Source organism: Chroicocephalus ridibundus, chromosome 9 (genome assembly GCF_963924245.1).
Source record: "Chroicocephalus ridibundus chromosome 9, bChrRid1.1, whole genome shotgun sequence".
Lineage (NCBI taxonomy): Eukaryota > Metazoa > Chordata > Aves > Charadriiformes > Laridae > Chroicocephalus > Chroicocephalus ridibundus.
Window position 1 is genome coordinate 32,037,000 of NC_086292.1, and position 72,089 is coordinate 32,109,088.

A 72,089-nucleotide genomic window follows, 5' to 3' on the forward strand; every position below is an offset into this window, starting at 1 on the left:
TAATAGTAATGGGGTGGGCTATTAAAGAACTCAGCGACATACTCCCTGGTTCTTTGAATGACATGTAGCAGCCACATCATTCTGTTTATTCACAGCATGTTTTTACAAGTGTACATTTCCTATTTGTGGTAGCCCTATTAGAGGGAAACTGATTGTTTATTTTTCCAATGGGCAATGTCCTTGTTCAGAAGAGCTAAAAGGAAAAGTATTGTTGACCAAAGCTATATAAGCCAGCTTCCTTCAGCTTCACGGTGGTAGTTCACATTACAGTTATACGGATATATTTAGTGCCAACACTTCCAAAAGATGTATAAATACATCTCGGTTTCACTAAAAGTTACTCAGAGGAACTTAGCTAAACAGTTTTCCACATGTGCGTGAGATTCCTCTGTTGTAAGGCAGCATGAATAACTAGGAATGTGACATTACCTGCCTGTGCCTCAAAAACAAGCACGTACCCATCGATGCCTCTGCCAAATGAATATAATTTGTGAAGAAAGAAAAAGAGCAAGCTCTACCATGCCAGATATTGTCAGAATTCTTTGCACAAAGGTAATGATCCTGACTCTTAAAAACCTGGAGTTTTAAAATAATTGTGAGTTTTAATAAACTTTGACATACTTTAGAGAGCACTTTGAGTATTTCAAGGGTATTTCAAGGCTTTTGATGCTCAAGGACATGTGACTCAGATTATATTTTTGAAATTTTACCTTGAAGTGAGAGCTGTAGACTCCCCTTTCGTTCCCCACCACTGCCTTTTTCAGGGAATCCTGAATTCTTGCATCACTGCAGGCTTTTAGAAACTAATGCATTCAGAAGAACGGCAAACGTGAGACTGTCGTAATGGTAATGTTGTGTAAAGGCAGTCAGTCGTTTACTAGCAATGACTTGTGTGAGCACCATGAGAACAGTTAAATTTGTATGTTTACATAGAAAAAGAGCTAATGAATTCCTCACAAAATAACATCAAAGATGATAAAGTGATGCCAAATGAGGACTGGTTGTTCCCTATCTATTCCATATGCACTAAAGGTATTCCTTTCACAATGCTGTGACTGCCCATGCTCAGCACAAACATCGTCAAAAAGTTTGGGCATTTCTTTTATGCAGATTTCTTGTGATCTTGTAGTAAACTTCCAGAGTTTACACACAGGTTCATAGGCAGGTATCTTTAGATGATCAACTGTGAAACGAGAAAAATAGACAAAATTTTGACCAGTCTAGTGCTTTTTCAGACACGAATCTGAAGTAAAAAGTAGCAAACTCTGTACATCTGGGCCTAGAATCGGTTGTTGGGAGCAGTTATTCTCAATTAGAGTTTACTTTTCTGTTTCTGGGTTAATTTTCTGACTTGAGCACACATCTGTATACCTGAGAGCTTGACTGTTTCCCAAATACATCTAACAGAAAGTCTTGCCCCTGACTGTTAATCCTACCTCCCATAGGGTTTGCTGCTACCACAGCCACTGCTGTAGTGCATCCATGCTATGCTTTTAAAGGAATGATGCAGCATATCTGGTGTCACTGAGATCCCCTAGCTCTTCTCGTGTCAGTTCTCCCTTCTGGTATACTTTTGGTGCAGAAAGAAAAACATAAGGATTTTCTGTAAATAAATTTGTAAATACCTGTGTTAATAATCAGTGTAGCCAAATTCACTCTGAGGTCAATGCTTCTAGTGTATTTTTCAGAAACTATTTAAAAGCATCTATGAATAAAATGAGAACATCTGTTTAGAACTTCATTTCATCGCTGAAAATCGGATTTGGAGTAATGATGCAACCTTGAAAATAATTCAAGTCTGTTCATGGCTCTTACCTTAATGCAGACTTTAAAATGCGTTTATCTCCTAGTTGAGCAAACAGCACGAGTGCCATCCGGTGCCAGGCCTGCTGCAACTGATGTTCCTCTACATTCAAAAGCTCCACCTACACAATCTTTGTGCAAGCCGTTCAAAATAAAAAAAATAGGAAGAATGCAAAAAAATTCCTACTGAAACAAATCACTCATCAGTCTGTCCAATGTGGGCTATACTGCCTGGGAGACAGAGCCCTTCGACAAATATTTTAATAGTCTGGGTAAATTTGAGCTTAAAAAAGAGAGAAGGAAGTATCTGTCAGAACCCCATTGCTTCTTGTCCCCTCTGCTGAGCCCATCGTGTAGCCATGTTAAACCCTACCTCAGCAGTCAAACCCCATTTATTTCAGAGCCACGTAGTTAACACAGCCAGTACTGCAGTTGTGCAGTTCTGTCCCCTTGATTGACAGGAGGGCAGTGGGCTTGTGCAGCTCTCTGCATATTCTTTGTTAATAGCAAGAGTAATAAAATGAAAAGGAGGTATAATTACTGCATAGCAGCACATGCTACGTCCAACAGATTTTGTAGTCATTTCCAAATTAACAAGTGCTCACGTCACAGTTGAAATTCTTTGGCTTCTTTGTGGGTAACCTAAGCAGAATCCACAGTAAGATTGATTAGATGGGCTTGTTTAGTCCAAAAGCAGCACACTTAGGTTAAGAAACCTGGAGAGGACATTGTACTGACACTGTCATTATCTCTGGAGAAAAAGAAACTTGTGGGTCAATAGACCTGTCACTACAGCCTTTTTTTTTTTTTTTTTAAATAACAAGCAGTGAATTTGTATGCGGGTACATGAATAAATAAGTTTGTTTCCTGCCTTCACTGGGGAAGATATTTCACATGGCATTATATTTATCAAACGAATGCATTATCTTCCATTTATAGATTTTCTACCACCCCAAATAGACAAACTGAGAAGATAAAATATTGTACACATTTCTTTGGCTTTTAAATGTCTGTAGCTTCATGCCGCTCTGTGTGTATGCATGTGTGTTGTGGTTTAACCCCAGCTGGCAACTGGGACCATGCAGTCATTCACTCACTCCCCCCGTTGTCCTCCCCCCTGAGTAGGGTAGGGAGAAGAGGGAGAAAAAGGAAGAAAAACGGGTGGGTTGAGATAAAAATACTTTAATGGAACAGTAATGGAAGAGAAAATAATAACAATGGTAAAGGACTCTACAAAATAAGTGATGCAATACAATTGCTCACCACCCGATGATCAATTGCCCAACCCATCCTGAGCAGCGATTGCAGATTCCTGCCCCGCGGCCAACTCCCATTTATATACCAAGCATGCCGTCTGTGGTATGAAATATTCCTTTGGCCAGCTTGTCCTGTCTATGCACCCTCTCAGCTTCTATGAGAAGCTGAAAAAGTCCTTGACTTAATATAAGCATTATTTAGCAACAACTAAAACAATAGGATTTATCAACATTATTCTCATACTAAATCCAAAACGTGAGAGCTACTGGGAAGAAAATTAACTCTATCCCAGCTGAAACCAGGACAATGTGTCAGGCTGTGGCTTAATCTTCAGGTTCTAGCCTTCTGTGCTGGCAAAACCCTCCTGAAGGCTTTCTTTGGTACAACCTCTCTCCGCAGGAAGGACAGCAGCCCTCTGTCTCTCCATGTCTGTTCTTGTTGATCAGTCAGCTATGCTTCCACTCCTTTCCTCCGCTGTTTGGAACTCAGTTATTCTACACATGCTGTGATGGCTGCTCATAGTTGTATTAATGCCTTCCTGGATAATAGTAGCATTAGAACAATAAACCTTAGTGTTGAGAAGCTGTTTAAAATTATCTATATTGTGCTATCACTACAGCCTTTTGTTTCATCTCCTTAAAGGTTAAAGATGGTTCCTTGTGTGAGCACTAGCTACTAGCACACACAGTGAAAGTTATCCAGCTCAAGTAGAAGTGTTTACTGAAGGCTTATTTGAAAGCAAACATTAAGCATTATGTGCACTGCTAAAACAATAGGCTCTTAATATATTTTTCTGATTCGTTAAAGGAAGAGAGCTCTGGTTTTAGAATTCAAACCTGTGCTTCTGACCTGGAAAAGCAAGTCTTAGCCTGCCTGGCAGAAATGAAGCTCTTCATAACAGCCATTCCCTTTCACTCAATCAACAGCTTTTTTGAAGTCAAGTCACTTCGCCTTAAATTTTATCTAAAGCTATAAGATGCCACTTGAAAGAGCAAAAAAAGACATCAGTGTAGACAGTCATATTTAATCAAGAATTTGTGACGTTCCTTTGTGTTGCAAGGCATCATTTATTCCCCAGCTAGTACCTCAGCTGAGCCTAATTAGATAATGAAGTTCAGCTCATGTAAGAACTTACTCAGAATCCTAAGTGTTTTGTGTTATTTTATACTAAACCAGGGTTGATATATTTTAAAACAGACAAACAAAAAAACACAAAAAACTTTCCCGCTATTTCACAATCATTGTTTTTTAATTGAAATTTTATAGCTATGTTCCAGATTGCTGCGGTTACAGTCAGTGAACTGTTGGTGATTTCTGTCGGTGAACTTTAATCTGTAAGTGCTTTTTAAATTCAGTTTTATGGGCCATTTCAGAGGCGGCATGATATTAAATAAAAAGGAGAGACTTTTTGCAATATGCATTTACTAGCCTGCAGATTTGCCATAGGAACCTGTTGTGTAAGGATTTTTAGAGTAAGTTTAGATGGTGCTTAATTAGATTCCTTGAAACTTTCAGAATTATTCCCCAAGATTCTCAGGGACATATTTAAGGTGCGACAGCCTCCCCTGTACTTGGGCAGAGGCCAGGAGATTAATCCAAAGCATGGGACTGTTTGTTTTCTGAGTCACTAAAGTGGAAAAAGCACATAATGATGGGAAACAATGAAGCAGAACAGACTTGGTCTTACATGAAGCCTTTTAACACTATTCCTAGGAAAAATTCCCTGAGGACTTTTGGCAGCTTCCATCTTTTGTAGCTGTTTCTGTCCTTTGGCAAGACAGACCAAAGTCTGTAGCGATTATTCATGCTGGTCTGTCCTGGATGGTGTCAGGGGCTCCTACGTGCACTGGTAATGTTTCCTACAGTGTTTTCCAGTGTGGTGGCAGTCTGAGGAACATTACTGTAGAGCTGGCAGCTGTGATCGTTTTAAGCACTGTGTCATCCAAATGGGTTCTTGTCTCTCTTAATGCTGTAATGTATACTGGTAGTCTGTTTGTGCTAGCAGCATTGTGCTGATGTTGCTGGGAGAGCTGAACTCGTCATAGTGGTTTTGAGATGTGTCTTTTAAACCTGTTAATGTATACAGGACCAAAGACAGCATGGTATCTGGATTCAGATGGGATTGCAACTCTCCAGCCCTAAGTTAATTAAACTGTGCTTGAAGGTATTCATGATAACCTGAGAACAGAAAGTAAAGTTACCTTCTTTTAATGTGCTTTACAGCCCTTGTTTTATCTCAGATTCCATGATCGTAGGATAAAAAGGCAGCTGGCTATTAAGCAGGGCATCAGGAAGTCCCGGATGGACTGAGGAAATTAACTGAAACACAGTTACACATATAGTGATTGTTTGTATATCCTGCGACTATTTCATTCAGTGTGAAGACTCTGAGTTTGCTCATGCCACCAATACCAGTACAAAGACTTTGGCAAGTGTGTTTCATTTCTGTTTATGTGTGTATCTAGGCAACATCTCCTAGTCACACACTAGATGATTACTTCTGTGAGCACACTGGAAAACCAAAGAGCTAGTGATTCATGTTTTAGTTTAGAAATTGAACTGAACTCCAGACACTTAATACTCACGATGAATGTATGCCAGAGGAGTTACATGTGTACCAAAGAACAGAAAAGTATCTGAATTGCTGGGTCACCATTTCTTCTTGATGCGTATTCCTCACTGAATCTCTGTGTCACTTGAATATATATTCCGCTTTGACTTACTCTAGCTAGTATGCCAAACAGAGGGAAAGAAGATGCAATAGCCTGGACTGAGTCATGAAGGAAACAAGCCTGCTACACCTTTGGAGTTGCTGGCCCAGGTTGTTACCTGTGTCAGATAGATGAGACTAACAAAGGATCTTGCTTCCTTCTGAGCACCTTGACAGAGCACGGATGATTCCATGCTGTTTTCTATTAATAGTGGACAGGCAGTGCAACGGGATTCCACCACAGTGACTCAAACTTTATGGGTTTTGGCAATTGGTAGCGACTTTAATTAGCCTGTACGTGTGCCCTGAGACAGCTTTCTTTATTACTAGCTTTTGTGCGTAATTAAAGGAGTTTCTTTCTGACTGAAACTATAGTCTTAGCTAATATTTTGCTGTGTTACTGCCTTGTCTTGATTCAGATCCCAAGTCACCCAGGCATCTGGAGGCAAAGAACCTGGTGTGCATAGGCTTAGAGTGAAAGGATCCACTGAGATTGCAAGTTAAAAGGATGAGGATGATGGAGTTATTAATACTGGTGATGAGGAAAATCTTTGAAAAGAAATCAGAGTTCAAACTAAGGTTACGGTCAGACATGCATGAAAGTGTCAGAGGAGGGATGCTGAACAGCAGACAGAAATTAATTTGCAAATATAGAGTCGAGAAGCAGCTGAAGACAAATCCAGTGATAAAACAGTATCAGGATGTAAGAGGAGACTTTTGGAAGTCACATGCAAGATGCAGCCAACTGGTGGGGGAGAGAGGTAGATGTTTTACTAGCTATGAAAAGTATGCGCTGTCAGGTTCTAATGTAGTGTCTGAAACGCTTCAAGATTCTGCATGGGAAGTAACTGTAGAACATAATGCTTGTCACGTCTTCATCAGTTAAAATGATTGCTAAAATATATCCTTTAAACAAGGTTAAATCAGTTTTTGTGTAATGTAGACTTTGTTTGAAACAGATGAAGATAAACTGGAAACAATTTGATTAATCTAATTTATTCCTGCATATTGATGAAGTAAATTACGTTGTTTAGCATTTTCTTTAGCAGATGCAATACTTAGTCTTTGCGCTGAAGAGTTAACAGTTGAAAGACAGGACCCCATCAGTGAGAAGGCAACAATCTAAGGTCACACTGCAAACCACAGCACTGCAAGGCTGTCCAGGTGTCCCGTGTCTAACCGGGGTGTTCTATTCGTAAGCATACTACCTCTCTGTACCCAGACTGAACTAGCAAATGCCACCTACCTTACCTATTATAATGCTTCACTTGGAAAATACACATGTAACAAAATATTAGCCATCTGGCTAACACACAAGATCATTCCAGAGATAAGTCTAGCGCTTCAAAAGGGATTATTTCAAGTAAATGAAATTCTGCGTGGAGAATAACATTTGTGCAGGAATGAGATTGCACAGAATAGAATTGATCCGAGGGCTTAGGTTGTGAGGTGGAGCACCTAACAAGATGTCTGGTTCTCTGCTATTGTATTAGATAAAAGATGGCATTGGTATTCAATCTATTTTTCAAAAACTTACATTGGAATTACAGTTCTGTAAGACTTAGAGTGAATCATTATGGATGTTAACAAAAAATGTTGCATTTCTACCACCCTCCAAAAAAAAAGAAACCCAAAACAAGTTAAACATTTTCCGCGTTTAGATTTTTAGTAATGCAGCCTAGGTGTGCTTTCGGGAGTCCTTCCTCCTTTCTTCTATAGCCATAGACATAATAACTTGCCAAGTTGTTATCCTGGGAACCCAACTAGCGTAACTTTCAAGTTATGCTTAACTTTCTCTGTAACCTGTGATTACCCTAAGTGCTAATAACAAATCTATGTGTATTTGTATCATGGCACTTCCCGAATTAGACCAAATAATTAAGGTGCAAAAATAACACCCAGAGGTCTGCCTGATCCATATGTTAATCAGAATGGAATTTATATTATCCTCTTGCAACATAACACATTCAGGGAAGCAACACCGTACATAGAGGCACAGCCACACCTAAACCAGAAAGTCCTTTCTCCTGATCCCCTTCTTTTTTTTCTTTTTTTTTTGTAATCAAGAAAAAAGTTTAAGTAGGCAATACATATTGACAGAATTGTGGCCTTCATGACTCCAGTGTTAATGTATCTTTGATTCTTTGTAGGCAGCATCCTGAAAGAGTGTGAGCAAGATCTGTGTAGGTGAAGGAGGCAAACAATCAGGGACAGAAGTGAGAGAAAATCGATTGAGAGCCGGTGCGACCCCATATGCACTAATGTTATTGCAAAGATAAAGTTTGGGTCAGAGGGAAACTTATATTGGATATTCGAGTTAAGCATATCAAGTTTTCAGTAGTATAACATAAGAAGATAATGACAAGAAAATCAAAGGTGTTGGTGAGGTGGAAGACAATGGTATACTGAATTGAAAGAGGGAAGCGGGGGGAAGATAAAATTAGTATCAAATATTAAGCAGTAAAAAAACAATGGGAGAGTTAGCAATGGTAATGCCACTGAGTCTGAGAGCATGTCCTTACAGTATGGGATGAACCACAGTCACAGTGAGCTGTCAGAAGGGAAGAATGAGAATTTAGCACAATTACATTTGTTTTCCCATCCACAGGACTCTGGGGAGCTCCAGTCAACAGAAGTGCTCTCTCTGTGATTTCTGTGGTCAGCACACAGGAAGCCGGAGATCACAAATAGGTAATAGCGGCTGAAGTAGTTGCCGGTTATTTGAAATATGACCTTCTATGCAGATATTTTAAGGGGGTGTGGGGACTAAGTAATGTGAAAACAAATTGAAAACCTTTCTTGGCACTGCCTTACTTGCAGGCTAGTTGCAGCGTGTTTCTTCCAGTAAATCATCTGTGAGGCAGGCACAGAGAGACACTGGACTGGTGGTAAGTGCAGTCGTTGTCCCAGCCTTTTATCCAGCCTAATGGTGACGGTAGTTACTTTAATGCAGTGCTCAGGAGCAGTGGTTGTGGACCAGAACCCCTTGTGATAGGTGCTGTACAAACCTCCAGGCTTTGGGTAAATCTTCAGAAATAACCCATGTGACTTAACAAGCTTATGTCTCATTTTAAGAAGTGATTCAGGCACTTGGCTGCTGTTCTCCCATTGAATTAATTTCCTTTCCCTGTTTGGCAGATAACAGAAGTCTTTCCTATTTGCACAGTCTGACTGCTGCTTTCTTCAACTTGCTGGTTTTGCAGAGTTTTTTTTCAAAGGTATGAAGAATATATCATATTTTCATGGGCAGCATCACCAGGCCTTAGTATTAGGGGATGGTTGGTTGTTCTGCCAAAAGTGTTAATGTGTTTTCTGCTGTTCATACGACTTAGATTCCCCAGCTGGTACAAGTGCCTTTGATGTCAGTTGACCTACATAAGCAGAGAGCAATTGGGGGAATTCATAATATGTTTGAATATAATGTTCATATCTTCATGGTTCTGAATATGGCTGCTTTTTTTTTTCCTATTTTCAGTCTTTTTTCTTTTGAAATCAACAGTCCCTGAAGCTTGTGTAAGTTCAGAGAGGCTGCTGTCTGTTGTAAACTGAGGTGAATGTGTGATTCTGAGATTGAATAATTGATGATTAAGTTGGATGTTAGCGACAACATCTCTGTTCCCTCTCTGAAGCTGCTGGAATTGCTGGAAAAAGCTTTTTATGCTGCAGTTAATGTGGCTGTAATTATAAGAGTTCACTTGATATCAAAGCTTTTGCAAACTGTTCATATGAAGATCTGGTTAACCAAAATTAATGGTCGTATATGAGCTACTTCTAATTTTAGGAAGTATCAAGTTATTAAAAAGAGAACAATTTTCTAAGGAAGTAGGAATAGTCATGTCATTGCAACAGGCTGCAGTAGAGGACTGAAAGGTAAATGGACCTTCAGTTAAGAGACTGAATGTGTTAATCTCTGAATTAATTCATTAATATGTGACTCGGCAGATTTTATACAAGAACACGACATACATGTTGCATGTTGTCAGTACATTACAGTACATTACATATGTGAAATGACTTTTTTCAGCTGAGGGTGTTGTGGTTATGCTTTCTGCTTTTGCTTTAAGAATGTTTGACAGGAGATGGGAGTAAAAACCCTCTCCCTGAGGGACTGTGCATCCATTAGTAGGTAGATTGGCTACCTGGCTTCTGCTCAGCTCCTTAGCCTTACTTAAAGCCCCTAATGAATACTGCAGTACAGAATGGCTGTTACTTCTAGGACTGTAAGTATTTTTGATCCGTGAATCACCTTTCCAGTTCGCCAGTGATTTTTTGTCTAAGAAACCTGAAAAGCAGGGGGAAGTTATCTGCTTAACTGTTAATGACAGATGCTGGTGGAAGTGGGATACCCAGAAATTAATTTTTAAAGACAGGTTCATTAATGCACAGAGAAATAACCCCAGTGGCCTTGCCGAAAAGAAAACTAACATGTCAAACTAATGCAATACTGGCACTGATGTTCTTCTCTGACAAAACGCTGGATATGCCTTTTCCTATGGCTGTCCCCTTCATGTCACTTTTGGTTATTTAGAAGAGGGCTATTAACATTATTTCCATGTTCTGCAATGACCAGTTCATCCATCCACTCTGTTGCCTCCTGTTGTTCGAAGTCTAGTGTAGTATTTCTTAATATCTCTCCCTTTTTGTATCTCTGATCTTGTTTCATCCCAGCAATTACTCTTTCTCTCAGCCCATGTTCTTGTGTCTCTCTTGTGCTTGCCTGCTTTTGCCACCACTGTTTTTATGCACCTGGCAAACCCTAAAACTTTTTTACCCTCTTTGTCTGCCAGAAGACATCTCTGTGTGTGCCTACAAAAATCCCTTATAGCAGAGGCAAATATCTCTTTGCAGAATCAAAAGCGTTCTATGAAAGGACTACCTAAAGGTACTCAGGCATAAATCACAGGAATCACTGCACTTATTGGGAGTTGGGGAGGGCTTGCCTTTTTCTGAAGTATTTGAGATTGGACACGCTGTTGTGAAACAGCAAGCTAAAGTGATCCAACTGAAGATCTTTTGGAAATAATTTTTAGCTATATCTTGCTTTTGTTACCAGTGTAACATGTGGGCTTCAATAATTTATTTTCCACTAGCCAGCCAGGCGGCAGTTTTGATCCCCAGCCCCCCACCCGCTTCTGGGTGTGGTATGCCTGTTCGGTTATCTGAGCATGATTCAGCGGGCCCCAGAGCAGAGCTGGTGCCTTGCTCTTCTAGCATTTATTGCTTGTAGCAGACGTCATTTAGACTTCTTACAGCTGAGGTACTCTGGCATTTACACGCTGAACTCTGAGCACCGATAACCGAGTGCTGATGGTGCGGAGCTATAGCTGCAGGCTGGCGTGAGCTGGGTTCGCCGTGTGTGAGGCCAGAGCAGGAGGGTGCAGCTCTGACTCGGTGGCAGCGAGTGCCCAGGTTGGCGGGGCGCGGTGTGTCCCGTTTGTGACCCCTGTGTGCCCAGGAATGAGGTGCTGTGCTCTGCCCAAGACCCCCAGCACCATCACAGCTGCGCTGCCCTGGGCAGCCCGAAGCACAAGCTGCAACGGCACGCTGCTGTCCCTGTAGCGCAGGGGAGAGGCCTGGGGGTAAGGGGTACGGGGGCCGCCTTCCCGGGGGCACTGGGCAGCGCCGCGGGGGCCGCGTTCCTCGCACTCGAGAGGCGGGTGGCTACCGAGCAGCTTCGGCGGAGAGGGGGCTGGGGGGCGAGGGCTGAGCCCCGATCCCTGCACCCCGGGGCGCCGCTCCCGGCGCCTCCTCCGCAACCTCGGGGGGCCCCGGGGACGGGGCCAGGGCCCTGCGGGACACGGATGCGGAGGGAGCGGCCGCTCCTGCCCTACCCTTGCCCACCGCGTCCCTCTCCCCTTCCTGCTGCGGGAGGCGGGCGCGGCCGGGTGAGTCAGCGCCGGGCCGGGGGGGCGCCGGGGCGGGGAGGGCCCGCCTGGCCCTACAAAACCCCGCCCGGGCCGCCGCCGGCCCCAGCTGCTGCCAGAGCCATCGCCAGAGCCGCCCTGCCCCGGCCAGGTGAGCCCTCGCTGGGCGCCCCGGCCCCGCCGGCGCGGAGCGGGGGGAGGCGGCACGGTCCCGCGGGGCCGGGCCGGGGGTGCGGGCGGGCGTCGGGTCGCGGTAGCCGCTTTCCCGGCGGAGCGGGGCGGGCGCTGCGCGGCCGCGGAGCGGGGCGGTGGCCGGGTGCGGCCGCCGCCCTCCAGCGCCCCGCGCGTTTCTCTTCCCTCGGCGTTCCCCGCCCGTTACTTTCCCGTGCCCGGCTTCGGGTTGGAGCGGCGGCCGCCAGGGGCGAGGCTGCCCCCGGAGAGCTTCGTGCGCCCCGCACCGGCACTGGGTGTGGCGGCGGCGCTCGGGGAAGGGAACGGGTCCCAAACTTAGTCGAACTTCCCCAAATGCTCTTTTCTTCCCCTCGTTAAGGAGAAGGCGGCTCAGCTGGGTTAACGATGATGCTGTACGGTCGCTTTTCGGCCCGGAGCCCCGCAGAGCGGTGGGGCAGCCTCCCCGGTGGCGAGGCTGGCGTGACTCCCCCCGCCGCGGCGTAGCCCTCAGTCGGGGGCCGCGGCCCCTTCCCGGCTCCCCGGGCGCGGCGGCTGGATCGGCCGCTGGCGTGAGCAGCAGAGAAGCCCTTGTGCTGGGAGCGCTCCGGGTGGGCAGGGCTTGCCGAGGTTTGCCTTGGCTTTCCTCGGCCGGGAGCCCTGTGCCGTTCCTCGCTCGCAGAGCCAGGCTTGGGCACGGCTCTCCCGCCCTGCCCCGGCCGGGAGCAGAATTGCAGAGCTCTTGCTGCCTTTTGGATTGTGAGTCAGCTTGGACACCACTTCCTCCTCCCTCGAGTGAGGAGGGGAGGTAGGGCAAAGGAATGTTGTCATGTATTTTTAACTGGAAGAGAAGTGAAATGATTTCAGGATAGTCATGCAGAAGTGAGTTGCGTTCTTATACACGGCAGCTTTAATTATGTTTAATGTTAGTTGCTCCTATGTTCATATTCACTCTGTCTGCACAGAGATGTGCAGAACCCGACATTTAGGTCAAGAGTGAAAGAATCTTTTGGAACCCCGGTGCCCTTGAGTGATCCACCCCTATGTGTGCCTTCTGTTGGCAGAGTGAGTTGTGATAAGCAGTCTTAATGAGTACAGTTCCCACTAGCTCATGTATGGAATGGTTTGCCTTGATTGAAAAAAAAAAAACCAACAGTTTTTCCTATAAAGTCTCAGAAGCGAGAATGACTTGAAGTAGTAAAAGTTCTTAATTTTGTATATGTATTGTATTTTCCCGGAATGGAACATCTCCTGTGTTATTACTGGTGTCTGTGGAAGAGAACGGTTAAAGTATGTTTGTGGTAGCATGGTTTGATGGGTTTTGAAATCCTTTTCTTTAAAGCTATTTTTTAATTCAAGTGGTGGCTTTAAATGATCTGCTAAACCTTATCGGGTGATGTGAGGAGATACAGCCTGGCTCATTTGTACTTGTGGGTAGTACTGTATATAAATGAATGAATTTGAGTCCTTATTTCATTTACAGCAGATGTTGTGGATCTTCCTTGCTCTCCCTCATCTCCTCTGTTGCCAGGCCTTGCCCTCGTTTTTGGAGACCTGACACAAATGTGCTCCAAGTGAAAGAGTTTCCATTCTCTCATTCTGGGGATGCCGTTTCCTTGGCTCAGATGTCTGGGAACACCCTTTGCTCAATCTTGGTCTACAAGAGTATAAGTGCTTCTTAAAATGCTAACTCTGCTTATTGAGCAATGTAGTTGTTTGTGCATACCTGACACTTTTTTCCATGGATCACATGGGATTTTTCTCTGTGAAAATTCTGCCCCTGGGAGGTGCCCCTGGGAATCGAGATATGGGGCTGCTTTTAAACACACACTCCGCTGTCACCAAACAGTTATGGGGATAAGGTACTGAATATAGACTAGGTCCAATATAATAGCAGATTTGCAAGCCAGTGATTACGGTGGGGGTCGAGGTCAAAGCAGATGCTATCTCTTTTAGTAGAATAACGTTATGATTCAGGATTATGTAATGCGGTTTTAGGAGGAGAACTGGTTGTAGAAACTTGCCTTAAGGTGTTGAAGTATTAGCTTACAGCTGGAAGGTAGAAGTTGATTCTTTTCCAGTCTAAGGAAGAACAAGTTAGTGCAAGTATTTTCTATTTACATGTTCAGACTCACCCATTACTTGTCAAAGCTACATCAGATAAAGTCAGTCCATCAGAGAACAGTGAGAGTCTGTTCTCAAATGTGAGTGCCTTACAGAGCAGGGTGTGACAAGAGATGCGTTTGTTTTCTGAGCAAAGATCTTTCTCTGCAAAGATTCTTGCAAATACTCCCGTTTTTTTTCTTTTGTCAGCTTGCTGCTGATGGGCGGTCTGTTGCTATAGCATTGTTGTGTGCTGATGATATGAACCTCCCAGTTCCAGCTCTACGTGAGGGTGTGTTAGTTCTGTTCCTGGACTCTGTCCAAGTTTTTTGTTCCAACAAGCCTGATTCAATGTGGGTTTTAATTGATTTAGAAACAGGAGTCTTGCAAAAAGCCATTCAGTGATAGTTTTGTGAAAGATTATACTGCAATTACTTTGCTTCAGCTTTCACTGGTGTTTTTTAGTTCTGTGTGACAAGCAAGACTTAAGGACTTGGTATTGGTTGTAATATTGTCAGAGTACAAAGGTCTCATTGTTAGGCATTTCATTTTGTTAAGAGTAAACATTAATAATTTCATAGCTCAGTAATGTATCATCCCCCTCTAACCAGCACGGTTAATAGTGCCAATAGCAGGTAGCAGTTTATTGCAACTTCTGTAGCCTGTCTTTAAAGGGCTGGGTTGGATTTTTGCTCTTAAAAGATTTATTTGCAAATAAGTTGATGCATCACTGTGACTTTCAATCTCTGACTTATTTTTCCTCCCCTGGGATCTTAATTTTTCCTTGAAGTAAAGTTGCTTTTGTTACTTATACCTAGGTTGCTTCAGAAGATGAAAGGTTTTCTTTCTGTATTTTAACCAAGGAAAGGTGTGATTACTGCAGTTAGACTACAAAAGCCATGTAATAGAGTTTCTGCATTTTATTCTCGTAACTCTTGCTATATCTGCTAAAAGAAAGGATTTCTCTTTTCTATTGATGTACAGGAGGTTTGCAAGAGCTAAAACAAAAAATAAACACTTGTTTTGGAGTTTTAACCAGATCTCCGTTATTAAGAAACTATTTCAAACTTCATATTGGTTCTCTGAGCTCCTGGCTTCAGATTGATCACTGCGTGGAGAGGAGTTTGGTTTGTCTGGGAAATTTGCCTGGGCGGCTAATACTGCTTGCCTGAGAAAGCCCTGATACCATCAGAAAAGTGACTGATGGATGATAAAAAAAGAATCTGAAAACCTGTAGAAAGGAGGTACCCAGGACTGTCTTGCACAATAGCGGGGAGTTGGCTCGGAAGGCATGGTATCTGGGAGCTGGACGGGGCCAGGTAGGTGGGGGGGGAACTGGCAACAGCGTGGAACTGAAGGGAGTGGCACCCAGTGAGGCGGAAAATTATGCCATTTTGGTTCCAGGCTCAGTTATCAGACAGTGGAATGTCGCTGGTCTTGAGGTGTTGCTATCCTTTCTCCTACCGCTCATCAAGCCAGCCCTTTTCTCTGTTTGATAATGCTGTCTCTACAGCTTGGTTGTAGAGTTCCTGAGAAACCAGCTTCAGTTTCAACAGGCAAAATAATGTTTGCTGCAGGTGCCAACCTGGATGCCTAGAAGGTAAAGTGAGTGGCAAAGTCTGTCCTTTCAGTAGAGGAATTCGAGAGCAGAGTTTTGGGAATGCGTCAAGCCTCTTAAATATTGCCTCTGGCTTATAACCTTTGGAAAAAATTTCCTCCTTAGTTGAGAGACCCTTCCAGTAAAACAGTAATACAGCTCTGGCAAACTTCCCTGACCAGAAATCATGAGTTGAAAAAATGAGTTGAAGTGAGTTGAAAAAAAAGGCAGGACGTTGTAACATAAGCATATCCTATCAGTATTCATTTTCACAATGTGCTTAATCTGTCTCAGGGTTGGGTTTTTCCTTATTTTTCTTTATATACGTTAGCAAGATGTTATGCAGGTTCTGGCAATGGAGCAATGATATTGATTATCTTGCCTGACTGGCTCTCACTTCTGGACCTGTCATTTTAAGAGACCTTATTACCTGGTAACTGACAATCATGTCACTAGCAGGTGTTTGTAGCTTGTCCTGTGATTCTTATTACTGGGGAGCCACTGCAAAACCATGTGATATTAGAGGCATCTGTGGCCTGTGTCCAGGATTAAAGATTGAACAGCATTATGGTTTTATAAAACGTCTGCATGAACATAAATAGTTTAAATGTATTCCATGAGTACTTGAGGAACTGAGTGTCTGATTTAAATGCTACTGCTTATTGCTGCTTTTTGGCTTTGAGCTGGACCAGACTCTGATATTTCTGCACAGTTTTCCTGGTACTGAGTTGTAGGCTTAGTTGATTCTGTTTCTATGGTACAGATTCTCCAGTTCCTAAGTTTAAGTATTTAAAATGCGGAAGAAATGTGTTTTTTTTTTTAAGGAGTAAAGTTAAATTTTTATTGTACAATAGAATGAAGACCTCTCTCTGTTGCAGTGTTAATGGTGGTGTGGCTTGGAAACTCTTAAATCTGCTTTCTTGCTTGGGATTAGCAGATTCATTGGGCCATCATTTTCAGTGCTGCAGTATTTCAGGACTATATAACATGCTGATGTAATTGTAAATATATCTAAGTCTTCTTGTTTTGTTTTTTTTTCTCTTCCTCCAGCATTCTTTCAAGATGTCTACTGTCCATGAAATCTTAAGCAAGCTCAGCCTTGAAGGAGATGTAAGTATTACTATCTAAACAAGAAAAGTTTGTTTTACTTAAATGCCACATTTTATTTCTTCTACAGGACTCTCTACCAACAATTGTACTGAGCTGTACAGTTTACAAGATTCCACACATCTCTTCTACTTAGACTTATGTTGACTAAAAACCTAGACAGCAGTGATCAGTTCTCAGCCACAAAGCAGCTGGGAACCACAGGACAATTACATGAGGTGACTAGATTTAATGACAGTTCTAACTGGCCAGCAGTACGAGCAGTATTCATGTCCTGGGCCATATAAAAGACCACAGGACAAACTGAATGGCTGGTTTGCATCTGTGGTCCCTCTTACTTCCAAAGGAACAAGTGAGTTAAGGATGATAAGAGAAGATGGAAATGTGTCTGGTTTTGCTGATACCTTCCAAGTTTTTGTTTCTGTTTCTTTTTCTTTTTTTTTTTTTTTTTCAATTAAAAATAGAGAACATTACTTACTGGGAATTAAAATATCGGGGATCATATTCCTGTAATAGTTGTCACAAAACGAAACTACCTCTTGAAAAAACTTATTTTCTTAAACTTCTTTTCTCATTTTCTGCTTTGAAAAGCATAAAGAAACTGGGTTTTGATTGTGTATTTTCCACCACATCTGCACTTGCTTGGTAGTTTTATTGAAATACTGGAAAGCCACACTCTTGTTTGTTTGATTTCTTATGTTGCAACGTTAGATGGTAGAGTTACCAGTGTAGTGTCAGGATCTCATGCCATGAATTTGTGGTTCTGTGATTGTCACTGAAGAGGAAGTGAATCCTATCCATGCATTATTTCATCACGTTGCTTACACACTTGCTATACTTTTAAATTTTATATCTGGTAACTCCAGATCTGAGCTAAGTACAAGCAAACTTTTGGCCTATTTTTGTTACTCGTTGCGAAATAAATTATACCATATGATCTTTGTGAAAGAGCTGTTGCAAAGAACTGGCTGGTGCACTGTAGGTAAGTAGCAAAGCTGATTTTGTGCTGCAAAAGAGTCAACTCTTCAGATTTTTTGACTGTGTTTGTTTCAGTGGAGAATTACTTTTGGAATAATATTTGAGCAATCTGTTCTCAAGGGCAGAAATATTTCTTCCATGATGTTTGTGAGTAGTTGCAAAAGTCAAATTTGAATATTGTTCCATGCCAGCATGTTCATCAGAAATCCTGCCATAGAGGCTAAGAAATATCAGGCGTCTGGTTTGTTCTGTAGATCCTAAGCTGGAATACAGAATTATTGAGTACCTAGTTTACATAAAGGATTTGCCCAGTTCTCCGAAGCAAGTTAACTGGTGTTAAACACGGTACGTCAACCACCTATTTTTTTCCAAAAAAAGTTTTTAACCTTGAGGGTATAGCGCAATCATAGCTGAACCCAAGTCTTGTGCAATAAGGAATATGTGCGTTCTGCATCAGTGGTATAGCAATTGATTTGTTTCAAGACGAAGAAACTGGCTGGCTTGCTTCAGCCTGGTATTATCTTCTCCTTTCTTTAAGGAAAGGAAGGAGTTGAGGTGAAGTTAATCTATGCTTGCAGTCTGCATCTATCCACAAGAAAGTTGCCATGGTTTGGGTGGATCAGGACAAAAGTATGGAAAGATTCTGTAACATGCTGTTATGCTTCATCATATGCTCCATCTTTGCACTGAGAATTGAAAGCCTATATTTTAGTCAAGGCTTTATAGATTCCTTGCCAGATGATGTCAAGTTACTCAGTTTTCAAACATGACTGATGATTTGTTTGAAGACAGGGAATACTGAGATGTAGATATCTTGAAAGGGTCCTGTTTTTTTTCAGAAGAAATCGAGCCTCTTCAGCTTTCCTGTTAGTGATATGTACTTCTCCCTCATGTTCTGATCTTCCCAATAGGATTGAGTTTGTCAAGCTTGGAGGAAGTAAACCAGTTGGAGGACTTCTGAAGCATGCTAGATATGTGGGGAGAAAAAAAAGTCTTTCTCTGCTTTAGTCTGGCCTGAACTGCTTGTGCAGTTACACACTAGCTGGACTTCTACTGCCTCATCCTGGAAAACTTTGTATTGCACTAAATGGAATGTTAGTTGGAAAAACTCTCTTGTCTGAAAACATCCAGTACCAGTACTGTGGTACAATAGTGTACCAGAGTAAGAGACCACATAGTCTGGAATTTAACTGGCTGTTTTTCATAGGCAGAATAGTCACCCGGATGAGACCTCTGTCTGCTTCATGGAAGTACTCAATACAGTCACCTGAGAGAGTAAGGCATAGTCTTTATGGATGCTGAATTTGAAGACGATCCATTTATTGGTAGAGTAGCCAGTACGTTTCTGTCTTTCCTGTGTTTATGTACATACATGGTGCTTCCTGGGTCTTTTGACCAGCATCAGGGGATCTGAATCCAACTTGATGCATGCATTGGCTGGAAGGACAGAGGAAAAGATAGCTCCCAAATTGCAAACATGCCGTGAGTTTTATCAGTGTGTGATATCATCTTATAGTAAAATACTCTGTCCAAATGACTCAGAAGATACTTAGAGCTGGGCAGAAGGAGTAGTACCCAACTCTAAGCTCACCGGGTGACTTGTTTAGATTATCCAGCGGTGCTGGTTAATTAGATAGAAGTACCACATGATTGTGTATAGTATTGGGCTTTGGTTTAGGAATCTTTCAGGCACACGGATTTGTCTGAGGCTGCGGTGCACATCTCCATTTTGTTTTTCTGTGAGCAATTTGATCTGCTAACAGGAAAGGCTGTGTTTTGTGGTGTGGCTGTGGGCCAAACTGGGGCCACTTTGCTAGATTGAGCTGATGGTAAGAGACAAAAGAAAGAATGGTTCATTTTATTGGTGCTTTTTTGACTTCCCATGTCTACAGCATAACACAGACCGTCTCAAGAAGGCACAGTGGTTGCTGCCAGAGGAATCCATTCAGGACAGTGTGATCTCTACAGGATAGAGTCAAACGTAGTCAAAAACCATGGAATTTTTTAGTTAAAAATTTGTCCTTCTTTTAACAATTTGCATGTAAAAAGATCCTCCAGCGACATTAAGATAGCTTAGTCCTGTTTACAAGCCCAGCTTTCTGTTGGAGTTAGGGACTGAAACAAAGGTTTCTGGGGATCTTTACCGAGAAAGCTTAGTTGTTCATTCACTTCGGAAACAGCTGTGGCAATTTCAGGTGTTAGTTGCTACACCTTTCTGCCAGAGGTTGGGGTCTCTAAATTGAACTCAGCAGAGTGGGACTTGTAAATGTTTCTCAGCTATTTATATGAAAATCCATGGCTTAGTTTAACCTGCCCGTGGGAGGTGATACAAGCTAAACTGTTAGCTTACACTGAAGCAGCTGAGAAGAGTTGAATTTCTATTCTGGTGACCTCCTGTTTGAAGCTATAATCCTCAGGAGAGGACAATAGTAAACAGCTGATAAAATCTGGTAACTTCTAAAATGTTGCAACTGTTTACTAAGTGAATTTACCTGCAAGTCCTCTTATTCTTAGCAGAGGTAGTGTGAAATGTCATTTGGTTTTGTTAGCCTCGTGCTGCTTAAACCAAGTATCTGCAGGCATAGAGTTTCAAAAGGAGATTGTGAGTAACTTCTGCTTTATAGAACTATAGGCTTAAAATGATTATTTTTTTTTGTGTTACCTTTAAAGGCCATAAGATAGGATGGAAAACTTGTTCTAACTTATTGTTAATGTTCCATCTCCCTCGACTTTTTGTTTTAATTGTAGCCTGTAATCCAAAGTAAAGTATTGGCTTCAAATCTAAAATAGAGTAGACTTTCATGGCAGAAACTTAAACTTTCTTTGAATTAGCTTTCTGTAGTCAATTTCCTTCAGATCTAGCCAGAAAACTCCAGATTTTAGAAGATTGAGGTTTAGTGAGTAAAATTGGAATGTGTTAGGTTTTTGCTGCAATAATATGTAATATCTATTTGTATGTATTCTTTGTTATAATAAGCCTGGCTGTGAGGGGATTTCTGGACAATACACATAAGGAGAACAGAGTTCAGTGGCTCTTAGCAGAATTCCATTTTCACAGATAACTGATTGTAGTTCCTGTATTTAAAAACTTGTCTAAATACTAGTTAACCAAGAGGCACATGTTTTATTAACGGCAGTGAGGACAGGATTATATGATTTAACTTTGGGATTGTTTTTCTTCTAGCATTCTCTCCCACCAAGTGCATATGCCACAGTTAAGGCCTACCCACATTTTGATGCTGAACGGGATGCTGCAGCCCTGGAAACAGCCATCAAGACCAAAGGTGAGGAACATGGGCTGTGGCCTTGATTCTGCTTGTAAGATAGAATGATCATGTACCAAAAAAAAAAAAAAAAAAAAAAAAAAGGTACTGTGTGTAAAGACCAATGTTTTAATATCCTTATTTTAGAATACCTATTTTAGGAGGTGTTGGGTTTCTCAGACCTCACTGATGAAAACTTGACAGAGATAGATTTTAAACTCTGTAAATGCCTGCTTTGAATATGCTTTTGAAGTCTGTAGCCAAGAGTTGGTAAGGTTATCACTGAAAACGTCCACTTTTTTTCTCTTGACTCATCAGTACTTCAAATTCTACTACTTTTCTGCCACTGAGAATGAAGTGTCGACTTCTGTGGCAGTGATTTGGGACCAAGCTCTGAATCATGGGATTCCTACTGGATTATTGGATTGGACATTTCTTCTTCCTCTCAGCTTTCCAGACAGTTGAATAGGGATGGTTTGAACACTTTTCTCCTGGGTTTTGAACTAAATGCTCATGTATCTTGTATTAATTTGGGGTCAAAGAAAGTCCTAGAAACAACAGAATCTAGTTTCTCAAATAATGTTGCAGTATTTCAGGAGCAGGCAGAATGAGAGTCCTCTGCTTCTCTGACCCAGGCTCTCAGGTAGGTTTCCATCTCCTTATATCGGTGCTACCACTTCCACTGACTGGTAGGAGACCGTGATGGAGCAGGGGAGAGAGATGCAGCTGTGTGGGAAAGCCCAGTGTACTGAAGCATTCAGGAGTACAGGGAGTATGAACTACAACTCCGGCGTAATATCTTGGTGGTACTCCGAAGGCCGTGATCCTCTGTCCTGGTCCTGCTCTGTCAGAAAGAAAGGGTGTGCCACACTTTCCAGACTTCCTCCAGGCGCCAGAAGCAACAGCTGGGCGTAGCTGGAACAGCCAAGTCTTTGCCTACATGTCAGGAGAGGGAGAAGTTTAAAATCCAACCAGTTTCTCATCAGAAAGAAATGCAGTCTTCCATCAGTGCCAACAAAGCACATGTTTGACTTGCTACAAAAAGTAAAATATTGCCCCTCCCTAACAAGCATGAGGCTTCCTTTCGCAAGATTTCTTAATTTAACTGGAGAAATCCCTTGTCTGCTCATTAAAGTAGGTTCAGTTCTGATTTTGAATCATTTCATATTTTTTTTCTTATTTAAAAAAATCCTCTTGCAGGAGAGGAGTAAATGTCATCGTGTTCAGCGGAGTTTTGTCTAGACTTAAAAATTTTTTACAGCTCTGATTATAGGGCAAATCTAAGCATGTCAAATATACTGTCTGACTTTCATGGATGGGTACAAATTTACACATTTTAACACTCAAGCTGTTAATTAATGCAAAAGAAAATTGCAATATCCTAGGCAGTACAAAAGCTTTTCCAGTCAGGAAAGTCAACCTCATGTAATTTTTTTGCTTTCTTCCAGCAAAGATAAGCAGTTTGCTGAGTTTGGTTTTAAGATACATGGAAACATTTCATTAGAGAGATGATTCCTGACCCTTTGAACAAATAATAGGGAAGCTTATTTATGGACCTGCATGTTTGTAGGATTGATCTTATCTCTGCTCATTAGCTTGTTGTCCTGGAGCTTTTTTGGGAAGGGGGCTTTAAAGCGGAGAATCTCTTCATGATTTTAATACTGAATCTTCCACCATAAAGACTCTCTCAAAGGAAATATTCCTGGGGGAAATAAAGGACAAGAATGCTGGGACCCTTCTTCCAGTTACTGTTTCCTTGCACTTCAAATACTTGCTTACAGAAAGTTTTCATCTGCTAAATCAGAAAATTGGCTAAAATGTAAACTCTCTAAAATATGGTGTTTTTCCAAATGAAAAGTCTGAATCACCCAGACAAGAATTAGTTTTGTACAGTGATGTTAACAGCCACACTGGGTAATTCTTCTGCAAGAAAATATTTTAAGATATTCTATGAAATATCTTTGTAGTTTTTGAGCTAAAAATGTAATGCTCATGATGAACAAACAGTACATACCCACAGCAGCTACCTTTTTCCTAGGAAGTATCACTGATTCTCTAGCAATTGTACCCAGAAGGTAGAAATAAGCAATGCAAGTTATCATGGAATTGTAAAGAGTAAATGACTTGTTCATCTTGTTTTAATCAGTGAGAGAGATATAACAGGTTATAAATACTTCCAAAAGCTCTTTTTGTGGTTGAGGTGGTCAGTTTCAAAAATAAATGGACATAAGACCCAAGCATTTTGAGGGCTTTGCTCTGTACAGGATAAAGGACTCCTGGTATCTGAAACCCATGCCTTTTCTTTGTTCCAAAGGGCCTGTATTTCCCAATCATCAAAGTTGTCTTTCACAGTGTATCCTTTATAGCAGTACTATGGAAATGATATCCTATGGAGTCTTATATTTGGGAAAAATCGTTTGGGTGTACCTTCTGCATTTTTATATAAACAATATGCAAATACAGTATTTGCGGTCAGGACGGGCCAGTTTACTGTCTAATTAATTGTCCACCTGGTTCCCAGTAATGCAGACTCCCTGAATCGGAGTCATGACTCCCCGTTTTGGTGATTGTGTCTGTAAGATGGGTAGAACTTATTTTACGGGGTAAACAACAGCCACATATTTGTTTTAGGGCAAAGACTGGGGGAGAGTGTCTGACTGTTCTGCTCTAAACAATGTCTAAATATTCAAGCATTCATTCACACTCTTCCGAATAATTCCTCAGAGGTTAGACATCTATTTGGCTATTGTGAGTTCTGTGGGAAATGCTGTGATGTGTTTACTGGGGCTTAGATTTATCTGCAAAAATTTTATTGCTCAGCCTTTTGGGCTTTGAGTAGAGTTGGACGAAATGCAGGGGGTTTATATTTATCCAACAGCCTCAAAAGGGAGATGTGCAAAAATGGATCTAGATGATACAAAACCAGTTTGTAGGTAGCGATACTTCAATGTAGAGGTTGCATAATGCAAATAACTCGTACAGTTCTGGCTTGTTCCTTTTGTAATTGTCATTGCTGTGCCAGTTGCATTTTTAGGCTATTTGGTTTTTCTGTAGTGAGTTAATCTAGTGCCTTAGCACATGTCCTTTGTAAATGTTGACTATTTACTGTATAGGACAAGAGGCTTTTTAATTTCTGTATGATGCTCCGTTGTGCCCCACGTATCGATTAGCTCAAGTATATGAGCCTAAATAGAAGAAACTAACTAGGAGAGTAGTAACAGAGCATACATTTGTATGCTTTTAATTCTTTGTAGGAAAGGAGACTGCTGAAGTGTCTCCCTTCTGTTTCAGAGTTATTCTCTAGCATTGTGACTTTGTATTTCTCAAATACTTTGTGAAATAATTTTATTGTCAGACTAGGTTACGAATAGTTAATTATTTGCAAGCTAAACCACAACCTTTTATTGAGGCCTTGTCGTATACTTTTTCTGTTCCATGACTGGCAGAATTCAAACACAGGTTTGTTGTAGGAAAGCACTCAGAAACATACATCTATAACAAATTCATCATATCCAGAAATTGGTAAAACAATGATGAGGTGTAAATTATAATATATGTATATTATGTATATTATATGTTAGGAAGCAAAAGTTCAGAGGAAATCTGCTGGCATGCTGGTGAGGGAGGGTAGTGTCTGAAATCCACCAAACTGCATGAGTCTCACGTATTCACAATATTAATGGTATCAGTAAAGAAATACCTCATTGCAACATGGTTTGGGTTTGGTGAAATCTTACTAAGCAAAATAGCAGAGCTGAAATTATGGACTTATTTTATTTACATTTTCCCCTTTGACTCCAGTGAGATCAGAACTTTATGCAAGGAAAATAAGACGCTGCAGGTCGTGAGCTCAGTAAATAGTCCTGGGGCTGTGTTGGTACCAGATACATAGTGCCGTTGAGGTCTCACAAGTGCTAATCACATACATCTCCCACTAATAACTTGAGGCCTGCAATCCCATTTAATTCATTCATGTAGTTTGATGATCTCTGTAGTAACTAGATGCTGTTAGGACAGAAATAGCTTCTGGTATTCTGTCCATGCTGTCTTTGAAAATTAAATTTAAGAGAACAGACTTCTAGTAAATGAGCTGCATGAATGTATGCCAGCTCTTGTGAAATGAAAGTATGTTAGCTCTGTTCTCACCTCCTCCTAGAAAGTTAAGTGGCTGTCCATATCGTCCATTCTGTTCAGAACAATGCTGGTGCTGTTGTTTTGGCTCATGGAAATTCAAGTACAGTCACTTTTAAACCAAAAAATTAAAAACTCTGACTGATCCTTTCAGTTGTGTTAATTTCCTCTTTTTGCTGATTGAGCCATAACACTGTCATTTTAACCAGTGCAACGGATTGCCTCTTTTGCCTCTTTTAGAAGAAAAGTTGTTGTTAATCAGAGTCTTGTGGGTTATTTATTTATTTGTTTGTTTGTTTGTTTATTATCTGCTCCCCCCTCTCCCCTCCCCCAAATATATTTCCATCTGCAAGGAATTTTCTTGTTTTAAAAAAAAAATGAGCCACAATGCCGAATTTTCAGCTGCCCATTGATAGAAATGCACTGATAAAGTCTGCCCAGCCAGAATAAATTTGGAAATAAACTTTTGTTTCATTTCCCTGAAACTTCCAGAGATTTTAGTGAACAGCAGAGAAAACTGTTTGAACTGCTCTCCTGCTCCACCCCACCTCAGCAGATGTGAGTCAGCATCCTGTCCATGCAGCACGATTCCCAAGTGTGAACTACAAGCACTCATTTTCCATTAAATGCCAGAGCAATGAGTTAACTTCATATTTCCATCCACAAAGCATAGGAATAAGAAACGCAGTCATTTGTGGGCTTCTAATCTATCACAATTGTGATAAAACTTGAAAATATCATTTGCCGGTTTTGAATGCCAAGAATAGTTTAAATTTAGAATTTATTAAAAAGCTTAAGACAGTGGCTTACGCTGTGGCCCGGCAACAGCTGAAAGGCCCAATGTCTGTGTGTGGCCGTTCCTGGACTGGGAGAATTTGTTTTCCTTTTTTATAAAATGGGAACACTTTAAAATGTGCAGGAGCAGATTATGGCTGAAATGCGAAGTCAGCATGTTTTCAAACCAAAATTTGTAACTAAGACATACGATGCTTTCCAGGCCCTTTTGACTCTTGCGGGCCAAGCTTGTGTGAATAGCACTGGTGTAGGTCTGCCTCAGCGTGAGCTGAGGACGTGGGGCTATCGAGTACAGTATTTCATCACGAAAAATGTGGTGAAGAGGGAGAAAGGAATTTTGGGGTTTGACTCATCATTTTAGAATCTCTAGCTAGGGGCTAAAATGTCTTTTGCAACATTCATGCTTTATATGATTAATTTTGTAATATCTGTTGTAGTCCTTTGTTTCAAGTTGCTGTAAAGTTGCTTTGGGCAGTAAGGAAAATAAATGTAGATGGATTTTGGCAGGGATCTGAGTCCTGCTGGTAGCTGCCGATCCAGTTCTTTCTTTCTGTTTTTTTGTCCAAAAATTATCACTTACACTGATGTGTGTGCAAACGTGAAAGAAGCTATTCATAATACTTGTAGTAGATGGAGGGACCTGAGTCGAAATTCCGGGCTTGTTCTGACATCTAGATTAGAGCACCTATTTGCTTCAAAACCTGGCATGCAACTCACTGGAAAAAATAACTAGTTAAATGTTATCTTTCTGTTGCAGAAGAATATGCACTGTATTAGACACGCAATATTTAGAAATAGTTTTGCCTCTTTTAAGCTTCATCCAGTCAGTCTGGCAATAGGCCAAAACAAGTGGTTACACAGCATGGCTATAGGTTAGCTTGATATTTGAGCATAAGAATGAGAGCTGTGCTACCTGGCTCCTCTGTCCATCTGTTTATAAGCTGTGCAAACTCTTCTGTTTGGAAGACTTTATTATCTGGACATTACTTCCCGCTGTGCTGTTATTTTCCACCTGTGTTTGAATGGCATGTCCAGACAGGTTTGGTTACCCAATAATGTACGTGAAATACAAACACACATTTTACCTAGGGGCTGAATTCAGCGATACAGACACAAATGGGCATTGGAGAATTGGGGAAGGGGACTCAAATTCTCTCACTTACATCTTTTTACAAAGCATTCTAAGAAAAAGACTATCATTGTCCTCCAAAAACATAGTTGTGTTTGGTACTTTAAACAGTGTAAGAAAATTAAATTCAAAATGAGATTTTACTGGAGCAAGCTCCAGTCCTCACCTGGGCCTTTGGAAATTTCAACCACCTGCCATTTGGTAGGTAAATTTGAAAGTACGCTTTAGGCTGACCTTTTCAATTCGGTTCAGATACATTCAGTGTCAAAGTGTGCCACGCTGTTTTTCTTATTTGTTACTCCAACTCTCTTTTTTTTTTTTGGTTTTTTTTTTTCTTTCGCCCACCCCCTGACCGCGCTGTGTCTGTTGTTAACAATTCTTTTCTTGTGGCAGAGGGGTTTGCATTTCTAAACATTTTTCTTTGAGTGATGGAGACTGGCTTCTTGCAAGGGGAGTTTTATAAGCTTTCATAGTAAGAGAAAGTATTGAATATAACTTTAATGGTTAGTTACAGGAACATAAATACAGCTTGTTTGGCTTTTTTCCATCAATGTGAATAAACAGAAGGTAGCTGTCCTTGCAGAGAGCTCTTTGAGAGACGTGTTAATTGTATGTCCATTGGGTTAGAGCCCTATCACTGGTAACAGAGATAAGTCAGATGCTCCAGGTTCATCTCAAGAAGCTCAAGAGCCTCCAGTCCAGTTAGGCTCTGCGGTATCTTTTGAGTTGCCAAGACCAACCTGCAGATGAGAATAATGATCAGAGGAAGAACTGTACCAGTCTAAAGAATGGAAGTTCAGGAGAATCCAGTTTGAAAGCAACAAGTGAAGTGGGGAAAACGAGGGAATCTGAAGGGCAAGTTAGTAGCAGTAGGCAGGAGCAAGTGGAAAAGTCACAAGATGCTGCCTGCATTGGAAAGAACATAGAGTAATGAGTAGCTCTCTCTAGGAAATAATGTCTGGAAATCCTGCTTCCTGTACAACATAAAAGTTTTTTCTTCATATGCATTGACCTGCACTGATGACCCTGCAGGAGTTAAAGGTGTGTTGTGCATTAGGTTCTACTGACAGCCAGAGTATCTAATCCTAGATGCATGCTTTGGCTTTTAACTTACAATAAATCTTCATGATCTCCTTGCATTCAGCCTGCAATTGCATTTAACTGCACGGATTTGGAAAACTTCACTTCAAACTAAACCTTTACTGAAACGTAATTCAGTTACTTAAAAGATAGGTTGTGAGTTTGAGCATCCAAGTCCTTGAGGTGTGCTAGTTAAAATTCATCATGGATCTTCAAGTGATGATTTTTAAAAAAGTAGCACAAACATAGTTCTTCCATTGTCAAAAACCCCTTCTGTCTTTTGAGCTGCTGAGAGAATGAAATACACTGTTTTATTTTCCCATTCTTATGTTTGGAGTGATAGTTAAGTGACTATGGGTTAAATAGAACTACTTTATTAAGAAGCTTTAATTGAAAACACTCTTATCGAAATGACAGGGCAGGCTTTAGCAAGTACAAGTTCACGTCCGTTTGAAAGCTGGTGTTTTTGAGCAACTTTGCGGAGTACTGAGTGACTGAGCCCAAGTACGCAGACACACAAGCAAAGCAGAAAACAGAAGTAGCAAAGCTGGTCACAAAGTAGACTTTGAGGCGTGTACATGTCTGTGTACACAAAGATCTGCATCACGTCAGAAATTTGGGCTGTAACTGGTTGCCCTTTCTCCAAGGCCAGGACATGACATATGCTAACTGATGAGAGCTGGTGAGCTCTGCTACAGACAGCACATGTGCTGTGTTTTGAGTGTCAGAGAACATACTAATACAAAGAGAACAGCAGCAAGAAAGTGTCATTAACTCTTTGTCTTATGTCTTTATAGGTGTGGATGAGGTCACCATCATCAACATCCTGACAAACCGCAGCAATGAACAGAGGCAGGATATTGCTTTTGCCTATCAGAGGAGAACCAAAAAGGTAGCAAAATATGAAGAAATACCAAGTATTGAATATTTTTTTTGTGGACAGTTAGATTTTTCAGGGCTTGTGTGTTTCACAGTTAACTGGGTGTAAACTGGAGATAAGTATGATTTGATTTAGCTTTTCACTGAAATTAAAGATGCATCTGCTTTGTCCCTGCTGGTCACAGTTTAGGACTGGTGGGACTTCTGAATTTATTGAGTATGCACAACTGGAACTGAAATCTGTTGGAGACAGTGGTTTCCTAGCACCTCCAGAAATCACAATGGGTGACATATCAGCCAGCCAGCAACAGGATCCCCTGGTGAAATATGCTAAACAATAGTGAAAAGCCATTTCCTTCAGTTTGAAGGAAAAGATGAAAGGGAGATGGTTTAGGGGATTGAAAGTATTCTGTTTCTGTTCACAGAGATTAGATTAAATGAGAAGAGACTGCAGTCAGTTGTGCTACGAACGCTGCAGGTGTGGAACGGAGTGATATAATGAGTTGAACTATCACTAGATATTATCCCGTTAGAAACACCTTAGGTACTGATCTGTTGATGGAGAGAAATCTGTAAAATGCATGTGGAATTCTGCATAATGAGGCTTGCTATCTGGAAGGCAAGAGCTGTTCTCTTGACTTTTGAAGTTTTGAGAATCTTACCATAATTGAAGTTTTATGCCCATGAAAAAGAGGAAACTTGTATAGAGTTAGGATTATGATGAATGTATCTCTTTCAGGTTTGCCAGACCCCAAATGATAGTCCTCCAATTGCAGCCCAGAATGCTCATCTGAAACCAAATGTAAATCTAGAGTTAAATTTTGGAAATTCACCAACCTTTATGCATGGCTGATAGAGGTACATGCAGAAGCACGCACAAGTTGGACGCATGCATGTGTGCACAGGTCTGCACCCTGGCAGTCACACCCTATGGGCACTGGGAAAATCGTGCATATGAGTGGACCCTAGTAGTGAAATGTGACACTTAAAGCTTTGTTAAATGTTTTGCATGACCACAAAAATGCACAGTCAAGAAAATCTGCACCTTTTTTCATCTAAATGTTTCTCTCACGTTTTTTCCTTGCCGCGACCCAAGAGCAAACTGAATTTATCACTTTAACAAGTGCCAAAGAATAAAACAGTCTGTAGAAACAATGGAAATTTGTAGTAGAAAGCACTCAGTGAAATAAATAAGTGAATGGCAAGAGAGGAGGAAATGGGATATGAAAAGATGTGAAGTTATATCTTCTAGGGGCAGTATTTCATGACTTTCTTTGGCAATGGGTTATGCAGATTTCTTTGGCAATGTGTTGTGTTGTACTAGGCTGCCAGTTTTGTGTTGCAGGGTTTCTCAATAGATCATTATAATTTTTAAAAGTCACAGATCTACCTCTCTCTTCACTGCTTTGAGTTGAGCTGTGTCTAATAGAGACTGCTGTTAAACTTGAGGAATGGTGTTTGATCTATGCAATCTTTCCCCATCACCAATGTTAATGGAGCTACCAGTGAATACTGGCTCTGCGTGTGTGTCTGGTCAGTCCTAACTGCTGCCAACAATCTCTGACTTTGAAGTAGACTGCTAATATGCTCATTTGGAACACTTACACGTTAGTAAAACCTTTTCTCTCTGCTATTCATAAATTAATGATATCCGTCAGTTATCTGCTTCCCACTTGTCTCAGAGTGCTCCTAGCCATGGCAGAGACTGGCGGAGTGGAGACCCTGCTTTCCTGCAGGGCGGCGAAGACCTTATTTCCACAGAAGCCTGCTAATGTGAGGGCAGGTTCTTGGTTCAGTTTGAGATGTTTTATTGCAGTTATTTTGGTAAATCTCACCCTAGTGATTTGTATTTTCTTCGGCCTTTACACCAAAGTGCAAAGATTACAAAAACTTTACTCAGCTAATTGGAATTCATGGCATTGTCCTAAAATTTATTATAGAGATACGAAGTATTTTTGCTGTTTCAGCTGACGTCAGAAGAACCTGTTTTCACCAAATGAATGATGGAACATTGTATCCAAAATCGAGTTATTGTATTAAGAAGTTTCTTAGACTAAAGCAGCTAGATGCCCAAACCACCCATTCATGATCTTGGTCGATCCATGCAGTAAGTGCATACAGTATTAGCATGTATTAGTGCCCTGGATTAAATGGGTGACACTGGAAATGAGCTAAGTGCCTTGGCTCTTTGTCTCTCTGGTACAAACTTAGCTTCAATTTTGCTGAGGACACTTTCTCTACCCCCTTTTCCCCAGCCCCTCAAGCTCACAAATCGTTAGTGTAGAAACCAGCAATTGAAATGCAGCAATTTTCTTCTGAATGCCGCAGACTTAATTTCAGTTTAGGGAATACGTGCATCTGTGTGAACCTCAGTCGTGATCCCAGGGATTTCAACTTTGTAACTGCAGTACAAGGAAGCTGATACTAGCATTATTCAAGTTGCATCTGAAACCCATAAAAGAGGACATACCGCTCACTTTATTTGCTACAGATTTCCATGCATCCTGTGAAGTGAACATACCTGGCTATTTCTTTCTCTCTGACTTGCAATTAACAGTAGAGACTTCGGTTACACGCTTCTGATAGTTTCGTTGAAGAGAGGGATAATTTTTCTGTGCTCAGGGATGATTTTTCCTCTTCAGCTAGATGTTTGGGAACTGGGCCTGTACAATGGAATAACTGTGCAGTCAATTTTCTGATGTCTCAGCTCATAAAGGGCTGGGATAATAGGAAAAACACAAATAATATAGTGCTGTTGGGAAAACTGTGGGAGTATGATGGAGAAGCACTGACCACAGGGAGTCAAACTCGGATCCATCTGTGCTTATTAGCTCCAACAAAGCGTCAAGACTGGAGTGGAGCCGTTCAGATGTGCCTGCACCATGATTCCCAGCACTTCGTCAGCCACCAGTGGATTTCTTCTTCTTTTCAAAGGATGAGAAAAAATTCCTTTGCCCTAATTTCTTTCTTAGGCTTTCACAAAAGAAAAGCTCTTTATGTTCTGTTTCCTTGTCAATTGTGTAAGAAAGACTGTTGCAGGCTTGGAGACTTAAAGCACTACAGGCTAAATTCTCTGGAGATCAGAAGTGAGCTTTAATTTTTTTTTCTTTCGTCATCCCTCCTTTTTTTACAGGAACTTTCTGCAGCACTCAAGTCTGCTCTGTCAGGTCATTTGGAGACAGTGATCTTGGGCTTGCTGAAGACACCAGCACAGTATGATGCCTCTGAATTGAAAGGTGCCATGAAGGTAAATGAGCTTTGAAATTTAAGTATATTAGTCTGACGTTGCTGTCTCAAGAAGGAGTATGGACTTCATATCCAACGCTACAGTTTTCAAACATGTCCACTGATTTTTATTATTATTTTTTTTAGTACTGCAGTTTAAGTATCCAGCTGCAAGGCATCTAAAATGAGAGAAATTCTGGAACCATGCGATTTTAGACTGTTATAATTAAGTCCTCTCTCTATGGAAAAATAATATTTTTCATCAGGTCAGGAATAACCGAGAGGCTGCTCTGGCTGGTTGCTGCTTTGCTGATGGCTCTTAAAAACAATGCACAGGTTCATAGTATAAAAAAAAAAAAGCATTAAAGCATTAAGAGAGCAGCTGTTAGCTGGAGCCATTAAATCCTCAGCTAGCATTTATAGGCTTAAACAGTAGTTTCCAGTTACTGGGTCATATCATTGATCTTGAAAGAACATGATCTTGAAAGGTCTACCAGACCTGCCTCTGTAGAACACAAGGAGGACGAGGATGGGGCATCAAAAGCAGTCTTTGGAGAAGCAGCGCAGCAGTGAGTCACTGTGCTCAGTCCTCTACATTCGCAGGCAAGCACGGAATAGATTGCTGCTTTAGAAATACCCGCTCTGCAGGCCACTGAAACAAGACTTTGAGAGGTGCTCATACCACTGCATTTACCTTTCCAAGTAAACTAAGGTTTAGGAATTTGTGTTTATAATTATCACTTAAATTCTTGGTCAGGTTAATAATTAAAACCCAAGTATATATGTCCGTTGAAATTCAGAACAAGACAAAAAAACCCCAATTAACTAATTTCTCCAGACTATGAAAAAGGAGTTAAAAAACAGACAAGGAAACAAAACTACGCTCCCCGCCCCACCCCACCCCCCCAAAAAAAAAAAATCCAAACCCAAAAACCCAACCCAGTACGGAGATGGTAACTCTTTAATGATGGGCCAAATCCCTTCTTTGAGTAATCAGATGCTGCCATCTTCTGGTTTAAGGAGAGGCTGTCTGTAATTTACTGTGAATCAGATTTGTTTGCTTTTGGTTTTTTTGTTGTGGGTTGGGGTTTTTTATTTGAATGTCTTACATCTGACGTTTTACGTTTAGGATGACCATATGTAGCAATTTAGCTGTATTTACAGCCCAAAGTTACCTCAGAGTAGCCACAAATGTAGAATAATCTGTCCATATGTTGGCTGTTCCCAAATTCCAAGTACCTAGACTAATGTTCTGAATTTGCCTGAGCTTAAGTTTGGCTTGATCCATAGAGCATAATAAGCTATGACATGGGAATCAAAGTTCGGTAAAGTAAAGTTATCATTGAGGAGTTAATTATTTTGCTGGTACACATTCTTATGAAATACTTTAAAAAGTATTTAGAAAATCTTAAATTTTATTAGCCTTCAATACCTATTAGAACCACTCAGTGGAAAGCTTTCCTAATTCTCTTAGCTGTGAGCCATTTTTATAAAATTGCTTGGGTTTAGTCCTCTTTCCTCCCCGCCCCCCCCCCCCCTTCAATAGAGACACTTTTTCCAAGAGGGTAGTTTTCCACATAATTACCTCCGTTTCCAGATGTGTAAGACTGAGAAGCTTTGCCAAGATGTTACCCAGCAGACTTCTCTTGGAGTCCTGTGCAAACCATGCCCATTTTTGACACATACGAAATGACATTCTGTCACAAATGGGCTTAACAAGCAGCGTCCTAACAGGAGGCATAAGAGTGTTTTTTCTGTCTGCTAGTGATGCTGGGATATGAGGCTAATGACATTAATGTGAACACAGTTCTTTGGTAGGTAAGAAACAAAGCAGAATGAAAAAATCGTTTGTGAAGTCTATTGTCTTTTAAAAAAAAGTTTCTCTTCAAAATACTGAGGCATGTGACTGCCAGATGGCTTTACCAACTAGTAACCTGGGCATCCTCAGTGGTTACTGGAGGGAGAAGCATCTTTAGCTCATCCAAGTTAGTCTTTTGTTCTAAGCCTGTCCTTCAGAGTTTCCTGTCTTTCTCCAGGAGCAAGAATATTGCAGTGGTGTTATCAATTTTCAATTTTTTAATTCTGTTTTTAAATTTTGTGATTTATCTATATAAAACAACTGTCGAGGCTTAGAGTACATTGATCAAGCCACATTATTTTCGAGTATCTGAGTTACTGTAAAGTTTAATTGGTAGCTGATACATTTTGATGTGGTTTATGATTTTGTTATAGTGCAAATACTTACATTACTTTTTAAACAGTAGTAATGCAGCTTAGTTCAAAGTACTGATTCTTCATTGACCTTGGCCACAAAAGTGGCTTTGAAATATTATATAAGACCTCTCACTTCATTCAGCTTTTTCAAAATAATATAACATCTGAATATCATACCAAATAGATTTTTATTTCCTAATATTAATATAGCTAATAGTAATGTTTTGTCTGTATTTGGGCCTTGTGAAGTACATGGAAAATACGGACAATCCAAGACGTCTATTTATTAGCTAGAAATTCAGAACATACTTAATAAATCTTTGCTGACTTGGAGACAAGGCCAAGGCTAATGATGGTGTCATCCTTGGCTTTGTGCTTACAGTGGAGGAGTTGTGTGGAGGGAGGTGGGGAAGAAAAGCAGGGAAGAACAAGTTGACTGCTGCCCAGTTGCATGCTGAGAATCAGATTTTCTCCCGGTGTAGAAGAATGGACAGAAAACAATCATACATGGACCGTGATGGGTTGGCCTTATCCAGTTATGCAGGTGGAGAGGCCACTGAGTGTTACAGACACCCACGGCAAATGCACGTTGCCTAGACATAATACCCACAGGATCTCAAAGCTATTGGAGTAGTATTTTGCAACTAAAAATATTCCATCTAGGGTTTCTCAGGTGCAGTTAGCAAAAAATATCCCTGAACGGTTGTGAAACTGATAGAGTGGGAGAAAGGAGATGAGATGTCTGGAGAATATTTTTAAACCATGCAAGCAAGCCTGTTCATTTCTAGCACCGAACTGAATCATGTGTGTGTTGTAGGGTCTGGGAACTGATGAAGACACGCTCATTGAAATCGTCTGCTCACGAACAAATCAGGAGCTTAGTGAAATTAACAGAGTCTACAGGGAAAGTAAGTTTACTTTGAAACTTTCAATGTACTATGTTTTTGTGCTTAATTACTTGGATAAGTTCCCCTCAGTGTGAATTTGATTATTAATCTCTTACACAACACCTGCTTCAATTCTCTGGCAGTTTGACATAAGATACTATTTTGTACTGGTGTCCTGGATAGTTGTGTGTGTTTATATAGTTTCATCTTTGGTAGCAAACAAATTGAAGAACATCTACTACTCATATAAGTTGTGTCTAAATGAGGTTTTTTGGTAAGCAATATGCATTCTGTGCGTAGTGATGGAATGAATGATGTTAGATTATGGATTCTAGGATCAGTTATGTAATAAGTAGGTGAATCTGAAATCTATTGAAGCATGCTTGTAAGCTTATTTGGTAGACCTGACAGAAAAGACATGAAATAAAACTTCCTAAGAGCTTATAGTCTGTTTTTCAACTTTTCTAAAGCATGTTATCTGATTGAAGCTATAATTCTTAGTTTATTATAAGTAGATGTAAGAGTGATCTAAAATCCATCCTCAAAAAATACTACTTTTCCTTTAATATTCCTTATATTTTTATATTGGCCATTCTGGTTGGGTTTATTGCAGTTCAGTAGTGCAGCTGTCTAGTGCCTTTTTGTTTCCCTGAGCTTCAGAGTTGAGCTTCACCAGAAATAGGCTGAAATGTAGAAAATTGCTGTGTGCTACTGCTTAGTAGTTGTCAAGCAATTCTAGTAAGGTGCTGGCTAAGTCAAAAAGCACAAGCAAAACCAATGTAGTCTTAATGGTGGGTATTGAAAAAAATAGTATGTATCAGCAAAGAGAATGTTACTGCTGTAGATTATGTTGCTGTTGAAAAGAAGAAAGAATGCGATTTTGTAGTGATATAGAGTATTACCGCTTGGAAAGCAATGAAAATGTTTAGACACCAGACCAGAATAACACACAGCATTCCTTTGGTTCATTGTAACAGCTTTTGTCTTTTGCATTAAACTTGTAATTGCAGTTGTCTAGTCATAAATCCACGAGTGGAGAAGGCCTAAATGCTGTCTTTATCAAACAAGCAGACATTCATTGGGAGCTAAGAATGATCTAACAGGATATTGAGCTTAAAACAGTATTCCCTTCCTTGTAATAGTCTTAGGCTTTCCTGTTATCTTTCCATGACGGACTTCGATTGCATAGGAACTCTCATGACTGGCTGGTAGCAATGTTGTTTTTCTTGTATGCCAGCATGCATTTGTTTTCATTGTCTTCCACATGTGACTTAGATGGTAGCTGTTTGCTTATGTGCATAAAACACAGTAATTAGCAGCTGTTCTTCTTGTAATGAAGTATTTGTAGGACAGTGTTTACTTGAAAAGAATCTTTTGTTTTCTAGTGTACAAGACAGAACTGGAAAAGGACATTATATCAGACACATCTGGTGACTTCCGCAAGCTAATGGTTGCCCTGGCCAAGGTAGGTCTGTTCATATTTTTCCACTTTTCCTAATGTGCCTGGCCTTTGGTAACAGTAAAACACAAAAAAAAAATGGCTGCCAGTAAAACAGTTGGATTTCTGATATTTTTTTTTCTAAATTTCCTTGTATTTTCACTGTCTTTTGGGGAAAAAAATATTCAAATGTTGAAGGGCAAAGTATTTTGACAGAAATGTATCATTCATAGCAGCAGCTTCATAATGGGGATGGACCATTGTGTTACTTACCTTTAAATTCAGATTTAAAAAGTCAAAGAGAAAAGAATATGCATTTAATAAACTGCTTACTGTCTATTAAACCACTTCTAAATAGTGTTATATTCTTGTTTGAAGGGCAAAAGGTGTGAAGATACTTCTGTGATTGATTATGAGCTGATTGACCTAGATGCTAGGGTAAGTGCTGGTAATGACCATTAAATGTCTTAAGTTAATCAAGCTTTAGAGGGTATTGAAAGTACAAATTTTATGAGAGTGAGAAGCATTTATGAAAGTAGGTGTGTATATTCCAGACTGTCTTGCACAGTTACGTTTGCAGGCTGTCAAGTTATCTGCCACTTGAAATCTCGATACCTTCTGTTATCAGTTTTCCCGGGCTACTTACCCACTAGTACCTATACAGAAACCCCCTGGTATTGCCCTTGGGCATATTGAAAAGAGAGCCTTTAACAAAAGGAAACACGTACATTGTGAAGATAAAGACTGGTTGCAACCAAATAATTTTGTAAGATTGAGAGAAGTATCATTGAACTTAGTGGCTGGTAATGCTTTCTGTCAAGAGCAGTTCTGCTGAGGTAAACAGCTAAATATAGAGTAAAACCTGTAGATAAAGGTAAATACAAAATATCTGGTCTTAGTTTCAGATTAGATCCATAGATCTTGTCTTTGGTGGTCTGGCCAACCATGTGTCCTTTTGTGTTTCTCCCACTGACACAGTTCCAGTAGTGCTTGTTTTCCAGTAAGGAAATTGTATATATTTGCAATGACTTCTTGCGTAACTTCTGATTCTCATGATTTTGCTTTTCATTCTAACCCCAGGAGCTCTATGATGCTGGTGTGAAGAGAAAGGGAACTGATGTCCCCAAGTGGATCAACATTATGACTGAAAGAAGTGTCCCCCACTTGCAGAAAGGTACTAATCAAGAGACGGATTTAATTTTTTCCTATGAGAGAAAATTATAGCGAAGTGGTAACTATTTTGTCCCAGATTTGATTGAAATGGGCGTGAAATGCACTCAAAACATAGAAGATATCATAAATCTTAATTCATGTCCAAGCTTTTAATTTATTTTTTTTTTTCAAAAAAATATAGTTACTTCTGTGGATGTGTTAATCTCAGTTCGAATGTGTAGAGCTCTCTTTTACACAGGTGTAACAATGCTCAATTATATGTCGCGTACACTGAGAACAAAAATGTTACAAATCTAGAAAACACAGCTGCAGGAGACCTTGAGAAGTCCTTTATATTTTCCCTCTGTCCTAGGGTAGCTTAGCTATATCATGTGTTTAAATCTGACAGTGAAGAGTCTCAAAAGCAGCTCTGGTATCGCTCTAAGAACCACATGGGAAAGTCATTTGAAGAGTTTTTCTTTTCGGGGCCTAAATCACTGTCATTTCAAAAAATACTAGTATAAGACTAAGATAGTATTTCACCAGATTATGGAGGTGTTCAAGGCAAACAGAAAGGCCATCGCATGGGAACTTTACTATCAACTGACAAACATTGGCTGTATTTAAGATAAAGTTCTCAGAAGGACTTGGACAGAGATTTTTTTAATCGTATGTCTCTGCATTGCACTCTCTGTGTTTTTTATTTGAGTGGTTACTTTTACCAGTTCTTGGTCTGGTTTTGATTTCACCTGTTTTCTTTCTTGTGATAGTGTTTGACAGGTACAAGAGCTACAGCCCATATGATATGTTGGAGAGCATCAAGAAGGAGGTTAAGGGAGATTTGGAGAATGCATTCCTTAATCTTGGTGAGTTACCCTGAAGTAAAGCGTATCTTTAGATAGGATCTTTTCAGTGCTTTTGCAGTGTATCTTGATAAGGATAGGGCCCAGCTTCCTCTGTTGCTAGACGAGAAAGAAACTGGAAACCAGTGTATTTTAGGATACTACAGGTATTGAGAAGTAGCATATTTTTGCCCTCTGCAAAATATAAACCTTGCTTTCTAGATGAGGATAAAAGTGTATGTGTTTTGTGATCTGTTGTTAGTTCCACTTTTGTCTGATGCAGAGGCTTAATGTTTGTTTCCCCAAACAGACAAAAAAGTTGGAACTATAGCTGAGCACATTAAGTGTTCAATAGAGACACAGGCTGGAGAGAGAATAGTGTGTGTGTGAGAGAAGACGGCAGTGAAGAATGCTAGAGGCTAATAAAAGCTGATTTGGCACAGAATTCTCTGAAATGGGGAGGCGGGGCGTAAGGCTGGTACTCTGGCATGAGATGAAGATGACAAGGATGTTTAAGAGGAAATTCTTTAAAAGGAAAACCCATTTCAGACTAAGGATGAACTGAGAGTTCTGTAATGCAAATGGAGAATAAACAGAGCTCAACCTTGAAAGGGAGAATTCTCGTGGATTAGCATACAATGAGTGTTTTCAGAAAAGACGTTGCTTATAGAAGTGGAAGAATGAATTGTGGTGTGTGTGGAGGAGGACTAGCATTCTGAGATGTTATTAGTGATGGAGGGAAACGCTTCCTCAGATTGTAAGCATCTGTGGTTCAATCACAAGCTTAGCCAAGCAACTTCTAAGTAACAACTCAGGTAAAAATAATTTCTCTGTGTCCCCTGTTGGAGAAACTTTTGCTGAAAACCTTGTTTTGACTACTTACCATGTCTTTAAAAATGGTTCCAAGATTCTGTGTTCTGCTATTCCGTGTATGGGCAGGATGTTTAGCTATTCTTTTCTCTCTTTTCAGTCCAGTGTATTCAGAACAAGCAGCTGTATTTTGCGGACAGACTGTATGATTCCATGAAGGTAGGGAAGACTGTTCTTTCTTTCTGCTCTTTTTTCTCTTGACATTGTTTGATCAGATTTTGACTCCTTAGGCTCTTTTATTCATATGATGTGTGACTGGCATGTGAATAAATTAACTCTAGTATTGTTCAAAAGCATTCTTTAACAGTTACGAGCCTAGACCATCTATTCAGATGTATCTGGTATAGGGAAATACAGGGAAGGATCCCATTATAATGATCAGTATTAGATCAGTTGGTTAAAATTAGCAAAGCTAGACACATCTTTTGCAGGTAACCAAGAGCTAATAGCAGAAAACGCTGTTTATTGAAGTGCCAAAATAAGACACTAAATTTGCCTCAAAACATTTTCTCAAGAAAAAGGAATGAAAGAGAAATGCTTGGTGACAGGCATTAGGCAATACCAGGAAGACCTCCCGGTGAACCAGAGCTGCTGCTTACAGTCTGAGTAGTTAGATTTGTGACTGCAAATTAGTTAAACTGCTGATGAGAAAGGTATGTTCATACTCAAATTCCTGGATTATAATAAAGACCTTAGTTAGAAGGTTTAATTCATTGTATCTCTTGTTGCTACATCTCAGTTGCCTGTAGTTTGCTACCTTACCCTTGGGTATGGTGGCTTTTTTTGCATTTCAGCTATTGCAGTTGTAAATGTGCATCTGCTTGTAGGGCAAGGGAACCCGCGACAAGGTTCTCATCAGGATTATGGTCTCCCGCTGCGAGGTTGACATGCTGAAAATTAAGAGTGAATTCAAGAGGAAATATGGAAAATCTCTTTATTATTTCATTCAGGTAAGTTTTTCAGCTTTCTCTTCATATCAATTGTATGATATGAAATTCATATCGTACAGCAGCCTCCATTGGATTAATCATACCATTAGAATTTATGGGAGGTGTTTTACAGGCTGCAGTGAGAAAAATATATTATCCATGCACTATCGAAAATCCTACAGCTGGTACAACTCCTGGCAGACACTTGACAGTATATGTAGGCTTTGTGCAATCAACTGATGTGTTACAAAGGAAAATTCTGTTCACTTGTCCCTATCTTCAGACCGAAAGAAAAGAAAAAACGGAATTTCTCTGCGATTGGTGAAATAGAGCATCTAAATTGCTGCTTCCATTGATTTCAGTGTCCATTTTAGCTAGAGTGATTTTTGTCCATTTCTGTGATTGGGCAGGAGCTATAGGTTTTATTTAACTTGGGGCATAAGTAAAGAGCTTGTGCATCTTGTTTAAAAACTAGTCTTCTAACCACCCTCACAACAGCATATGATACATTTTTCCTTGCGTAGATGAAGTTGTGTCAAAATCTTAAGCCAAAATCTTCTCATGAAGATGTCAATTTTAGATTATAAGCAAATTTTCAAAATATTGAACTTGATACATGATTTTTTGCAGTGATCGGTGAGAAGGAACAGAATCAAGTCCTTCAGCTTTCCTTTGTTGTGTTGCTCTTTCCCGTACCAAAATTTCTCTCCCTTCATGGCCTTGCATTTATATTGCAAAAATGATAAATAATTTCAATTCACACATGAGTAAAACTCAGTCTAGATAGTCTTCTCCAGTCTGACAGGGCTTCAACTGCAAAACACAGTCTGTCCCACAGGTTTAGAATATAGTGCATATACTTTCATATTATGTGATGTTTCCTCATATGTATTTTGTATTTTTCTTCCCTCGCTTTACAGCAAGACACAAAAGGGGATTACCAGAGGGCGCTGCTGAACCTGTGTGGTGGAGAGGACTGAAAACTGATGGAAGACGCCCAACTCCAGAGACATGCCATTTTTGCTCTTCATTTTACTGTAATCCTAGAAAAAATTGACTTGCCTAGCTAACCCTGGCTTGCCTTTATATCTGCAAGGCCACTGATGTAGTACGCTTTCTGGTGCTGCGTGCACTCCTCTCAGCAGCTTGGCTCTGCCAAAGGTCCCTAACAGCGTATAGCCAGAGAAACTAACCTTCCAAAGATAAATGAGGTTACAAGTGCTTGTGAAAGACTCTGCCTCTCTGTGCGATGTTTCTAATAAAACATAAATAAAACTGAAGTTTTACTTGACGAACAGGGGTGTCTTTCAGACCTTTAATTTGAAAGCTGTGTGAATAATTGATATGTATTTAGCCTTTGCTGTCCATTTTCTGTGTTGGTTTTTTCTTCCCAGGGTTCACTATTTGTGGCTGAAACGTTATCTTACTCCCTCAAAGGCCTTCCCCTGTTTAATGATTCAATTTCTGAGCAGAAGCAAAACCATTTTCTTATTTTTTTCCTTCCCCCCCTCCCCTAAATAAGTGATGCTAAAACCTTTCTCTGCCTGTGTGTGAGGGGCAAACATTTCTGAATCCCTCTCAAACCTTTAAACATTTTCTGTGCCTGTGGCCAAGGGGTAAGTAGTTTTGAATCCCTCTTAAACACATAAGACAGCCTGTCTGTACCATAATGTGGTGGTTTGGGCCTGACTGAAACGAAGGACAGATGCTCTCCTGGAAGGGGGAAGAGGAAAAGAGAAAAAGAGACGTGATTTTAGAAAAAACTATTTAATGAAATATTAATAATAAAATAATGAAATGTATACAAAACTGTATCAAGCTCCCAGATGATGATCACATCACCTTCAGGCACTGGGGAAGTCCCAGACTGGACTTAGCAATGGACGGGAACCGGATTCTGCATTTGGATTCGGGAACGCATGGATTGGGATCAAAGGCAGATGAACAGAGCCCCCCTTGGTCACCCGCCATTGAAGGAAGGGGCTGACCCTTTGATCCCTCAGCTTTTATACCGAGCGTGATGCCGATGGGATGGAACACCCTGGGGTTGGTTTGGGGTCCCCTCTCCTGTCCGCTCCTTCCCGCTGCTGCCACCCCTCAGAGCTTTTCCACTTCCCACCCTCCAACGGGGCAAATAACAAAGTTATCTGACCTTGGTGGTTATAGCAGTAAGTATAAGCAGGAGTCTCTCTGCATACCCTTCCTTGGCATAAACTGGAAACAGTCAGGTCTTCTCTCTCTGGGAGAGAACAGTGTCTCCACACTATGCTGTTAATTTCAGAGTTCAGCTCGTTAGAAGGGGCTTTGCTGCAAAGAAAATTGGTTCTGTTTTATCTCAAACCCCAGGCCTCCTAAGTGTTTACTTCAGAAGACCGGGTGTGCGGGCGCCTCTGACCCGGCCGGGAAGCGAGGAGGGAGTTGCTCCCCGCCCCCGGGAGTGTCTCTGGGTGCGGGGAGATGGCGGCCGGGCAGCCCCCGCGCCTCTCAGGGAAGGAGCGGGCCGGGCTCCGGCTGTGAGGGGGGACACGGAACGGGCCGGGCTCCGGCTGTGAGGGGGCTGCGGACCGCCCTCAACTCCGCGAAGAGCCGCGTTTCCCCCCTGTGGTGACAGGTATTCCAGTCTTCGCTTGTAGCCGCGGTGAAGTAAGCTCACTCGGTGGAATGCACTTTTCTTGTCTCACTGTGACATTATCTCCTACTACTGTGTGAAAGTCACATGCAAATGTGAAGAAAAAGGTGTAAGAGCAAAGCTTTCTCTCCAGCTGTGAGTGTTGCACTTGGGCCCTCAGGCGGAAGGCTGAGGGGAGCAGCCATCTTGGTGCAAGGGCCAAGCCTGAGGGCTCTTCGGGTGCTTGTGTGTCCACACACTGCCTACCACAGAGGCCTTGGGTACAGCTGTAATATAAATATTAATTGTCATAAGAGAAAATAATTTCCTCCTTTCCCAGCTGTTGTTCCTTTGGAAATAAAAAACTGCCTGCAAGTATCAGCTGTTTTCCCTCAGGCATTACCTGCTTTGTAGCCCCGTTTCAAAGGCTGATATACTCCTCAGAGATAATTTTGAGACTTGTTAAATCAACCTTTCAGAAAAGGCATGAGAAGCACAGAGTAGCCTGTTTCATGCTGCTATTAAAAGGGTGAGAGTTCTTGCTGAAATATCATTGGCTGTACACCACAAGGAATATTTGGTGTAAAAACACTGCAGTTGATAAAATACTGGTAACTTAAATGCACAAACGATACTATTTTTCAGGAGCAGCTCCAATTTAATGCCTGATGGAGCAGTGTCATTCACACCTGTTTACAAAATGCCTCAGTCCAGATTTGTACATTTGAAAACTATTGCTGACATAGCAAATCATTCTCTGAATCTAATTAGGTAAGTCATCTCTATAAACTTTGCTTGCTCAAATGTGGCCCTATAAAAGAAATCAAACGGCAGGCATTTTTCCAGTCAGTGGAATGAACAACTAGAATTTGATGGCTAGCATGCTCTGCCTCACTGCTGCAGGATGTTCAAAATTGCAGGCAGTCTTTCTTTGGGAGCAAGGCGATGTTAAATAAACCGGCATGATTTCAAAGGCCAGGACCATTTTTGCTGACTGTAGACTAGAAAGCAAATTAGTCTCCTGTGAGATCTAGAAGCTTTCTAGAATGTAATTAAAGTTGTTTGTTGGTGTTGTTGATGATTTCTCTTTCTTTTTAACTTTCGCTTTTTTTTTGTATTATTGGCTTACTGATATTCCAGATAGGAACAAATTTGCAAGCTCCGGTGTTGATGCTGACATTTGGTTGCAGGCTCACTAATATGCAAGGTAGGTCCCTGTCCATGGAGATGTATTGCAAAAATCAGGTCTCTGGGACTTTGAAAGTCAGGAATACCTTGAAGAATGCTGCTTAGCGGTATTGCAGTGTTTTACTAATAATTCCTCAGCTGGCAAATCGAACACATGATAAAAAGAAAAAAAAAATCAAACTTTCAGTTGCTGATTATATAATTTAGACTGTTACTCTGTCTAAGATCTATTTACCTTCAGAAGAAAAAAAAAAAAAGTATTTAAAATTTGCCATTTGCCTCCCCAGATCTGTGCTGTCCCAAGAATGTGTGGAAGAAGGGTCTGATTTCAGGTTTTTCCAGGTCAGATCTTGATTTAGTTTATTGTGTTTGCTCTTTGGAGTTCCCATTCCAATAACACTGCAACAACAAAAAGTTTCCTTTTGATATTTTGCACTTCATTAGCACTGTTTCTTTGACTGTCCCAAATTACACAACAAATAGCAGTGGTAGGATTTAATTGGATTTCTACTAGTCTCTTATCATCAGACCTGCTGTGTAACACCGATGTTGGAACATGGGGGCTAAAGAAGTGTACCTTTGGGCAAGTATTGACTTAAATACCTACTAAGAAAGTAATGATGTTTCTAGAATGGCTGTAGGTGGTTTCCTTGGTGTGGTTTCCAGTTGTATGCATAAGGGTGACTTTTACTGTTCCTTATACAGAATTATCTTCTTCAGATTTCAGAGGAGTTTGTCTAAGTCAGAGTCTAAACAGCCTAATTCAGAGTACGATAAAGTCACTAAATGCTTGCAAATATGGAACAGCTGTCAGGCCTGTACCAGACTGTGCTAGTTCCTTGGTGCAAAAATCCTTATTTCTGCAATTTGTAACTCTATTAGCGCAGCATCTGAACATCTTATAAAAACAAGCAGTTTATTGTTGCAGTGCATTGATACAGAATAATGCAAGATGTTTTACAAGTGAGAAACAGATTTAGAATGGATTAATTAAAATAAATTGTAGCTCAGCCAAAACTTAAGCCAATGATTACACGCTGGTAAAAGGTTCCTTGCAACATAGAAGCTTTTAAAGTGCTTGCTTTTAAAATACCTTTTCCATTAATATTAGAAAGGTATGTATTGTTTTACTTCTGAAATGGGTAATGCTTGCTCTCTGAACACTGCTATGACTGTTTATGAAGATTCTTCCTCAAGTGTAATTTTTTCTCACTGCAGTGGGGGATTGTGAGCTCTTTGGAAGCACCACATAGAGAAGCTGATTTGGGATTTTGGTTGGGAGCGGGGTAGGATGTCTTTCTATTTATAGCCTTTTCCTTCTAGTGAAAGATAACTGTGTATGGATAATATCTTTGGAACCAAAAATTTCTATGTGCAAGGCCCTTTGGGGCATGATGCATTAAGAAACAACTTAATATGAAATTGCAACTCATACGTTATTCGAGTCCTGCTGTTGGTGATGTTTTTGGTGCACTGTCACCAACTGCTCACGAGAGGGAGCTCCGAGAAAGCGTCAAGCGTTGCTGCAGTCAAAACAAAACAAAACAAAAAAAATCCTAATGTGTCTGCCTATATATTATAAACCCTGCTCTCTCCAAACATTTACATTCCCCGACTCTAAGCCTTCATGTCAAAAATTCAGTTTCATCTTCCAGTATTTTTTCTGTATCTAGAAATTGGTTATGTTCTCTGGAATACTTAACCAAGTTTTATAATTGCTCTCTTTTAGGCGTAGGCAACCCAAATGATTTCTTGTATTCTAATCATGTTAAGATTTTCAAAACTGAAGCGTTTTCTCTAAATAACCTTTCAAAGAGTGGATTAATAATGACAGTAACTGTAAAGGAATTTTCTCCCCTTTCTTTAACAGGAAGTGGGTTTGATCTTGAAATTATCTGCTGCTTCCTGATTTAAAACAGGTACTCATTCTTATTTTCTCTGTAGAAAATTAAATACATCACCATATCTTTTGCTATATTCATGTTAGCACTTTAGAATTTAATTACTAGGAATTGCACACTCTTTGTATTTTTCACTATCTTTACTACTAATAAAATACATGTGCCATTAAAGTAGCTTTTCTAAATGAGATACTTCCATTTATTCGTGTATATTACTCTTCCTTTCCTTCTTACTCTGACTGTTGTGATCACACCAGGGAATGTTTTTAAAATTTTAATACAGAAAGAATTTGTTCAATTATGTGAGGTGAATTTGTTTATGTTCAGCTTATGCATTTTTAGTGTCTTAAGAAAATAAGATATTAATTGAACTTCTTTTTTAGTATGGCTTATTTAAGGTCCTGTTTAATGCTTAATAGAAAAAAAATTATTTTGCTGTTTAAGAAGGTTGATCGGAAGGAATATATCCAGGTCTGTTAGTTATGGAACAGAATATATTGCTTGTGAATTCCTGATTGAATAGCTACTAAGTAATTTGGACAATATTCTTCTTTCCTCTGCTAAGTGTCCTTTTCTGTCTGGTTTGTACCTACTTATTTTACTCGTAAGGTGAAAACAAGCTTTAAGACTTGTGGAGGCTATTTCTAAGCGTACACAGAACTTATCTGAAAATCTACTTTTATTAATATTATTGAAATAATAATTATTAAATCTTACTTACGTGTAGAAATTAGGATAAATTATGTGATCCAAAATGGTCATCTTATGAAATGTTGATTTTATGAAATGTTTTGAAATTTTTTGACATTATGTTCCATGGAAGAGAAATGTTTATTTAAAGCAGCTTTAGTACTATTTGATTTTAAAAAAGGTGCAAAAAAACCAATCTTTCTAAAATCTTTTTAGATTTATGAAGCACTAAAGATGGGTAAATATTTTGGAAAAATATTTTTTAAAAGATTTTGTAATAAAAACATTAAATGAGTATTACTTTGTAGGCTTTCTGTGATTATATAATAAATTAAATTTTGTTTCTGAGGCAGTTCTGCAATCAACTTATTACAAATATAGTAACAATGATGTACTTAAATACATCAGTAAAGCAACAGTTGGCATTGTACAATAAATACATTAATAATAGGGGATCTAAATTCTTTCACACTTCTATTTTATCCTCCTCATTAAAAAAAAATGGTATCAGGAGCCTTTTAGATGTGCTTTAGGTTTTACTGTGAGCTCTTAAGTTCTGAATTTCCTTCCTCATTGTAAGAAGGTTTTTTCCCTGTTACTTACAGGAAAGCAGAAAAGGGATTGTACTACACAGTGGTTCTGGACTGTGACTATGTCATAATGCTATTATTACAAATGATGGATTACAGGAGGATTTTTTTCTACTCTCTTGCAAATTTGTGTATTGCAAATGCACCCGATATTAGAACGTTTTAATAGTTTGTTTTTAAACCCTTTAATATAAAAGGTTTTTATTTAGTAAATCTTTGAGGTAAATCAACGTGAGAAGAGACCGATGCAAGCTATAATTACGTCTGGGACAGTGGCAGACTGGGGGTTTTTTTCCTTTTTTTTTTTTTTTAATGGAGAAAATCTTACTAAAGCAACTGCTTTTTATTTTCTGGTTACATTCAGGTCTCACAAGCTACGTGTTCGATATGTGTAAATGGGACAATTTTCTTCCTTTTTCTGTTCACCTTCTGTCTTGTGCTAATGTATTTTACTTTGAGATAATGGGCTTGGCCTGTCAGTTCAAAACCTGCCTGCATGTGAGCTGTGTAAGTTTATGTGTGTCATGTAGAAGAAAATAAAAAAAACTAATAAGGTGGGATTTGACTTTTTCAGTTATTTCCTCCCTCCACCATTTATTGCCATACACACAAGGCAGGATTGTGGAGAGAAATCAGAAGTGCCGTTATTTCAGAAATAAGCTGCTCTATCTGTAATCAGTGGTGATGCTAATGCAGCGTTTTAAAACAAGTATTTGGAACTGGGTAGGAGCCAAAAGGCTCAAAATAATGAACTCCAGCAAGGTAACTGATGAACTGACAAAATATGCAGAGGCTGACCACGGATGCATGAGTCGAGCTGAGACTCAGCAGCACAGAACCTCGGAAGAGAAGCTGCAATCTAATTGTCTCTCTTTTGTGTTAAAGAATTGTGTTGCCGGTATTTTGGATTAGTGTAGGTCGTAGCTCAGAAAACACCTTAATGTTAGATGAATAAGCTGCAGAGATGCCTCTCTTGGTTCTGTGTGTAAGAAATGTATTTTAAAAGGATATGAAGTTGGGTAAGTAGTTGATAATTCACATATACAGATTGATTTGCTCTGATTAAATATTAGGAAGAAAAGAAGGGAATGTTGTGTGTTATTTATCAAACGAAACCTGTGAGATGGGAAAGTAATACTGTGACCCCCAGTGTGATTTGTCTGTTAAGCTGTAAGAGCCTGTCTGAGCTGTCCAAGAAAGTGAAATGCTCGGCTTGAGTCTTGAGTCATCTATAAATTCAGGTCTGTATCTTCAGTCTTCAGTGCAGAGTATTAGGCACTCCAGTGTCTTTGAAGATCTAAACCTGTCGTTTTTAGCAATGAGAATTAGGTGTCTACGTACCTTTCAGCGTCTGAGTCTCATATTGTATGACTGTTTCCTAATATCAGGTATTTACCAGGTTTTGAAGCATTGCAGGCCCTTCAGCCAGGACAGTGCTTCTTTGACCTTGTTCAGAATTTCTCTTAAATAGGGCTGATATTGGACTTGCAGACGTGCTGGCTGTTTGATCCCAGACTTTCTTTGTCTCTTAGGTTAATCTTCGTCATCATGTATTCTTATGCCACTAGAAAATCTCATTGTTTTAGAAAACGATCATAGCTGTGAGGATCGTATGAGTTATCACCAATTATAAATAGACATAAACTGGATTGTGAAAATGCTCATGTTTCAGGATTAATATGGTAGCTAATGTGTTTTATAAGTATAGCTGTCCTCTTCTGCCCCCCAAACAAGATGCTAGCTAACATTTTCTACATTTTCCCAGTCTAGTCATGACTGCATGTTTTAAAACAGTCTTACTAAGGTATATTGTTCTCAATTTAATTAGCTTGGCAGCAGTTTGGAGTCATTGATAGAAGAAAAAAAGAAACACTGTGTGGGACAGAATTACCTGATTGTGGTTCCCTGTTGTTCTTCATCTATTTTGTGACATTATCGAAGTGATTTAGCTTATCTGTGCCTCAGTTTCCCTTTTAAATTAGAGATTAATTTCTTCTTTTTGAATTAAAAAAATACTCTTAAGTAATTCCTGATGTAGCAAACCTACTACAACAGGTGATGAGCTATTTTCATTAATATTTTCAGCTCCCAAGTTAAGTTCTTCAGGAACGATGGCCATTAACGATTGTGTTTCAGCTCAAATGCTGCCTGGGAAATGTGTTTTGAAGCTTTGATCCAATTTTCTTAGCCTGTGTATCTGAGCTTAGTTTTCCAGGTGGGTAAGTACTTTCACAGTTGTCTGACGTGCAGGTCTTGGTCTTACATTGCACTAGGACTATACTGAGTCTCTGCAAACTTGGGACCAGGTGTCTGAGATGAGAATGCACAGTTCAAAAAACAATGCTTCATATAATAAACGGAACAGATGGTGACTGAGGGAACCCTTTAGGCTGAAACATTTGGGGAAAGTTTGTGTTGTGGTAGGAGAACTGTTCTCTCTCTCCTGCGATGTCTGTCCTGCCAGTGCTCTTTGTCCTATCTTCAGTCTTTTGGGAGTCTACTGGCCAGTGGTTCTGAGTGGTTTTTATCTGTATCCAGTCCAAAATGACTGCATGCTCTGCCATTCTCTTACAAACCAATGGACCATAAAACGTGTATAGTTTTTTGGACCCATTTTCCACTTTGCCTGCCTTTTGTACACATATAGTCTAGCTAACTGGAGTAGTTACTTTTGCAGCAGATTAAAGATTTAGTCTGCTCCCTTCCTGATCCTTCTGAAGTCCCTTCATCTCTCTCCTTTTTCCCCCCCTACAATTCTTTTAATTTTTCCCTCTTAAATCACGTGGAATAAAATGAGGACAACTCTAGAGCCTTGATCTCAGGGAGATCAGCTAAGACGACTGATACTGATTTTGGTATTTGGGGTGTTCAAAAAGGCAGGGTGAGGGAAGGAATTTTACTTTCCACAGTAAATACTATACCAGGTCATTGGAAAAGAGCTCAGCTTTGTATTAGTATATAGATTTGCCATTAAATCATTAAGAGGGTCATTAGACTGATTCAAATTCAGTGTCGGATTTTCCAGATGGGCTTTCTTGGTATTAGTGGCGCTAGTGTATTCAGAGTGAATTGCAGGAAAGCATCAGACAACTGTCAGGATAGCTGCTGCGGAAACCTCTGCTTGGCTCAACTTGGAATTTATTGTCATTTAGTGAAAATATTGGTGAGAACATAACCTTTTGTAATGTTTAATGTTTTATTGGCTATAAAAGATAAAATATAGAGTAAAGGGAAGTAAAATAGTATTTTGTTAGGTCAGGAGCTGGATTTATGCATCTACTTACTGATAGAATAATCAGTGGGTCATAAAGATCAGACCGCCTGCCTCCTATCTCTTCCTTTTTTTTATGTGTGTATTCAACAATCCCTTCTTTGTGATAGTTAGGCCCATGGGAGCTTACCAAAACACCAGGCCCCTTTTGTCCAAGGGTATTAAATTAGCTGTTTAGATCAAGAAGAATGTAGTGGATGCTTCTGTTTCAGACATTAAGCAGTTGGGATAGGACTAAATAGACTAGGATCCTTGACATGTGCAAATGGAGCACTTGCTCACAAGGGACACTCAGCTGCGTAGTAAGCTAATTCAGCACACAAAAACTAGGCATTAAATAAATTGTGCATTAACATTTGGTGGGGAGTGTTTAGCAAAGAGATCTCAACTCTTCAGCTTAAAAGGAGCAGTAGTGCATATTTCACACTGGTTCATGATATATCTAGTGTGCTCTTATTCAAATAGATCAATAGTGGAAATAGCGTTTGAAGGCTTCTCTGAAAAATGCCAACACACTGAGATTTTTCATTAGCTTGATAATCCCTATGCTGCTGAAATTGGTAAAATCTCATGATCAGTCTTAGAGGAAGCAAAAACTGAGTGGCACCATGAGGGAATTCTCTTTGGCAAAGCAGGCTGCTGTGGCAAAAGAGCGTGAGGGCAGCATCTTTGTCACAGTTTAATTGTCCAGTAGAGGTACAGAGAATTTCATAGTCTATCGAAATGACAGAGGTCTTTTATTTTTTTTCCCCCATTAAGTAGCAGACTGAGGTGGGCTTGCAGCTACGAGTTACTGTAAAAACTTTTGGAATTCCGTTAGTGTCTTTTGGAAGGAGCTGCTCAGGAAACATGATGTCTTGTTGGATTAAGGCTTCACTGCCAATTGTCCTGTGAAACCAACTTTCTCAGGGTAGAATTAATCCCAAGGATTTATTCCAAATAACTTAATTTGGTAAAACCTGCAAGAAAATGCCACTCTCAGTAATGCCTAGTGTAGACAGTGCTTGGTATCAGTGCTATGCATTTTGTTTTGTTAATTAGGTGAAGTTTGCATGCTTTTCCTCTTGAAACAAGGGATTTGGTTTTGCTTCTGATCACTTTTCCCCTCCTCCTTTTTCTACTTTAGCCCCTTCTTTCTACCCCTGAGTGTGGAAAAAACCCACCCAAACCTCTCTTTTTTGCCCTCACAAAATGCATAGTGTTGTGCAATTCAAAATATGAAGTGAAAAAAACCCGGAACATGTGTGCCATTCTTTCCATATGCATATGGTTGTGCGTTCTTACATTTCTAGGAATGCAGAAAGAGTGTTTTTTATTCAAGTCATACTCCTGCTTACTTGCAGTGAAACAGTCCCTTCAAGGAAAAACAGCTGAAATCCTTGCAGTGGCAGGACGATACCGGTTATGCACCTTTCACTAAATCCTTTATGCTCCAAAGGAAGGCCTGGCTGAGTTGTCAGCCACTAGTGTGGACAGTGACACAGATTCAGGATCACGCTTGATCTGGGCTGTGAAATGTGACTGTTCTTCAGGGCTTTCTTTAAAATCAAGGAATGCCCTGTGTGCATAGCTCACAAGACTGGCAGTACGGGGAAAAATATATGAAGAACAATACTTTACGCATTTCTATTCTGGCTTTTATCCCAAGAGATCCCAGAGAGCTTCAATAACTACTATGGAACTTGCCTTTAACGAAGAGGAGTGACAGGCCTCAATTGTTTCAGCACATTTCCATGAGGGTTTCTTTCCCCTCATACAGTGATTCATTTTTCTGTCTCTGATGGCAATGTGGGGGGAAGATAGCTGTGTTTAGGGACGTTTGTATCTTTGCAAATCTGCTGGTATCCCCATGAGACAGAAGTAAAGGATTTTTTTGTCTGTAGCTTCAGGATAGTAGCAGACAAGAAGCATGCTCACTGTGGCTGTGCTGTTCTGAAAGGACTTTATCTCTGCAAAACTTCCTTACTTCTGCAGGGGTGATATGACCTGCTACTGCTCTCAGGGTGAAGTGAACTGGTTAAACGAGAACCTGAGTCACAGGAAAGAAAAGAGATCTTAGAAGGGAACCAGCCGAGTGCTGCTCTGTTTGGCTCTCAACACTTTCAGTTGCTCCTAAGTAGCACAAGATGCTTTTTAAAGTCCCGTTCTGCTAATTAAATATGACACTTTTATTAAATATGTAAAACCACCCAATTGTCAAGTACATACAATGTACAGCAAGGACAGCTGAGCAGTACTGCTTGGCTGCAGGCAGGGATTTGCAAAGTCTGCAAAAAAAATCCCGCAAGGAATGGTGACAGACCTGCATTGCAATACACCAACTCCTGCAGAAGTGTACTGTACTTTTCATCTTCCTTCATTGTACCTACATGAAAGGATCATCTGGAGGGGCAGATGTTGGCCTCACACCAATTCTAAATAATGGATGGTACCAGCATTTGTATTCTTCTTTTGTGGAGCCAGTTTACATGTCGTTTTACTGTCTCCTAGAGCCCAAGGAAATATGATTTGGAGCCAACTCTGGTTCCATGGCTCTGGTTTGCCTAGCTCAGGAAAAAGCCAGGGCTGTTTCAGATAGGCCATCTGGCTCTCTCGAATGGGCTTATTAGTAATAGTGGAGGTGGGTCTATTAGCTTGGGACAGGAACTCAGAAACAGATGCTTTGTTTATGTGTAAAATATGGCTTCAAGCCAAAGCGCTAATCATGATTGCCTCTGAAGTGGTTCTAATCATCTGTATGAGACTGCATCGGCTCTTGTGTTGTTTGTACAAGCTGGTAGTTTAGAGGTGTTGTGTACAAGATATTTGTAGTCATAATTTCTCCAAACAGGTTAAGGCAAACATTATGAGAATCAGCATATTAATGTGCTGTGTTTCAAATTAGAATTATAAATACACTTTCCTCATTGGAGGCCTAATCTGCTAGGAAGAAGCCAGATGTTTACTGATGACACCATTATTTAGAAGGACCTATCAAACTAAAACAAATTATTGTTGTTTAACTGGAGGAAAGCCTGGTTTTATGTATCAACCTAGTAAAACAGCTCTGTGTTGAGACTGACTGAAGTAGTTTTTGTTCTTCAGGCAGCAGGCCAAACGTGAATCCCAGCAGATTTGCAGGTTCCCCTTCTGGCCTTAGGAAAGCAAAACGAGGTGTTGCCTACGTTTTCATAGCATATGTGAAATAAGTGAAAATAGGAAATGAATGGTCCTGGCTTATTTTCAGCAGAAAATTATTCTGAGGCTAAGCAACAGACTAAATTACTTTTAAATATTTCAGTTAGCATTAAAAAAGACCACAATAAGGGTAGAAAATTTTGTGAAAAATGGAAAATTTAGACAGATTCTGTTTAATTTTTTTTTTCCCCTGTGTCTACTTTGGATGCATTTCTAAGGAGGGGAAACTATAACTGGCTAATGCACATGAATGGTTAAAGTCATGGTTTTATTCATAAATTCTTTAATGTGTTTTGAAATTGTATTTTGTGATTAAAAAATGTGACAGCAGGGTGGCTTTATCCAATTATTTTTATTATTATTATTTTTCCTTTCGAATGTCTGATTCCATACCTGCTTTCCTCACAGAACTTTGAAATAGAGGCAACTATCTGAATCTGTCTCGTGATCGTCAGTAAATTTTTGCTTCAATTAGTCTCTTGATAAAGTATACTCTCATCTTGTACAGCTTTGCATCAAAGCAGCTTTCCTTTTTTCTTTTATTAGTCTTTCTCATTTTGATAAGCTGAAAAACTGACACTGTACATCAATCTTGCCTGTAACACCAGGTTCTAAAAAATCATGTAAGCACATGCTTATAATACCATGCTTCTATATTATCATGAAGTTTACTTTTTTTGCTAAAGCATCTGAACTTCAGAATATGCTTAAAATTTCAGCCAAAATGTTGCTATGCCAAATAAGGGTCTTCACTCTATAGAAGGAAAAAAGTAAGGTAATACCTGGATTGCCTTATGATCCTAGTCCTCTAAAGAGGAGCTGGAATATTCAAGATAGCTGCCACACATGTGTAATTTATATTATACTCTCTGTGGATACATAAATTGGTACCTTTGGTATGGTCTGGTGGACTTGTCAAATGAAAACTACCTTTGTTGAATCCTGGGTACATGTGTGTGGCTATGAATTGTCTATCTACAAAGTGGGGTATTCATAATACTGTGAAATACAGACTCAAAATTAGTTTACTCGATTGTTTCCTGAATTGATGTTTCCTGAAGCAACTGTATGATAGAGATACCCGAAATACTATGGTTATTTGCATGTAGAACAGATATAAACAGTGCCTTTGATTTATTTAAAAAAAAAAAAACCAAACAAGTGGTCATCTGAAAGCTCTTTTTTAGCTGTAGATATTAACAGACCATGAGTTGTAGCTTCTTGGACTGCTAGGTGGCACGTAGGAGAAAATTCTATGCAGTGGAACAAAATCTGGCATCATCTAGCTGTATGCATTGTTAATTAAACCTTGTAATCTTTTTTTTTTCGTTTCTCCTTGATTGCAAAAATGTAAAGCTTGGGTAGGTAAAAGCACTCCTCTCATCCTTTTGATAGTATTATAGAACTGAACGTTCTCAGTTCTCTCACTGAAATCTTCTTAGAGGTTTGGACTTGCAGGAAAGCATGATAGCGCTGAGCAAAGCCTGTAATATTGCTCTTAATGTAGCCTTTTTGTGGCTAGGCACTGCAGCCCATGATACGTGCAAAAATAACTCATTGTTCAAAAAACATCTCTACCCCCCCAGAGTGTAGAAGCTTAATTGGTAGAAATCCCTGCTGGACCTATCACTCTCCTATCTGTAATCTTACTGGGCATGGTTCTTAAAGCATAGAGACAAAATGAAAAGTTATTTAATTTCTCTTCTGTGCGTCAGAACTTCCTGAGTGCACATAAGACCATAAAATAAATAGACATTCCTTTTTTAATTAGCCAGTTCCTCATTTTTGCAGCTACTTTCTTTGACAAGTGCATCATCGGTTTCCCTTGATTTTCAAACTGAGTACAATGATACCAGGGTATCAAAGTGGGGATCTTTTGCATGCACCAAGAGGCAGCTTTCGTGTTCCTGGCATTGTCTAGACTGTGAGTGCTGTGGTTTGTATGAGGAGTTTTATTAATAGCTATGTGGAGTTCTCTGTGTATTAGGTGTATTAATGGCTGCAGTGAGTTCTCAGTGTATTCGGTTCATAAAGAGTTCAATGACATTTATGTCTCCATAATGAAATGAGGATGTAAAATATTCCTTTACTTAGCAATAGCATCAAACAGAAGATAGTTGAAAAATTAAAAACATAATTGAGGCCTTTATTAAGACTACTTCAGAACTGTGCATTCTTAAATAGCCTGTGCTCTTTAGTTAGATATTTGGTTAGGTGGTGTGTCTTTTGTTCAGGAGTGAAGAGAGTATCAGGAAGTAACTGTGAGGTCCTTCCCAGAGAAGAGCTCCCACCGGCTCATGTTCAATAGAGACCACAGAATTTGTCCGAGAAGGAAGGAATTTTACTTTCATAGGCTGAAAATGTCTAATTAAGGGCCCAAGTAGGATTTCTTTGAAGTCAGTTGGGGCTACTCGTGGAGGGAACAACCGTTCAGCGTAAGTAAAGGTGTCTGGCCCAAAAAACTTTTAACAAATGTTGCACTGTGTGAAAATAATCTGAGAATCAACCATAGAACAAATGTAACATTTCAGTTAATGAGTCTATTATGCCATGTTTCCCTAGGAAACTTGTAATTATAATTAATTACCTCAAATCTGCTGCTAATCCACTTGAGCTTAGAAAAGACATGAATTTTAAAAAAGTTAATTTTCTGCTGCTATGTTACTGTCTTTGAACATTTGAATATTTGAAGTAACATTGCTACTGAATGACTTTGATTTTACTTACATCTTCAGTTCTCCTCAAGCTCTCTCAATTCTACATTCAGCTGCTGTTGAGGAGATGCTTGTAAAAATGTATTGGGGGCAGGATGAAGTAGGGAGACTGTGTATTTGCATTGGCTCAAAAATATACTTTTAGTTATATTTTCAAACTGTATTAAACAGTGATAAAGTTCCTGCATTTTTATATATGAAAGGGGCATACGAAAGTGAAAATGGTACCACTTCACTAACTCTTGAAGAAGATATTTGTGGACTGAATTTTAGAACCTCCAGCTGTGATGTCATTTTTCTATCCAGCTACTTGCTTGCAGATCTAGGTGAGATAATGTTTTTAAGAGCACTTGAAAAAATTTTTTTTTAAATAAAGGAATATTATAGCAAGCAAATTATTATACCAAATCCAGGATGGGTGTAAATCTGTACGACTGCAGGGTGTAGTGATTTACATTAGCTGGAAAAACATCCATTATTGTGTAACAGCATGACCAATTACTTGACTTGCTTTCAGTGACAAGGATGGTAGGTAGTTTAGGAACTCGGTGGTATTTAAAAGCTATCAGAGAACTGACCAGTCCTAGCAATTGCAAACTGCACAGGAAGAAATCTGTTCAGTACTGAAAACAAAGAATTGTCTGAGATAAGCCTGAACAGAGAGTTATCATAGGACTTAACCTTGTCTATTGGGTATGCTCTTTTGTAGCTAATATATTTAGTGTAGTTTTCTACCAACTTTTTCAAAAGGATCTTCAATGATTAAGAAGCCGTAGTTCCATTTTCATAAAGGCTCTAAAAAAAAGAATTAGTATTTCTGAAGGTATACCCTATAATATATAACTGCAATGGTACTCAGTAGCCCCATTTTCAAAGAAGAGTTAAATTTTTTAGGTGATTGTTTTGCCTAGTTTCCTGTAGCTGCTAAACCAACGATTGCCTTAATCACTGCAGGTTGCCCCTGGCTAGGAAGGGTGAAGTAATTGTTGTTCTCTTCCTTGAAGGACTGGCTGGAAAAGGCACAACAGTGACACCCATAGCAAACCAAGGGAGGTGTTGCCTATACGCAGTCTTTCAGGATGTACTTTCTCCTGCAGCTTGTTCTCTAGCTCAGATTTCCTGTAAAGGAAGCAATCCACTGATAGCAAGAAGTGGGTTACTTGCAACTGAGCTAAGTTGCCTCTAAATATTGTCTGTTTTGTGACAGCATACATCCAAAGGTATGACTTGTGACACTTGCACAATTTTACCATCTGGCCCTATGATCTATCCTTTATCCTAAACAAATGCTAACTATTTGTGGAGCAAGGGTTATATATATGCTCTTTGCTTATCTTTTCCCTGCAGAACAGCCTGTTTTGAGACTTGAGTATTCTTGTCAAAGATTCACTGCTGAATTTTTTTCCTCTGCCATTTAATGTGAGTCTTTTAATACCTAGAAAGTCATAATACTTATGAAAGGGACGGAGTAAGAATAGAGCTTAGACCTTTCCCAGATGACTTAGAAGATGCTTCGAAGTCATTTCATAGGTTTAAAAACCAGTTACGATAATAATATGAATTTTAGTTTTGCTGCTCTTGAATGTATTGTAGGATTGCAAAGTAGTGCCCTTGTTAGACTTTAGTTTCTACCTTGCTTTCCAACTAGTTACAGGAGCTAGAGGCCACGTGCTGCACTTCTAGCAGCTGCTATCATGAAGACACGAAATAGATAAGGGGAATCCAGTCTGGGCACCCGGGGAGGAATCTCGCTTCAGTCACGCCAACTCTGTGGAGCTTCTAAGAGAGAACAGGTTAATTTTAGTACTGTATTAATAGTTAATGTGCCATGTGAGAAATGCCGTTATGAGAAGAAATGTGGCGTTGTATAAATAGGTGAGGAAAAGCTTGAGCTGGTCAAAGTTTCTACGCTGTTCTGCTGCAGTTTCTCATTCTCTTGCACCCATGCATCTGCCAGCCTTTAACTCTTTGTGGCAACAGAAAGGTCAGAGAAGGTATCACTGCTGCTTTACTTGCCAGCTAATGTATCATACAGCAAAATTCTCATCTTATGTTGACATTAATATTTGTGGCAGTAGTAGTATGTCTTTGCATATAGGAAAGCATGAAAATTGTGTGCCAGGCCGTGAGTACCTATGACTCTTGTTTCTGTGGATCCCTGAGTATTTGGTGGTGGTTTTCTTTCTTTCCTTCAGCTTCTGTCCCATATGGATTGGTTATTTTGAGACGCTCTTGCAGGTTTTGTTTGGTTTTGTGTTGGGGCTATTTTTAATACAGTTCTTCGGAACTCCTATTATACAGAAATACTTGAAAAGTGTGGCCTAACACTCTATTAAACCCCAAAATACAGATTAAAAGAAATAAATGGATTTGTTTAAAAAAAAAAAAAAAAGTCAAACTGATTCGGGAATTGCCTTACATAACTCTACTGCTCTAACTTTTGAATTGTGGTGTATGTTTTGTTCTTCAACAGATCCTGGTTTTTACCACAGTAACCTCTGTTTTCATATTTGATAATTTAATACAAGTTTGCTGCAGTTACACTGTGGCCTTTAATTTTAGTCTGGTTTTTTTTTGTTATTGTTAAGGGTAAAATCTATCTCTGAAAATCTGGGATCGTCACCTATGTGCAAAGTTTGTATATTCAAATAAAGCTGATATTCTGTTACCATGTTGCAGAGAGACAGCAATGTGTGGTGACATACTAAGGTAAAATCTAGTGTATCAGATGCAGAGACTGTTTAGTGTGACGCTTTTTAATTTGAGGTAGTTCCTGAAGGGGGAGAGAGCTGGGCATAATTGCTTCAGGTTCTCAGCGTGCATTGTTTATGTCTATTTATGTCTGAAAAATAGTTGTGTACAGAGAAAGCATAAGAAAACCGGCTTGCGTACCCTCCACAACTGAAAAAGTCAGGGCACACTGGCTCTTTGGGTTGAACAAAAAGACTAGAACTAAAAGCATGACTATTCTGATTGTCTATATGTTAGCACACTCTCTATACTTAAAGGCATTCTGTATATTAGGAAATGAAGTGCATTTGGCCTCTAGAAACTGATTTTTCTAATTTGCTCTAAGTATTTTGAAAGTGTAATATTCTCCTTCAGGTGTAGCAATAGGCATTAAAACCTCACTTGAAATAGTTTTTGAAATGGATTTTGTACCTGTCTAGTACCATTTAGCTCAAACGTGGAAGCCATTGCCAGTGTGACTAGTGCAGCTGAGCACACCAATGTGGTGCAAGTGGAGACGTGTTCTAGATGTCAGGAAGTGGTCAACACTCACGAAACCTGCACTTGAACCGCTGAATTCCTAAATCTATGAGAAACGTTGACAACATGGGTAAAGATATTAAATTCACATCCCATTTTAGAGAATTTAAATTCCTCACTTTTTTTTAGAAAATATGTATAAATAAATAAATGGAATATGAATTCTCTAATGTACAATATGGATACGACTAGGTCTAATGGTTTCAATGAAGTGTTTAATGGTACTGATAAATGTCCAGGAAAATTGGTTACATCCACAACCATTCTTCTAAATCAAACAAATCACACGTTAGAAGCTTTAGGCTCAGGACTTTGATTTTTAGTTACTGAAACAAATTTTGGCTTTGTATATTACTTTTTGCTAAGTACTGTTCTGTATCGTGCTGTTTCATGGTATGTTGTGAGAGATTTTTTTGTTTTTTCTTTGAGCAGTTGAGTGGTGTTTCAGGTCTAGGCTAAGATAGTTGTTGATAATATTTATAAAATCAAGAACCAATTATGGTACACATTGTCTTCTGTTGAAGTTTTAAAAGCTATTCAGTATGGGTAATGGACGAGTATCAGGACCTTAGGGTTTTTGGCCTGTGTATTGTGGAATGAAATTCTGCTATTTTTATTCAGGTTTAATAGCACCTTGATTTGCCAGAGTACACCTATGCCATTATAGGTGACAGCTTTTTGCATTAAAAATTGCTTTTGTGAGCAAGTATGGCAAAAACAAGCCCAAAAGTAGCTCTGTATTAGATTAAAGCAAGTGTGTGTGTGAAATGGGTTACATGACAGGAGAAGGGATTAGCAGCTAATTAGCTGGTAACTCTTCTTAGTCAGTAAAAGTACTGAACATATACATTGTCTCTATAGCATTGTGTATGTTGCATATTCTCAATAAAATGTTAACTTTAACTTTAATATATTTGTATTAATTGTGATTTTCGTGAGAGCATTTCTAAAAGTAATTTCTGTAATCACTGTGTCGACATGTGATCCATTAATTCCAGTGGTACATCTGTAGGAAGACAAGCATTGTGATTAGGGATTGACTGTACTGGGATTTTACCCCTGCTGGTGGCATTTTTCCAGTATTTCCAAATAGTAGGTAGTAATGGTAGAGTCAATGCATAATGTACCCACCATGGTGGCTTTATATCTGTGTCTTTGGATTTTATTTTTTTTTCTATCACCAAACTGTAGTTAAGGTACAAGACTGCGGAAACAGTAACCCACACTGTGTCGCAGGCTGGCTTCTCCATGATCCTTGATTCCTGTGTGCAGAGTAGTTGTTTTGTATTAAGATATAGACAGAAACAGCATGGATGCCAATCTGAAGTTCTTGTGCCAAGTTGCTGTCTGTGAAGTTTCTTTAATAAGGATATTTGGAAATTCCATTATGTATAAAATGTCTTTTTTCAAGAAAGAAATTCTTGAATGGGAGTTCTTTCCCCTGCACAAAGTTTTGTGATTATTTTATATTTTTTTTTCAGTAGTTACTTGGATCTTTTTCGGAGTTTCCTTATTTTGCTTCACTCCCTGATGTGTTCTTGTGGAAAAAAATCAGACTCCAAATGCCTTCTCTGCCTCGGGTGGCCTTGGATATGCAAATCTGTCTTGAATAGCAGAGGAGTTGATAACTCTGGCCTACAGCTTTCACACAAAGGAGACAGATTTGTCTTCTTTACCCCCTGTTTGTCTCCTCAGGAACTCTGTTCTTGGTTGACAATATAAAGCAAAATGAAGAAAAAAATAAAAAGCCTGCTCTAAGCAAAGTAAGAGAAAGGGGAGCAGGGAAAGAAAAAGCAGTGCTTGTGTTTCAACCAAATAAATTGCTTACTGCAATTTTTTGATAGGTGTCTCTCTTACTGTTTTATTCTCATTAGTGGAAACGAGGAGTAAAGTATTTCTGTCAGATTTCCCACATTTCCCCATTATCACTGGATTTGTCACAATATGTCACTTTGCAGAACAAATGCTTCAGAAGGGCCCCGAACCACTGTTACTGGAAAAGGGTATGAATTGTGTTGTCTACAATAAACTCGTTATGTTAAAGAAAAGGGAAACTCTTCTGTCGATGTCTGGTGAAGGAAAGGTGGCTATTGTAAACATGTAAGAAGAAAACCAAATCTGTCTTGTTTTTCAGAGATGTTTTGTCAATTGCAGACTTTTATTAGTCATTTAGAGTTGGTTTGCTATTTAAAGCTTTAAATGTTCAGTTAGTGGGTTAATCCTTCTTGTAGGTTTTTACCCTTGATTTGTTGGTAATTGAGGTATTTGTTTATCTTAATTTTCTTAAAGTATGTGGTTAAAAGAAATGAGTATTACACTTTGAATAGCAATTGAAGATTAAAGCATTTACACTGTTGTTTGTCACAGAAGGTGCTGTAATACACATTTCACAGCAATACACCGAGAAACAATTTGCTAAGCTGGTTACTGACCAGCTATTGCACACCTTTGATGTATCACTGGGTAAATGCAGTAGCTAGTAAAACCAGTACTACCAACAGCTGTAAATAACGACTTTTTTTTTTTTTAATCTGATCAGGTTTACAGTACAAATGAGAACTGCAATATCATAATTAGGAAACTGAAATTGCAAAGGACTGGTGCTTGTCTAACACAAAAACCTCTACAAAAGTTCAGCAGAGGGAATTTTTGATGTAGCAGGAGTGTTAGCAGCAGCACTAAATTAGAAGCTGCCTATGGAATCCATAATAAAACAGACACTGAAGCTTCAAACAGAATTTCCATGACTGAGTATGTCTATGTTCCAGACCCATCTCTGGTTTTTTGCTTTATAACCTTCACTCTTTCCAATTTCCTTTTTCTGAGTTTGTGTTTTAATAAACAATAATGCAATAAAAGAGTTCTCTGATGTTAATGATGTATATGCATTGCTCAACAACAAGGGCTTTTTAAAATTAATTAATAGCTTAGTAGGAAAAGTGAATTAATTGCTGCGGCAGGAGGCCAGTGAGTCTGTAGGAGTTTTGGACTTACCCAGAAAATTGATGAATTGTGAGCAGCAGAAATAAAGTTTCATTATGCTGCCCTATATAGGTGCTTCAGATGTGATTCCAGGGAGTGCCCACTGGACAGAATGTACTTCATTTCATTCCAGTAGCTCTTTTGTATCTAAAAAGCAATTCTCTGGGCTTAAAGAAAATGTTCAGAGTGAGGTTTCCACTTTGTATGTGTGTTAGTTCAGTATTTCCTATTTGTGTAGAGACCTTGTCACCAGGGTCCATTCACTCCATTTTCAGTCTCTTCCTTTTGGTGCTTGTTTTGGTGTCTCTTGCCAGACTCCAGCCAACTCTTTGTCAGAAGTCTATTGTCTTTGACCCAGCCAGAGGTGGCTGAAGCGTTATTTTTATTTCTGTAAAATTTATCCCTAGGGACTGCAATTTTCTTCATTGAATGTCACATCCCTTTCTGTTTATCTCATTGGTGTGTACCTGTTCAGCAGAGGCATGTACGTTCCTTATTGATGCATAAATAAGGATCTAATACACAAATTCCTTTTCCATCCAAAGTTACCATTCTGAGAGCCTCAACTCAGCAGCTATCAACTCCACAGCACTGTTCCACTTCCTGCCTTCTCCTTAGAGTTTCAGAGTATCCTTATCTTAAATAATATAATCAATCAATCCCAAGAACAGCAACAGGAGCGCAGCCCTGCTGCCTGTGGACACCAGTTGCCTGTGAACCTGTCTGCACTGAAGGATGGAGTATGGTAGAAAGAGCCCTCTGTGCCCCAGAGTCAGGAGCAGCAGAGCTGTGAAGGGTGATGTGCTGTCACCAAGCAAATGAGGCTTTAAGACGGATTTCTTGAAAGGCTTGAGATTTCGTCTTGAAAATTTCTTGAATCTTTTCAAGAAAAAATTGCTATTCAAAGGTTTGGTGCTGTGACTTCAGACATAAGCAGAAAAGCATTGATCAGAAAAATTAAGAAGACAGGAGCTTTAATTGTCTTCAGCATGTGTTTCACTTGGATTTAATAGGATGTGTATTTTATGTTAGTGCAATGCTAGTTTTTTAGATAAACATCTATTGCTGTTTAACAGCTTTCTAATAGATATGTGAGTATCTAACAGGAATGCGTTACATAGCTGTTATTTCTTAATAAATATATTTTAGGTAATCAATGAATACTTAACGTGCAATTACTGTCTTATCAAATCTAAATTAAATGTGTGGTTTAGGAAATGGAGAACTGGCTCCTCCAGTCACATATGTCTGCATGTTTTGCTGCAGATGCTATAAAGCTGAGTATACCAACAGTGACATTGCCCAGAAATTAATGATTTTTAAAAAGCTGCTTCATTTTCCTACTGAAGTTTGCCATGAGTTTCTTGCTCTGTCTTTAGCTACTAGTGGGAGTTTGGTTAATTGTTCTGGGTAGTCAGATGCATAAAAGTGCTACTGTGTTGGCAGAATGAGAAATACCAATGTGATGATCAATGGGCGCTCTTGCAAAAATGGTGCTGCTTTGGAATGTTGAAGGCAGGTAATAGCTCCTGGCAGGTAATAGCTCCTGACAGATGGGACAAGGAGCTATGAAGAGAAAAGTTAAATGTTTTTTTACAGTGGTGGTAGTGTGGGGGAGTTTGCTTACACGATTCTTCCTTCTCTCCCCCCCTTCTTGAAGACATAGTGTTTTTACAGAGAAGGCTACGTACCAAGGAGAGGGATTAAGCAAGATTTGTTTATGGAAATATTTCAGCACAAGGCCATTGCAATAGCATTACTTTACATTTGTTGTCCTACTACTTGTGTTGTCAAACATAGTGAATCAAGCCATAAGTTGCAGATAAGTGTGGTTCACAATCTCTAGAACTTCCCTGAAAAGACGGACGGAAGATCCCATGAAGGCTTCCTAGGATACGTGAACTTCCCCTGTGTGCCTTTAGTGAGCTGCAAACTCTTTTTGAGCATGTAGACTTTCTGTCTTCAAGCTTTAGATAGCATGGAGACCAAGCAGCTGGGATGGGTATGAACCTAACACTGAAATACCATTAGATAGGAATGGCTATCTATTCAAATACGAACCACCTGGAAAAGCAGCTGACTCTTATTCAACAAAGGCAGTTTCTGCTTTCACTGAAGAGTCCCTTATTAAGGAGCCCCCTGATAAAAGGAGTGGAAAGTTGTAAAAGGGCAAGAGATTGGTAAGTTTATTTCATAAATGCAAGTTGGGCTTGTGGATCCTTCTAGGGAAAAGCCACCTAGGGTAAAGGGTAACTTCCAGGTAACTTTTTTTTCTAAAGATTTATTATTTCTTATGTTTAAAAACTTGGGCAAGGATGAGGTGCTTACATCTACTGTACATCTCCTAAAAAGTTTGTTTGTAAACCAAAATCTCCTGGCTGAGATATTGTGAATGGTAGTCGTGAGCTGCAGAGGTAGCCTGAAGACTCCAATCAGGAGAGCTGGGCTGCTAGTTCATGCCGCACTACAGTAGCATCCCTCAGAGTGTGAAAAGAGGGTTTTTTAGTGCCCTTATCTCTGGGCTGTAGAGACTTAAAATAGGGAATAGATTCAGGTAGAGAGTGGTGAATGGCTAGTGGGCTAGTGAGGTACACTATAAAATCAATGTGTAGTATGCTACCATGGCTAGAAAGGTAAGGCTGACTTGTTCCAAGACCTATGACTATTTTGGTTAATTACTCCTCTCTGACTTTATTGTACTTATCTTCTTGTTCTGTACTATCTCCCTTTTATTTCTGGTTTCATAATTAGGTTGCTGCCTATTCTTATATATTCAGATTAAAGCTCTCATGTATTGTAGTATCATTCTTGACCTTTTGAATGACCTCTCTTAACAATGTGGCAGTGAATGAGTAAACAGTGATGAGTTTACTATGCCTCTTTCCTTGTGCTCAACTTCATCTGATGCACTGTGGCATAGTCAAGAAGGCTAATTATTTTTGAAACCATGCTAATTAGTGAAAAGGCCATGCCCTCATGGCTAGTGAGCTGAGTTAGGTATTGTTCCTTGTCTCCCTCACCACTCCATGCACTGCCCTCTTTCTAGAGATGAGATGTGTATTGTGAACACTGGGCTAAACATGGTAGACTTACACTGAGGTCATGGGGGTGGCAGTTGAGATAAATTTCCAGATGACAAAGATATATGAATAAAATTGAGCAGAGGTAACTCTTCTGGAGGACTGTGACGTTGTAAATATGTGTATGTCGCTGAGTAATGACACAGCTGTTTAGCTCGCTAGACAAAGGTCCGTAACTCCTGCAGGAACTAGGTAGTCAGACTGTTGTAATTCAAGAAAAACTGTTGAAATATACAAAAACTGGGAATTTTGAAATGAGTCATTTTGATCCTTGATCAGAAATATTTTCATTTGGAAGATGTACAGTTGAAATGCTTCACCAGTTTCTAAGCTGTATGGAGCTCTCAATGCTTACGTTGTTCCTGCAGTTGTCTCTTGTTTAGATCAGTTAGCATGGTTGTGATAGAAAAAGTATCTCATTGAAAAATCGATTGTTTCATCTTCCATTATGTGTAGGGGAGTGAACAGGGAAAATTTGAAAGGCTGAAATTAGGTAGCTGTAACATTTCATAGCGTCATAGAATAGTTTGGGTTGGAAGGGGCCTTTAAAGGCCATCAAGTCCGACCACCCTGCAGTGAGCAGGGACATCTTCAACTAGATCAGGTTGCTCAGAGCCGCATCCAACCTGACCTTGAATGTTTCCAGGGATGGGGCATCTGCCACCTCTCTGGGCAACCTGGGACAGTGTTTCACCATCCTCATCATAAAAAAATTTCTTCCTTCTATCTAGTCTAAATCTTCCCTCTTTTAGTTTAAAGCCATTACCTCTTGCCCTATTGCAACAGGCCCTGCTAAAAAGTTTGTCCCTATCTTTCTTATATGCCCCTTTTAAGTATTGAAAGGCTGCAATAAGGTTTCCCCAGAGCCTTCTCATCTCCAGGCTGAACAACCCCAACAAATTTCAAAGGCACAAATCTTTCAAATATATTGGAGGTAAAGCCGTTCGTTTTTTCTGACACATTTGCAAACAATGCATTGAGTGAACTAGATTTCAAAGGAAGGTTCTGCTTGACCTGTCTGCAATGCTGGCTTACATATCCCAGTAGAGAATATTCCCTCTGTGGGTAAACCACCCACAGTAGCATCCTTCCCCTTGTGTCATTTACAGTAAATCCAAGCAGTATAACACCAGTGTAAAGGCAAAACTGCTGGCTCCCAGAGACAGTACTATGACTTTCCTGTCCTCTGAGGTGGGATAACCTGAGCTATAAGGGTAACAGAAAAACCTAGCCTAGGCTGAGGTGGTCTGAAATTTTATCCATCTTTTCTCCTTCCAACAAAAGACACACAAGGGTACGTGTGTGTGTTGGCAAAATCAGTTGAGATAGGCCTTGCCCATTTCCTTTCATAGCATAGAGGGATCTTTCACAGAAAGGAAAATGTCTGCAGTTGCACCAAGGAAGTGGGTCCTTTGTTGCCACTATTAGAAAGGGCTATTCCAGCCTTTCCAGAAAGACTATTCCATTCTACAGAAGTTGTTATGGATAATGTGAATTTATTCACAAAAAATGTTTTTTCAGTCTGTGTAGAATTATATAGAGAGCCTACAAAGTTGCTGCAAGTTTTAACTGAGCTCAATTTGTCACTGCTATCTGCTTTATTGCTTTGTAAAGCTCAGAAACTTTTCTCTGCAATCTGTAAACTGGTTGGTGGTAACTTGCATATTCTGCCACACCCACACCCACTGGAGTGACACCTCTGTACACAGGTCAGTTGCTCTAGATTGCCTGTAAGGGTGGCCTCTCTTTACGGAATGGGGTAGCTGGTCATCAATGCTCTGAAGGAAACACATGGATCCGTTGTATCCCTGTTCCCTTCTGTGTAAGATTTTGGTTACCTTGTATGCTGAACTAGTTATGCTAGTTCTGTCTCACTGTTTTTTAAAGGGTTGTCTTGTGCACGTGTGATTTGAAATAAATATGCTAGTAGCATAGTGGATTTGGCACCCTAGCAGTTGTTTTAAAATGTTACCACTTAATGTATTTTTCCTTCTGCTTCGTTGTTACCATTTTGTTGACACTTTAAATACAGTTTTGAAGGTCTCTTTAAAGTGTTATCCTGCTAATATAAAAATAGTTCGTTCCCAGTGTACATAACTATTCCAGCCTTTGAAGGCAAGGTGATGGAAAGCCCATTTTCATTAAAGGTGGAATAAATAAATAATTTTGTTCCCTTTCATTACTTAAAGGTACACTTTCCATAGCAGTTGCAGATAGAGAGACTGGATCACTTCGAAGGGACACATTGTCTCAGACGGTGACTGGTGGCTCCACTACCCAGGTGAGTCTGTCAGCAGTTCTGATGTACGCATGTTGTCTGCTTGTGACTTCTGAACCCTGGAACTGTTCTGTCATGAAAGTAAATACCAGTAAGGGAACTCTGGAGAGAGGATCCCATGTCAGTTCCTCCAATTGAGAAAGTTCATCCCAGCATCTTGCTCAAACTCTGTATGGGATGATTCTGTACTTTGTTATTCCTGCCTCAAAATGCCCCTATAGCTTTCTTGAGATATAACATTCAGCATTATTGCTTCCTGCCTTAAGCAGCTTGCTGTCTGCAAACAGCTTCATGATTCTTCTCAGGAGGGCGGTAACTTATAAGATTTGTGTATCTCTTTTGCCTAGACAGACCTCTCAAAACATGAGGCAAGGCTGTAATGTTAGTCAGCCTCAAGAAAGTACCAGTGCTTATCTTTCTGCAACTAGCTGGCTGCTTGGACTAGCATGGACTCCTTCGTTTCACTTTCTTTCTTGCCTGCTTGTTTGTTGTGGGCAGCTGATGCCTACCCTTTCCAGCAGTCAGTCATAGGTAAGCAAGGCAGAACAGAGGGACAAAGAAGGCCTTGTTTTCTTTTAGTCCCTTGTGTGATTAAAAATAACCAACTATCACAGCCTAGCCCCAAGCCCCTAGTTCTTATCGAGTGCTCAGAGATGCATCGAAGCTCTACAGCAGGCAAATCCAGCTCATGATCCTATTGTAAGCCGTTTCCTGTTTGTTTGAAGGCTTTCCCCACATTTGTCAGTGTTTTAAATACCAATACAGGCCCCAAAGTGAAACAGTAAGCCAGAATTGTTTGCTGGGTCAGTCTTATCCCTTGTTCTAGATTCCTCCTGAGTTGAAGTTCAATGACCTAGAAGTTATATTGCTCACAACCTCTCATCATTCCAGCTCCAAAATGTGATTTAAGTTTTGTGGTGTGTGTTATACCTTGATGCAGCAGTCAGAAGATAAAACAGATGCTTCTTAGGACATGCTGAAATGTAAATGAACAGGAGTATGGGGGGGGATCTAAGTTCTTGCCTCTTTAAATTTTTATTATTTCCCATCCAAGCTTACTGTTTTTGTTTAATCTTGCCATTCCTTTTCTTCTTCATTGTGTGCTCTTGTTCTTAGGGATATGCAAACTTTATTAGTCAGCTCAGCTTTCAAGCTCTGTGCGCTTTTGTGTTTGAGAATTGGGAATCAGGTACTTTTACAGTTAGCCTAAGGGGAGAGCTGGGCAGGAGGAGCCTTTATGAATAATCAGGGTTGACATCTCCAACGTTGTTCCTTCATTATAAATATTGTTAAAGGAGCTGTGACCACCATGGGCTCAAACAGAACAGAGCATGGAGGGGAAGAAAAAGACAGCCTTTGATATCCGCTCTTTACTAGTTATCACTCGACTGATGACACTGGCATTGACAGGTCTCTTAGATTTGGCTGCCTTTTTTTTGGAAAGTTTTTCTTCTATTAGCATAATTATTCTGTCTGTTGAAGGCTGAGTTCATTGTACCAATTGTAAAGGCTGGGAACACTAGTTAATGTTGGTGCTTGTAAATTTTCTTAAATGTTGTATGCCTAATAGATAGGTAGAGCATTCTGATTGCATCAGCTGGTTTTGGCTGCCTTTCTTAACTGGATTTACTGAATACCACTACCATTAATGAATCGTGTGCTGTCTATGAGATACATAATCTAAATGATTGTTTTGCTTCCCTCTTACAAGTATACATTTTTTTCACAAATATGGAAGTAAGCAATGCTATTTAAATAGAACCTTGCTCTAAGCTTTATTCTCTGTCTTTTTAATTTAATTGTGTAGGAAAGCAGTTGCTCAAGTCTGGACTCTGAGTTTTTCCTCTTTTAGGAAACGAAAATGTATTTCTGCTATCACAATCGAGCTCTCTACTGTATTAAATATTACTGAGAGGGAAAATTCTGTTTAGTGGGATGATTAGTTCTCCAAAGGGTTAGCACAGCTTCATGGGACATGTAGCATAAATTTTCTGTTCATAAAATACTTTGAAGTTTTAATGGGTATAAAAGTTATAAATACAATCAGATTATATATTCAGAATGATCTTGCTTTTGGAATATAATACAAAATGTTTGCTAGTATGAGCATAGTAATTGCTTTATTAGATTCCTTCATTCTGGCACATCTATTTTCCTTTCTTAAATCATGGACAGCTGGAATGCTTGTTGTGCTTGAAGTGCCCTGGGCAGTTGTTCAGAAGAGTGTTTCTGCTCTGCTCAGATCCTCATCTGGCCTGGGTGTCTTCCTGGAAAAATATCTGAAAGAGTACTTCCATAGCTGAACTGAGAATTTTCTTTGATGCTCAGCATTGCTACCAGAGCATGAGCAGAGGAGACAGAGAATGCTGAGAAGAAACCAGGTTTTTCAACTGAGCTGGGGAGGAGGTGAGAGGAAATATAGATGCTGAGATGGCCTTGGACCCTTTTTTAATCAGAATATCCTTCCAAATAGCAATATATGTGTCTTCAGGGGTGGGAGGGGATGGGAACACCGCCTCCTAGCCAAATATGTCGTCAATCAGTCAATATGATTACAGAGAAAATGGTGATGAGCTGAAGTTCATAGCTTGCAGCATGTGGTTTATAGGCGTGTTTGGAGCCTATGGATTTACCTCTAAACAGGCTCAAAAGGTAACCAGGAGAATCAAGCCTATTGTGAGAAAGATTAAATCCTCTTTAAGTATTTGTTCTTACTCAGAAAAATGTTTTGGGATCTACATATTAGAAAGGAATGTGTGTGTGTCCTTTACTTGTATACAAGTGAATTTGATTTGCATCCTGATTCAGCACTTCCTACGCATGGGGGAAGTCCTTAGGCTGGTCACAGTGATGATGGGGCATTATGCACAGCTTGCTTGGGATAAAGTTTGTTGACAGCTTTCTGCAGAATTTTTTTTTCTTCCTTCAACATTTTTATAGCAATTTTTTTCAATGGGCAGCTACAGCTGAACAAAGTTTATACTGAGTTTAAACTAAATTATAGAAAATGTATGTTAGATATTACAGTGAGAGCATGTGTAACTGTGACAATGTGTGGGAAAGGAATAGGATATCTAAGTAGGCTGGAAAAGAGCGATTGCTGGAGAATACTTACGGGTAGCCTGGGTAGCAATCTGCTATCACTTATTATAACAGATAATTACCTCTTTCTGTGACGTGGGGAACAGATAAGGTGGCTCTGTAAGCCTCTCCCATCTGAAAGTAATATGAAATGGCATAGAACCTTCACTGGAAATCAATAACAGTTCCATGTGCTTACATTTCTTTAGTCTTTAACTGTACTCCTGGAAAAGTCTGAAGATAGCTTGCTACTTATTCATGAACACACACATATTCTGGGGTAAGCGGGTACAGCTCCATTAAAGTATTGCACCCCATACCTACCTTCATGTTACGTAAGATTTTAGACCCTAAGCACTGGAATTAACTGGCACTAGTTAGAGTAGCTTACCATGTTGTGTCATTAAACAAGGCTGACCATCAGGAGCGTAAAATGAATTATGTTTTCTTTCCTGAGACTCCTGGCACATATTGACAAATATTTTCCCATTAAGAAAATGGAACATCAGTTTGGGCTTTTGTTTTGCATATCATTGAGATGTTGTGAAGTGTGGTGAGATCCCATGAACTCTATTCAAAGTGTCTATGCTATGACTGTGTGAAAGTTATACTGGATGGATTTTGTCTTTTATCCTCATCTTGCAATGCACTATAGAACCAAACTCGTATGACAGAATTCTATGTTGGCTTTGTATTGATGAGAATGTAAAACCAAGAGAAAATGTAATAGGGAGTAAAACTGTATGTCAGGCAAATCTACTAAATAAATCTGGAGAATCTGGTTAGCTGTGTGAACCTGTAAAATATGTGTATATACAGGCAGATTTCTCCCAGAATG

The 72,089-nt window shown here is 39.7% G+C and overlaps 1 protein-coding gene across 2 annotated transcripts; it reads left to right on the plus strand.

Annotated features, from left to right (window-relative positions):
- Nucleotides 1-11,640: 11,640 nt before the first annotated feature.
- Nucleotides 11,641-41,712, plus strand: ANXA2 (annexin A2). Of its 2 annotated transcripts, none has more exons than XM_063347249.1 (13): nt 11,641-11,785; nt 16,553-16,612; nt 20,772-20,871; nt 28,783-28,877; nt 31,998-32,111; nt 35,121-35,211; nt 36,576-36,655; nt 37,007-37,066; nt 37,709-37,802; nt 38,551-38,646; nt 39,593-39,651; nt 40,320-40,442; nt 41,342-41,712. In XM_063347249.1, the coding sequence occupies exons 2-13, from the start codon at nt 16,565-16,567 to the stop codon at nt 41,399-41,401; spliced, it is 1,020 nt and encodes a 339-aa protein (XP_063203319.1). In that variant the 5' UTR covers nt 11,641-11,785; nt 16,553-16,564; the 3' UTR covers nt 41,402-41,712. The 2 variants fall into 2 exon arrangements, with proteins under 2 accessions (XP_063203319.1, XP_063203320.1); XM_063347250.1 differs by lacking the exon at nt 11,641-11,785 and adding an exon at nt 12,514-12,521 and having other exon boundaries at nt 16,549-16,612.
- The last annotated feature ends 30,377 nt before the right edge of the window (nt 41,713-72,089 follow it).

Excerpts from the sequence above, each read along its gene's own strand:
- ANXA2 (XM_063347249.1), top strand. The coding sequence starts at position 16,565 with ATGTCTACTGTCCATGAAATCTTAAGCAAGCTCAGCCTTGAAGGAGAT. Across the intron at positions 37,067-37,708 it reads TGATTGACCTAGATGCTAGG|GAGCTCTATGATGCTGGTGT; the intron begins GTAAGTGCTGGT and ends TTCTAACCCCAG. Across the intron at positions 37,803-38,550 it reads TGTCCCCCACTTGCAGAAAG|TGTTTGACAGGTACAAGAGC; the intron begins GTACTAATCAAG and ends TTCTTGTGATAG.